Source organism: Ciconia boyciana, chromosome 3 (genome assembly GCF_034638445.1).
Source record: "Ciconia boyciana chromosome 3, ASM3463844v1, whole genome shotgun sequence".
Lineage (NCBI taxonomy): Eukaryota > Metazoa > Chordata > Aves > Ciconiiformes > Ciconiidae > Ciconia > Ciconia boyciana.
The window spans coordinates 122391176-122452123 of NC_132936.1; the positions used below are offsets into that span (position 1 = coordinate 122391176).

General features: G+C 44.9%; 1 protein-coding gene across 1 annotated transcript; it reads left to right on the plus strand.

Annotated features, from left to right (window-relative positions):
- The first annotated feature begins 14405 nt into the window (after positions 1-14405).
- PAK5 (p21 (RAC1) activated kinase 5) lies at positions 14406-59685 on the plus strand. Its single transcript, XM_072858571.1, has 9 exons — positions 14406-14436; positions 18462-18676; positions 42370-43167; positions 48958-49449; positions 51214-51347; positions 53429-53555; positions 56510-56635; positions 58741-58875; positions 59530-59685. The coding sequence occupies exons 2-9, from the start codon at positions 18473-18475 to the stop codon at positions 59683-59685; spliced, it is 2172 nt and encodes a 723-aa protein (XP_072714672.1). The 5' UTR covers positions 14406-14436; positions 18462-18472.
- Positions 59686-60948: the final 1263 nt, after the last annotated feature.

Below are 60948 nucleotides of genomic sequence, written 5' to 3' on the forward strand. Positions count from 1 at the left end.
CCAATTTTCCCAAGCCGAGGGCAAATCCTCTCTTCTCTACCTGCGCTCTGGTTGTGCAGCTGCCGTGCATCCTCTTCGATAGTCTGAAAGCTGCAGATTAGGGGATTCACGGGGCCAAAGGAGTCATTTATCCTCCTTTGGAAGTTGAGCCCAGGAACAGAGTAGGTGTTGCTGCGGTTTGCCACCAGCTGTGACCTTGCTGGGGGATGCAGCAGGGTATAGGGGGCCAAATCCAGCAGAGCACAAGTGGATACAAGCTTTTCAAAATGAAAATTGGAGGAAATTTTTTTCAATTTCATTTAAATTTACTGGATGTTTGGTCTCAAGGCTCATTACAGGAGGGAAACTGAACACTTACCTTCATCTCCATTAGCTACTTTGGTAGTCCGGGAACTGCATTAGTGCTGCCAGAGTTAACAAAGTGTGTGAGTTAAACGCTTTGTCTAGTCCCTCCACTTTCTCAAGCGTCACTGGGGCCTGACTTGGCCCATTCCTCAGCAGTAGGCTTGCACAGATGTTGCCAAGTGTGAGATCTGACCCACAGGAACTTCACTGGTGGTGCCGAACAAGCCAGAGGAGACCTGGCTGGGCTCTGGGATCCCGGCTTGAGGTTTCAGCACTCTGCAATCAAGAAATGCAGATTTCCACATTTGAACCGAGCCCATCGAGCCTGGAGCATCGCCAACACCACAGAGTTGCTGTTTCCATGGAGGCAGCTGTGAAAGCAGATTTTTCCTTTTAAAGAAAGGCAGAGCATGGGACAAAGCACATGCACTCCAAACGGGTGGAAGTTCTTTACCAAACCCTGGCAGAAATGCACTGGTACTGATAAATCTGTGCAGAAGGTGAGCCCCCTTTAGCCGCTCCTACCTAAATGAATTTCCTAGAAACCAATTGCAAACATGTTTTTGCAGAGAGCCAAGGATTACTCATGTGCTGGGTGGCTTCTGACGTTCCTGGGGCCATGTATAGAGGTGAGGTGTTACTGATCTAGGAAAGTCTTGCTTCCAGGGAAGAGAGAGAGGGATAGAGAGCTGAGCCCAAAGGAGTTTTATGGATTTGTGAAGCCATCCTGTTGGGGGAAGGGAGCTGCTGAGGCTGGGTCTGTGTCTAATTAAGTCAATTCTGAGTGATCAGGGTGCTGGGAGAAACACGTGGGGCAGACCTAGCAGAGGGGACCCACAGCAGCTGCCACGTTGACACCGAGCTACGTTGTGCTGCCGTTGTTCGCCCCATGTAAAGCATGGCTGACCAAATCCTCCTCCCTGCCTTTTAAGAGCCGCTCGGCTGGCTTTCCCCTTCAATACTGGATACGTTCAAAGCTGCTTGATTGATTCAGCTCCTTCTCGCCTGGCCTCTCCTCCCTTACTCAATTTTCTATTGCATCTGTCCCCGCTGGCTCAGCCAGCTCACGTCGATACCTCTGTGATGCTCTCGTCTTCCTGGAGAAACCCAGCGAGATTTCTACATTCATGCCTAGCGCCCTCCCCTCACCGCTCCTGCGTTTCCTGTTGCAGACCCCTCTCTTCCCTGCCACCCTCTTGACCTGTGCACAGTTTCCCTCTAGGTATTGTCTGTCCCTTGCATCCTTGCTACAGGCACGTGCACCAGGGCTTTTCCTTAAACGCTGGGAGCATCCTTCAGTGTAATCAATGTCACGGCAAATGAAGGTGAACTGATGCTGTTGCTGGTTGGGGGGTGTCACAGCGCGGTGGTGGCTCCCCACCTGCCTGATGAGCAGTTGCATGCTGAAAATTTTCTGTAGTTTTATCTAGTGTTTTGTGTTGGGGGAAAGAGCTTGGTGCTGGTTAGCACTGGAGAAAACTACACATTGATGGCTCTGGTGAGGGATAATGCTGCTCTTCCTGCTTTGCGATTCAGCGGGAGAGAGAGTCTTAACATACAGAAAACCTTGCCACAAAGATCACGTATGCTGCCGGGCGGATGCAACACAGGGTGAAGAGGAAGGCGTCAGCGGGAAGCAGATGGGCAGCACAGTATGCGGTTTGCCTGGCATTTGCTGCTTTGCTATAGGAAGCTCAGAAATTAGTTACAGTGGGACCAAGGAAAGAGAAAAAAAACCCACTGAAACCCATCAGCATTCAGAAGAGCAGAAGAAATAAATGCATTAACCTAAATTACCATTGGTGACTCAAAAGCTTAAAGGCAATATATGCAAATGTAATTGCCGTTAACAGCACGAAGGCGTAAGGGAAAAAGGGGCTGTGAAGGCAGAGATGGGCAGCTGCCGACTTCTGGAGGAAAATGCAAACTAATAGAAATAGTTTCTTTGAGGGTCCACTCTCATCTGTTCTGACCACAGAGACTCTTTCCAAACCAGACCTTAAAGTTAATATTTAAACTTCTGCCAAAAATGATTCAAGTACTGCTACCTTCCTTGGAGGAGAGTGTTTCATTAGGCTAATTTGGAGAATAATTTGGTCTGAATCATCTCCACGTCATTCATCCGTATGAATTGCAGACTGATTGCAATTTCTGCCTGTGTTTCTCCCAGCTGAAAGCAAGCTGACCTGCAGGTTTTTGCTTTGGTGCATCCATAGGAAAATCTTGCTTTGCTGGCCTATTGTCATTTTTTTCCTCATTCCAGATTTTTTTAAATAAACAAATAACTTGAGTGGAAGGCTTAATTGACCTCTTTCAGACAAATCTCTTTCCTAGAGAAGCTTGAATCAAACCACCACTTTTATCCCTGCAGTTTAACTGACTGGTAGTATTTTTTCTGTAAAGCGATGCACACTGATTCATTAAGCCTTCATGTCTTAGACTTTTGAAAGCTGATTTTGTAGAGTTATAGAATGTATAACACCTGTCCTGAAGCCTGCCATGTTAATAATTTATTAATATTTATTCCTGATTTTAGGCATCTGGCAGTGTCTTACATTTGTTTCTGGTTTTACCCTGCGTCCCTGTAACCATAATTTGTATGTATTTCCTACCTAGCCCCTGCAGTGCCTACGTGTGCCTCTTTGCATCTGTATTGCCTCGTATATTTATTAATTTCAGTGCAGGATGACATTAAGGAAAATCTTTTTTTATCCGCTACTGTAAGAAGCTGTTCTGCTGAGGGTAGTTCTTTGATCTCGTATTATTTTGCAGCAAATATCGGGAGTCAAAAAGGGAGAGGGGAGTAACTTTGCTCTTGATAACCCAAGGTGACAGTGAGGGTAGGGACAGAGTAATAGTTGGTGATGAAGTTGGGTTTGAGATGAAGTTTTTAAAGAGTTTGGAAGATTATTTCACATGAGGAGCGGTGCAGGGAAGGATAGGTAGGAGCCGATGGAGGTAGTCCCTCAGGAACCAGCCCCTGCTCAGCATGGGCGCGGGGAGCAGGAGCACGGCAAAACTGAGAGCCCAGGAAAAACGGGCGACGTGGAAGAGCTGCAGGGAGTCCTGGCTCTGCTTGGGAAGTGGAAATGGAGGAGGAAGCTACTACTGAGTTCCCTTCGTGCGCTCTTCAGATTTAAGTATGCCTTTGGCCAAGAGAAAACCCGTAGTTCCTCCTCCCCCCGATCCATAATTTCCTTGCTCTGATTATTACCAAGTGTGGAAGCATTTGCCTCTGCACATGTGATGGATGCCAGCAGCACTGGAAAGCTGTCATCGGGGTGAAAAAAAAAAGAGAAAAAAAATGTTCTTATGTTTCCTGGAGTAGAGTTCAGTGGAGCATTTCAAATGCTTGCATTCAGATTATTGCTCTTCTGCTTTGCCTGTAACTCGCTTTTCCTCTGAATTAGAAAACTACCTATTAATAAGCTGATAGGCGAGTAGTGATTTTGCATGTTGAACAGTGTGATTGCTTTGTCTCAGCAGGAGTGTACTCTTTCAAGGTTGGACAGCTGAAAAAATACATATATTGGTAATTAAATTAGACTTTATTTACAAATATTAGCTCAGAGATTTTTCCAAGTTGGAAATTTCTATTTTTCCTTTTCTGATGAACTTTCTGATGAACTTTGCTGGATTCAGAGCAGTTAATGTGCAGGTCAGTCTTTGTCCAGCTTTACAAAACGTTGGCTCAGAAAACATTGATGAAAGGGCACGGTTTAAGTTGCTGAGACTGGTTTCCATTGAGACGTGGGAGATAGTGGCAGCAAAAGGGAGGGAGGGATGGAGGGAAGCAACATCTCCTCTAGCCTGTGTTACAAAGAAAAAGGGGATAGGAAACAAGCTTTCTCGAAGTTAACTGAACTCCCCTCCCCTGCTTTTGACTGTGCTGTCACCATTTAGGGTTATTTTTCCCATCCTGCTATCAATATAGGGAAATAGAGAAGAAAGTTGCTATTTCTAGGGTCAGTGTCCTCCCATTGAAGCCAACAACAGTTGAATCAGGGCCCAAATGGTACTCCAGAAAGCCCAAGACTGCAATGAGACAGCACTACAGCAGAGCACAGATAAACGGCATTTGAAGATGACTTTCGGGGAGGTACGAAACACACAGCAGCGCGTACCCAGCTCTGCTCTCATCAGGTATGCAGGAGCAACATTTGCCCTAACAAGTCTGATAGTAACACTTACAATGAAGTTTGAAGCTCTTTGAATTTTGGAGTTTCCTTTGAGTTTTGAAATTCTTTGTCCAAAGTCAAACTCTGTAAAAGAAACAAGTCATGCCACCATAGTAAATACACTTTTTTTTTTTCATTTCTCCATAAACATCCAGCTGTATATTTGGCATTTAAAAAAAAAAAGAGTCAATATACTGAATGAACTGAGGTTTTTAAAGGGGTAGTTAAAGGCTGCATGGCAGCTCCTCTGCAGATACTGTTTTTCCAGCCTCAGCCCCTGCTAGCGAGAGAGAAGAAGCTCACATGGACTTTGCACTGATTTATTCATATCATATCTTATGTGGGCGAGCTGAGCCTTCAGCTTTTGGCATCCTGAGCATTGGTTACTTTCAAGGACACGCCACAAGTAAGAAACACGGGGGGACGAGATGATGCTATTTCCATTTAAAACATCCAGCCTATATGTAATAAGGAGAAATAGTAGTTATAATAAAACGGTTCATTACCTTCAGAGTAGTAAAAGGGAGTTTTACTGGAAAAGGTATTATACAGCCCACTATGCTTTGCATAATCATTTTAAAAGCCATTCAGGACTTCTTCCTGCCTTTATCCTGAAGAAGCTGGAAATAATTTAGAAAACCAGGGTTGTCAGTATGGCTGAACTCCAGGCTGGGCACTGTGCACCATTACACGCGCCAGGGCGGGTGCACGGGGTGCAGCCGAAGGCTGAGTCAGTAGCACGCGTGGAGTGCAGAGACCAACGTACAGGGGTATATTGTAAAGCTGTTCTTGTCATTCATTTGCAATGTCTCCAATAATGTTAGGCCATAATTTGATGGCCATATCATGGCCATCTTAAAATCATCTTCCTAAAACCTTTATATTGCCGCATGAAGTACACCAAGTCATCTCTGTTGCTCACCCAGAGCACAGACAATTTTCAGATCAGTTGAAACAAAAAATACCAGAGAATGTATTGAATCATATGTCCAAAAATTTGAAGAAAAAACGAAGTTGACGTTTGGGGGGGTTTAACTTAAGTAGCTTTTGAGTTTTATGTTATTCTGTATTTAAGAACAAAAGGAAAATGGTGAAAATGAAATGAAAGGTTTGGTTGGATGACATATTTCATTTGACCAGAAACAATACTTTTGTTCTGGTAAGAAAATATTTCCATTAGGATCTGAACTTCTGCACACTTAACTCTTATCTCAGCCAGCGAACTTTGCAGTCCCTTTTTTCACTGAGTGCTAACTCTGGCCCCCACCACCCGGCATAACAACGTGTGTTCCCTTAATGCATTTTTTTGCAGTCACTTTCCCAGCTCATCTTTTGATTTCCCACTTGTATCAGCAGCTTTGTTGGAGTCATTCCTTAACGAAGTAGGGAATGAATGAATGAATGAACGAACCTCCCTGCCCCTGGAAAGAGCGATGAATGCAACCAGAGTCAGCATGCGGACATGTCTTTTTTTTTTTTTTATTATTATTTTCTAATTGATGGTGTATTTTGTTGCTGAGACTTCAAGAAGGACCTGTAATCCCAGATGCAAATATGCTAAATTTGTGGTTTTCCTGGGATATATAAAGAGGGCTCAGGGTTTGGCGGGCCACTGGCACCATTTCCCTGGCAGAATGGGAGCCATGGGCTGTTGATTCCTGAGAGATCATGGCCAAGTTCTTCACGTCTGCGTAGGGTCACCATCTCCCCCTCTGTGAGAAATAAGATTTCTCAGAAAATACTTGGAGAAGATCTTGTCTTCTCTCTCAGACTCCTTGTTATGATGGCATTTTCTCAACAGAACACCCTCCTTTGGAGCTGCTTGCAAAATCAGTTGGTCTGGGCTGCAGGCTGGGGAGGGGTGACGGTATGTTGTTCAAGCAGGAGCGTTGCTTCTGGGAGAGAAGTGGCATTTTAACATAATTGTCTAAAAGTTTCAAAGGTGAACCAGCTCATACACACGGTCATATGGCAGCTTCTCTTGGTGTTTCCAGACCAAGGTTTCTGGGAGTCATCTTAGCTGGTCACATAGTCAACTGGCAACCTCCTTTCCTTGTTTTTTGAGAGGCTGGAAGTGTCCTTTTGGACCATTTCAGATGAAACACTTCATCCTGGAGAGGCAAAACATGCCCTTCCCAGAAACAGCATATGGATGGGCCCAGCAAAATGCAGTGATTCACGTGTGCGAATCCTTCCTCCGAAGGAAGGAATTGTAGCCACTTTCTGTTGCAGCATCGTCTCTCAGGAGGTGGCAGTGGTGGCCATCTGAGATGCAGTAACCTCTCCAGTTGCTCAAAACCTACCTGGAGTCAAAACCCATTTCTATTTTAGTCATTTAAAAGCTGAAAATGAATAAAAAACTGAGTACCATTCATCTTTCTGGATTTGCACTGTTTGCCCAGAGATAAAAATATCTGGGTTTTTTCATTCAGTTTGCATTATATTACGGTTTTTGTTTGGTTTTCTGTGGCTGGTCTGAAAACTTCCACACTGGTTTCAGACATACAGCATAAAGAGTCTCCATTTCTCCCTACAACCTTTATCTCCTAGTTAAACAGAGAACAGATGAGATCCATCACTTCCAAACTGATGTCTGGAGATGGCAAAATACAAAGTCTGCATGGCAAGCTCGCTTAACTCTGAAAAAAATCAGTGTTGAGGAATTACTCAGTTGCAATTATTGATTGTTGTGGATGATCCAAAGGGATGAGGACTGAGCGGGCATCGCTTTATAAACATTCAATATTCTGTATAAAAAGCTTATGGTAAACTTTTTGAAGAAGGTAATGAATAGTAAGCTCTAGCAAACCCTTCAAGGGATCAGTTCTCATTTTTAATATGGAAACCGAGTATTGCATGACAGCAACTCAATAGATAATAGGATAAGAATTGACTTTCAAACCAGTTTCTCAGCACAATGCAGAGTGAGAAAAAGACAAGGAATTATGTAAGGAATAAAAATTTAAAGTAGAATCTATACATTTGTGATTTAGTGTAGACTACGGAAATATTTTTCCTTCAGTTATATGTTAAAGTGATACAGAGCAAAGCCTGATACTAAGGTAGGAAACCCACAGTGATAACAACAGGCATGATTTTCATCTTCCAGGCCCTTGCTGTGAATACATTAATCTATAGACATGTTTGTTTGCATTTTGAAGATATTTTGACATATCGAGTAATCAGATATTTTTCCATTTCTTGGTAAACACAGGTCAGAAGATGTGTTTCATCCTAAAGAATGTTCTTATCAGAGGCTTGCCATTAATAATGCATTAGGAAGCATTTGTTTCTGTTGATCGTTCATTGGAAAGCAATCTTTATTACAAATGTTATGGTAATAGAGCAATTCCTGAGAGCCAGCACAGTTTGTATTGTTTTAGAAGTAAAATAAGAAATGCAATTAATATTATTGTAGAAAAAAACAGCATGTCGAATGCAAACATACCAGTGAGGATTTATGGCAGGAGGTCGGCTCCAGAGCTCCCATCTTATTAATGGGTCTCAGTGGCACGTGATGCTGTCGCAGGCCTGCGTCTCCCTCCGGTCCCCTTCATGCTCGTCACCACCTGCCCCGTGGCACTCGCTGGGTGCTGTAAAATAGCCTGTGCTGGGCCAGGCACCCCCCCTAGAGCCCCTCCTTGATGCAGTTTTGGTATGTTCATGGATGCAGCCAGCACAAGATGAGTTGGTTTTGAGACCTAGAAACCATTTTGCATCCTTTTTTTAAAGGAAAAGCCATTTTTTACAAATTATCAGGATACATCAATAATAAATACAGGGCACTTGTGAGGAGCAGCATGATCTCGTGATTAGTCTTTCCTGGGAATTGTAAAAAAGCCCTACCACAGCCTAACACGCTTTGGTCAATGGTATGTTTGTAATGCCAGCTTTGCAACCACCAAATGGTGGGGAGGAAACTCGGTTTCAGAGGATTAAAACTAAAGCTTTACATACAAAAACAAAAGAAATTTTAATGCCCGAGTGCCCTCTTTGCTGTGCTGCGGGTCGGTGCCAATCCATCTATTTTGCCGAGGCTTTGCCAGTGGACCCCACGGGGGACGTGGCCCAAAACGCAGAGATGGTGTAATCTAGTGCATGATTGATCAGAGCAATTTTCCAAGTGCTTTTCAACTACTTTTCTCAGTCCTTTCTCTTGACAGTTATATGATTTTGTATCCCTGCAGGTCTTATCCTACAGTCACCCCAACCTATAGAAAGGTCAATATTTACTAATACTAATATTCAGGATTAAGTAATATTCTATCACAACTCTGGTTTTGATATTTCCTGTAGGCTTTCCTGATCTCTCTGCTCACTCTGCCTTCTCTACCAATATATCATCACTTTCATTCTTGACAGTATTTCCTTTTACTGATTATTTTTTCCTAATTCAAGACGTAGAAATAGAGTAGCTGTTTCAGACATAGAAATAGAGTATCTACATCCTTTATAATATAGAACTCTATATTTGAAAATATTAATAATAATATCAAATCAGAACAAATATTACAACTGCTTTAAAGTTTCAGAAGTAGCTTGAGATTTGGGGTGTCTCATTTAATGGGTGCCTTATTTAATACCCTCTCCCTGTGCGTGTCCACCATGAATTATCTCAAGCTGAGCACCCAAAGGACTATTTGCTTCTGCAAATCTGGAATCTTTTCAACTGCTAGGGATAGAAACGATTTGAGTTACCTCCAGGGGTTGGTGGGGTTTGGGGAGTTTTTTTCCTCTTTAATCTGCCCAGAGCTGTTGCAGACTAATTCACTGCAGGAACCTCTGTCTGTACGTTGCTATGTATGTGTGTGCATGTGTATAAGATAATAGAGAGTGACGGACTACAATACATGCGTTTAAGCTACTCAGATGAAAATTACTGAGCATTAAAATCCACTGGGAATCACAAGACTTCTAAATTAGGAAAGCACATGTCAGTCAGTGTGTGGAAATGAGTCCTCGTACAAGAGTAGCTTTCAATAAGAAGAATGAGTATTGTTCCCTGGAGGACATCAATCCTAGTTTGGCCACTCTGTACCGGCTTTTAGTATTTCTCTAGGAGCATGCATTGCCTTTTGTTGTTATTTTTTCCTGTATTTTGTTCCATTGTGCATTTCTATTAGATATGTCTCATGGGCTAGCTATCAAGAGACACCCTACTGTGCTGTGACGAATGAAGGCATTTTCAACCATAAACAAGGTATTGTGGGATTGAAGAGAAATGTGGACAATGACAAGTCCTGGACAGCTTGTAATTGTTTAAATGTATTTTTATTACATTGTACAGTGACATGGGAACTCTGAAAAATTGGCTGATTTGACCTAAGGTTGAAGTGAGCAGAATGCTGTAGGGTAAATGAGGGGCTTTGGGAAAGATGGCATTTTTGTGCTTATTGGATGTGGTCTAGTCCATCAGTATATATTTTTCCATGATTAAAGCATGTATTTTAATAGTGTTTAAATGACTTAGGAGTCTGTCCCATCTCAAAAAAATATAAGACACCTTGAAAATCCATGGGAATAAGTTTATTCCTATTGACCATCAAGCTTTTTTGTGCCTAAAACTCATGTGGGCATGCATTGAAAATGGTATTTCTGTACTTTCTTTGAATTAAAAAAGATAGAGTTAGTCTGGAAAAACTGTATTGTCACAGGTGATTAATTTTTCATCAGTGACACTATTTACATGTGGAAGAGCTTAGCAGGATGGTAGAAGATTCAAAATTTGGGCTGTATGGGCTGACTGTTCATTCAGGATTTGTAGATCCTTTTTGTTGCTACCAGGGTCCATGTTTAAAATCATCATCTTGATTCATTAGTAGGGTATATCAGAACATTTTGTGTTTATTTTATTTTCCCAAATTGAAATGCTCAAATCATAATTGAGAAGAGCAGAGGGTTGAGCAGGGCTCACAGGAAGCGGAGTCTCTAATTAGACAGCTGAACCAACCTGGTATTCTCCTGCATTTGGTGTTGTCCATCCAAATGAGAAAACAAACAATATCCTTCCCGAGGTCTGAAACTACCTTGTATCTAAAGAAGTAATGCGATCTCCTTCTAGATAAGACCAGGAAATGAATGAGTAAATACAAGACATGACCTCAGGACCCACCTACCTGTGGTTTGAGTGTGCTCTGCAGGCAGCTGCCCCCTGGTTCCTGGGTGCCCCCTATTCATCTCCATCCTGTACATCTAGAAGGATCCTCTGGGAGTTAGGGAAGTATGTAGGAGTATCTTATCTGGGAAGTCAAACGGGATTTCTCCTCTGTTCCAGAGTCACAGTAGTGTGTCAGGTCTGACCTGAAACCAGTGCCATTTTTAAGAGGCTTTCCATTAACTTTACTGGCTTCTCGTTCAGTCCGCTCTGCTTTTCCAGGTATTGCTTCTTGTTTTATCTCCTGAAAAATAGGGTAGTGTTCTCTGTATTTTCAGTTAAAAATAGGAAAATAGAAGTAAATTCTTCTGAAAAATGTATGCCTCCAATCAAGGCACACTTTTTTTTTGTTTGTTTTGCAAAAGAAACTCATGCTCTGATTGCAGCCAGCAGCAGAGGGTCCCTACCGAGAACCTTAAAACCATCCTTAAAGCAAACAAAAAGGAAATACAAAACTATTGTTGTTGCTATTCCTTATTAAAAAAAAAAAAAGGGCATTTTCCTCATTTTTATAGCTATGTAGATACACACATATGCGTCTGCCTCCTTCCGCTTGCTTCGGCAGCAGGGAGTTGTGTGAGCTGAAGGAGAACCAACATCATTTTTACCTCTCGCCTACAGAGTATTTCTTAGCGATTTATGCTGCCATCAGTCCATACCAGACATTTGCTTTCTCCTTGAGATTGAGTATCAGCCCAGCTCACATTTATCTGGAGTACTGGCTATGCAAGCTGGCTTGACATGTTAATTTAATTTGTGCTTCTCAATTCATACTCTTTCATTTACGATCAAATATCAGGAAAGGTTACAATTAATCAGAGCACGGGAACAGAAGCTGGCAAAGCTAATGATGTATTACTGCGTTTTGTTTGCTCTGGAGGGGAATAATTGAAGTCCTTGTGCTACAGAAAACTATTATTAGTAAGTAAAAATTATCAAAGGAAAGCGACCCGCACCCGTCTCCCATTTTGCAATCTGTGTTTCTAATAGTTTTCTTAAAAGTTCTTGAAAATGAAGCATTTTATTAACGTTTTTTGGCTGTGTGGCTGCCTTGGGGGGAAAACATGCCTTTTCACAGGGCATTGAGGGGTTCGAGCCCTCACTGCTGCCCTCCACTCTGAGCTCGCAGATGATACTCAGTGCATGTGAAGGCAATTTCCAGGTGCTAATAGTGTGCCCATCCCCGAGGGGAAAGAGCTCTGCTGCTGCTGGCTCAGCAAAGGAACCACAGGGAATCCCTGCAGAAAAAATACAGGCTGATGGACTTAACGTGGTGTGCGCTTCCTAATTGAAAATGAACTAATTGCTGGTTGTTTAAAAAGCAAAGGTGTTGCTGGGCTGAGGTAGATGATGAGTGCTGAGCCCCTCCTGAGGGAGTATTTACAGCCCAGCCAAGTGCTTGGGCAGCAGCAAGGTGTACATAGAAAAATTTGCAGGTTTCCCAGGGCGGCTCAGGGTTATGCTGCTGCTGGGCACAGATGATTTCCTTGGGTCAGTGGGACACAGCATCTGGCTGCTGAAATACTATAATAAAAAAAGTGCTTGTGTAGCTATGGTACACAATCATTAAAAGCTCCATTTTTAAGTGAAAATACCCATCGCACTTTGTTATTCTAGTTACTAACTTTATAAGGTTATTGTATGTTTTTATGTAGGGCAAAATTTCACACACCTTTGCTCAGTGTTAGTCTGTGGGGTCATCTGGCATGGCAAGTGCCGTTGTCAGTGCTTTGCAGATGCACTTGGGACTCCTTGGTAGTTTTCAAGATTACAAGACGAAATAAGCCTTTCCAACTTCCCTAGTTTTTAACCATAAAAGAATAGCTACTGGGAAGGGAAGAAAAAAGTGGCTCTGACTTTTTCATTGGGAACAGGGTCTGGCACTCCGTAAGTCAGGCAGAGTTGAGCAGACGTCTCTCTGTTTGGTGGGTTGACTGGATTACTCTTACTTAGGCTATGATGAAAGATACAGAATATGATTAACTTTAGGATTGAAGGTATCCTTTTATTCCAACTGCCTCAGGTTTTACATGCTGTAAGTGCAAAAATTTGTTCTTTGAGGCTATTTACATAAATCTGGACTTTCAGCTTTTCAGTTCATCAGTCCCCCTCAGTGTCCCCTGGTCTCATATACAGAGAAGGGACAACCCACCAAAACCCCAGGATGGGGCCAAGTGTACGAGACTGAACAAACAGAGCAACCTGTCACCTTTGAACACGAGCTCAGGGCTAGGAGCTGGGCAAGGCTTTAACTTTTTGTGGGAGGGCTGTTGCTGGAAATCCTGCCCTGAGCACAGACACCCTCATGGGAGGACCTGAATGGGCTCCCATGGCACCCAAAATAACACTGCCACCCTCTTACTCCAGGGTAGGGCTGTAGGATACTTCTTGCTGGAAAAATACCTTCATTTGTGACTGGGAGGCAGCACGATGATGGTGCAGTAGCTGACAGAGTGGATTTGCTTTGCTGGTCCATGTCTCACACCTGGCACAGGCAATGTCTTGGACACAGGGAATTTTCTCTATATAGGGGGACCTGGTCTGTCATTGGAGGTCACGGGTGAAATTTGGACCAGTCCAGGAGTCCACGGCACTGTGGTGCTCAGTGAATTATTTCTGTGCATAGAAAGGAGTGAAATGAAAAGGAGCCGAGTCTGGCATAGATCTAACAGGCAGTGTGTGCTGATTAAGCATGTAATTCGATTTGTTAGGCGCTACAGTAAACAGCATTAAGTGCAAGATGCAGTGATTGCTCCTGATAGCACCCTTTCAGCATTACCTCGCTTCCTGCAGCAGCTGGATGGAGCTGTGTTATGACTGTTCAGCAGGCACCAGCAGAGCTGGCAATACTCCTTTCTTGGGGAGAAGCTTGAATAACACAAATACTGCCATTATAAAAGGTTTTGGGTAGCTGTATCTACAGCTACATTTCTCCTGCTATCCCTACTCCTTCCCCATTCCCCAATGGTGCAGCTGGGACTGGCACTGCTGTGGGTTACTCAGCCATCGTCAGCAGGAGAGGCGGTACGATAGTCTGATTTTTCCCACCAATATTGTGTTTTCCTCCAGTAAATGTCATGTCCATATTTTTTCCAGCATGGCTTTGGTAAAGAAAGCCCCTTGTCGTTATTCTTGTGCTATGGTTGGACCATCGGTTGGAGGAGCCCCTCAGCATCACAGCCCTGAGCTGAATACAAACTTCTTTCCTGGCTCCCCCGGTTAAGAACAGACTTGCTTTTGGTCTCATGCTATCACACTTAACTAAATTCTTTGTTTGTTGCAACTGAAGAGCTACCTCCTTCAAACGTCCCATTTATAAGCGCAAAATGAATGTGCTACATCATTTCAGCATAAGGATAAGTGAAGTCTTTCTACAGAAATACCCCATTGAAGCCACATAATGAGGAGTCCTGGTTTTTTCTTTCCCCTGGAGCTAGCTCAAGCCCACTGCCATCAATAGTAGGCTGTTGTTAGGACAGGCTCCCCCAGCCTGCCTCGTGTTGAGTATCACCTTGTGCCACGTATGTGGTGTTGAAATCAGCCAGACTATTCATTGGCAAAGCACATGCAAGTAGAGGACAGACATCCTGGTTCTGCTCATCCCCACAAAAATAGCAACAAATTAGGAGTATGAGACCTCATTTCCTTTCATTCAGTGGGGGCGAACGCGGGAGGAGCTGGACTGAGAGATGGCATTTGCTGAGAGACCTGGCACGATCAGGAGTACGTTGGAGGCTGTCAGGAGGAATTAAGTTAAGGGTGAGTGCCCTGGCATGGGGAGAGTGGGGTGAGGATGCCACATGGGCAGCCCTGCATTGCTACCCCGCAGCCACTTACCTGCCTTTGCCTCCGCTAAATGCAGGCAATTGTCACATTGTCTGTGGGATGTTTTCCTAACTAATCCCATTAGGAAATTAGGGTTTCTTAACTTCGAGAGGCTTGCTGTTTTGCATGACAGAGAATGGATAGGAGCCTGAATGAACTTATTTTTTAATAACATGCATTTTGTGCTCTTGATAGAAATTTCGTAACATTTATGTTGTATACATACTATCTGGCATCCTGGGGAACTGGAGAGGTCCATTGTTTCTCTTCAAAGCACTTAGCTCTCCAAGGCTTACCAAATTGTTTTAGGAATAAGAGGTACCTTTCTCATTTATTCACTTGTCCAGGATGTTTTCTACTTCCACACCTGATTAAATGAGTAAATGCTTTATTTTTTGTATCATACCAATAAAGCTATGGCAAAGAGATTAAATAATCTCTCCTTTTTGAGGTCTAAGGAGAAGCACCTTATTAGGGACTGAACCAGGGCTCTTACGAGCCAGGAGTGGGAGGTTTCACTGGCTTGGTGGCCCCAAACCCACATCCTCAGACAGCTAAGGAAAACAAGTAGCATCATTCTTATTCTTTGGGAGAAATCTGGGGAAATGAAGTTTCATTGTGATTTCATTGCGATTGTATATATTAATTACAGTTATTTAGAGGGACCACGGTCAGGAGAGGTCAGCTTTGCTTTGCTTTGCAGTGAAAGCCAGCAACCTTGCTGGCTGATGAAGCAAAGCAGCAGTGCGCAGCATTTATTATTGATACCCTTAAGAGCCGGTTGAGGCTTTGGTCCTTTTGGTAGCACCAAGAGACTGTTTGCAGAGCTGGCCCAGGTGGCCATGGGGGGAGTCCTGCCCCACTCCCATGGGGCTGAGACCATCAGCCAGGTTTCCCAGTCACCTTTCACAGGCACAGCCCCACAGGGGATGTTCTCCAGCCACCAAGACACTTAGCATTTGTGCATTTGCCTGCATGGCTGAATGCATTCCTTCCTGTGTGAGGGGCCACTATTACTCCCTGTCTCTTCTGCTATAGCTTCACAGTCAATTTAAGCTGACCTAAGCACGAGCTGCAGTCCAAAGAGAGGAGCAAGTCCCACTGTCCAGGCCTCAGACACCATCCCCATGCAAAAACATGGCCTTGGCATCAGGTTTGAGACTAAAATATTCTCCTGAGAAAGTAAAGGTCCCGCTGGGCCAAATTTCATGTTTGCTTCTAGTTGCAATGGTATTAAAACAAGAAAGTGCAACGTATCAAAGAGCAATTTAAAAACAAGAGAGTAATATCTTGTTGAATGAATCTGCTGTATATTTTTAAAAAGGCAATATACAGTATGCCAGCCGATGTGCTTTTATTTCTCTGATGTAGTTTAGAGCTCTAGAGGACTTCCAAGCATCCAACAGCTGCATTAGGGTGCAAGTCCAGCAGGAAACCCTGCAAGTATTGGCATTGATCAGATGAAGAAGTACATGTCTAGAGCTGATGGTTTAAAATGTGACTCCAATAGGCCTCATAGATTCACATCCCAGAGGGTGAATGAAATCAATCCGGTGCCATTGATCTGCAGCCGGCTGCGATGTGCAGAGCCCTGCAGATGAGCAGTGAATATGAGCTGCTACCTGAACTGGCAGCTGCTTCTGTTTGAGCCTTGAAAATAAATAATCTGTGACCAGAGACCAACCTTGACAGCTTTGGGTTAGGCTGGAAACACCTCCGCAAGTGCCACTAGGTACCCAACATGCCACTGACATTAAAAATAAAAAGATCACAATGTTGGAAGTGGAAAAAGATAGCAAGGTGATCATAAAAGATTTCAGGAGAGGAAGGTGAGGAAGATACCAGAGTTAACGGAGATGGAGAGAGACTGTCAAAAGGGCAGGAGATTTGGAGGGAGTTCAGAGAAGGGGAGCAAAGCCAGAGGGAGCTGTGGAAGATGAGACCTGTGAAGAAAGGCCAACAGAAGCAGGTCTGCTCCATCTAAAGAAAATAGGCACAAGGGAGACATAATCACCTGCAAACACACAAGGGGGGACTTACAAAGCAGCCAGCAATCAATTTTCAAATAATGGACCTGATCTTTAAATAAACTAGTAAAAGGGAATGAGGGTGGAATAAATACCCCATTTATCATCCCATCTTTTTTTTTTGCAGTAGCAACACAGCTGTATTTTCTTCCCTGAGCTTCTCCTCTCCACCTCCTGAATCATAAAGTCAGGGCAGCACCTTTACAGCTGAGTCTCTCCTGTGATACAAGAGGTTTTATAGAGCTGCCAGCTTCCTCGCCCAGCTACTAATTCAGGCATGTGCTGCTCAAGGGCTTACCAAGCCCTGCTTGAAATGGCCATGAGACCAAGGTGGAGGACTATTTTGAGACGGCAGAAAGCAGGCAGAGGACTTTTCCAGGACAGGACAGTATTTCATTGAAAAGCAACGGGACCTCTGTCTGTTTCCCTGGGACCAGGAATTTCTCCTTGCCTTACACAGCAGGTTTCTGGAGTCCTTCAGAAAGTCAATTCTGAACTTGCCTCAATATAACCATTAGGCTCCACTTTGTTGTAAGGTGGGAACCACCAAAGCCAAGGCTTAATCCAGATTGTGAGTGTATTGGCTATTTCCTATGCCAGTAGAGTGAGCAAACACCTCCATCCCTTTCAGTCTGCAGTTCATGCCTCCTTCCACTTTGCCTCTGAAACCTCTCTTGCCCCAGCTGTCTGCCTGTGCCCTGCCAACCCTCCGCTGCCTTCCCCAGGCTCCTCAGGAGGGGCAAAGCAGGCAGGAGGAAGGCAAACAAACCCACTCTTGTCAGGAAATAACAACTAAATAGTTGACCAAAACACTCGCTTTCTGTAGAGTAAGTGCTGTAACAATTAGCTTTACCAGGCAGCCAGGTCAACCCAGGTCTCTCCAGCAATGTATGAGCTGGGAAGGCCACATTTCCTCCAACAGCCTCCAGTTCCTTGCTTGTCCAGCATTGGACAGACTCCTCTCTCTTCTCCATACCACCTGCGCAAAGACCAAAGGAGCTGATCCTTCCTCCTGGACCTTAAAAAGAGTAGGGCTGTTGCTGTAATGAATCCTACCTGAGTCTGCTGGCTGGGAGCCAGCGAGCTGCACCCACCCGGGCATAAACCCAGGTACTTCGGGCCCATGGCTCTCTCATGGCAAATCGTTTCACTTCTGAAGGAGAAGTCACGCCATGTAAATATGATAATTATAGCAGCTGATACCTGATACTGTTTTTAAGCAGGACCCTTTACGAAGGCAGATGACAGCCCTTAGACCAGGTTGGAATTGGATCTGAGCTCTCCCATCTATTTGCATTGCTGAAATGGCGTAGGAATAAATCCCCCTTTAACTGCTGCTGGGCGAGATCTAGATATGAACATAGCGGGGCCAGGCTCTCATCTGGGATGGGTTGTCTTTTCTCCAAGATCTGGCATATAGATTTAAGATGCAAAGCTGTGTGTGCATTTGCTCTTGTGGCGTGTCGGGGCATGGCTCGCCACTTATACCGTATGCTGTCCGCCAAGCAAAGCCATACACTGCTGCTGGTATTGCTCAGGGCTGTGAGTTTTCATGGGACGCAATTTGCAGCATGAGCAGATAGCAGAGAGAGGAGTAGAAAATAGGAGCTGGGGCTTTCTCTCCTGGGAGTAGAGGCATTTCCTTGTTTCATAAGGTATTATGAACATATATAGATTAGAGACTGGGTTAATTTCTTAAAATCTCAGATCCTGTGAGAAGAGGTCAGATAAGGAGGTCAGAGAAGAAGATCTATGCAGTCTTCCTTGCATAGATCTCAAAGGCAGTATGCGTGGAGTAAAGTTCATATATGTATTTGGCTAATAACATCTACTAAAATTGTCTATGGAGTAGAGAGAATGGCTGCAGGTTGCAACAAAGCATAAAGATGGGGTTTCTTTCTTTTCTTTCCTGTTTCCCTATGACTTCTCCAGATTTTTCCACCATGTTTGGAAAGAAGAAGAAAAGGCTTGAAATTTCTGGGCCCTCTAACTTCGAGCATCGGGTCCACACTGGCTTTGACCACCGGGAGCAGAAGTTCACAGGACTACCTCAGCAGTGGCACAGCTTGCTGGCGGACACGGCAAACAGGCCAAAGCCTATGGTGGATCCCTCATGCATCACTCCCATCCAGCTCGCTCCTATGAAGGTATCGTGCAAAGTCATCTTTGAACTTCCTAACCTACCTTTAATTGCATGTAACCTTAACAAAGTAATACCAATAGTGGCTGTCCTGGGAGGCAGGCACAGCTGGGAAGTGTGCAAGTACAAAGTGTGCTGCAAATCCAAATATTTAATAGTACAGCTGCAAGGAAAAAGAGTTATCTGTATAAAACTTGTACGAGTGTCCCAGAAGAGCGTGAGTCATGGGTCTTGCAGGGACCATGCCTTCACGCTCCCGGGCTGCAGAAGAAAAAGCCACAAGTCCCGCTGGAGGCCCAAAACATGCTCCTCTGCAGCATAAAGCTCCTTGATAATTAATTTAAGAATAGTGCTTTAGGCAAAGGCAGTTTGGAGCAATGGAGAGAGGGAAAAGTACACCAAAGGACAAAAATTAAATTGCTTGTTCAGCCGGGCAAGGAGCTCAGGGAGGGATCTCATTGCCACCTGCCGCTGCCTGGAGGGGGTAACACAGGTGACAGAGCTGAGCTCCTTGCCGGGTGGTAAAATGAGGGGAAACAGCCCCAGGTGGCGGCTTGGGAGGTTCGGGCTGGACAGCTGGGGAAAAAACTTGGCTTGGAGGATAGAGCAGCACTGGACAGGGCACCAGTGCAGCTCTGGGATCCCCATCCTTAGAGGCTCAGGATTCCGGTAGACAAATTTGCCCTGATTTAGCAGTGTTTCTGGGATTGTACTTCCTAACATCCCAGTAAATCGCACCTGTGTGCTGGTGTTAGCCTATACCCCACCAGCCACGTATATCTTGCTGTCATGCAGCTGCAAAATAGATTTAGGATTTCATTTTCATGTGGATTTTTCTGCAGCAAGGGAAAATCAGATAATCCTGAGAGCACAGACCACGTATTTATGTTTGGTAAGTGCTCTTTGCTAAACTTACATTTACTGCCTGCTCCTGAAGGGCACTTATCACTTGCTGATCAGGACTGCTGGGTGTTGCTACAGGAAAAGGGGGATAAACCAAAGTCTTGATTTTTTGCTGTAATAAACTGTCTTACTGTATAATAGAGGCCCAGAATAATGAGGAAAAAAGTAGGCAAACCTTTTCCTGCTAGGGGAGGAGAGCAACTTTGTTCCACAACCCTTCTTAATACCAAAAACATCCCTGGATGTTTTGGCATGAATGCATAAAGATGTTTTAAAATGAAAAAAAATCAGTTTACTATCTTGCAGCAGTACCATCTCTTTTCTGCAGTTCTGGAGCCATAAATCCATAAGCTTAAAAAGTTTTAAAATGTATTAGCTTTCTCAGCACCATACAGGCAATATGACTCTGGGTCTCGGCTTGCAAATGGACATATGCATAGCTTGGTTCATGTGCAGAGTCCCACTGAAGCAATACACGCTGCGGGGTCTGAAGGATCAAGGCCCAAATGAGTAGTTGCTGCATTTTGAAGTGGAGAAAATCACTGTCAGTTGTTCCCAAAACATTGTCAATTCTTGCTTTTCTGCCTGTATATCAGAGGTCTACATATGTCTATATATCAGGGGTCTCTATATGTGCATATACCAGTGCATATACCACTTCTGAACTAAACCATTCTGTGCCAGGAAGGGGCTGTGGCCAGGAGTCAAAATGCAGCTCCCAAGCCGAGCTCGTTCCTCCAGTGTAGCCTTGGGCCGTGGTGGTCCTTGATGCAGCCTTGCATCCCACGACATCTTCCCGGGATGTGTGTCCTGGGGACAGGATGCCTGCAACCTGGTACCCATCTTAGCAGTGGCTGCGGAGCTGAGCACAAACAAGCCCATCTGTGGAGGGACCCGTAGGAAGGATTTTCTGCATAGATGAAAGATGTGAATTTGGAAGCAGATTACCCAAATTGCAGTTAATTGCATGCCACTGCTCCAAAGGTATAGTTAGATGAGGAAATGGGGTTAAGACTGAAGGGTTCAAGAAATTGTGCCTTCACCTTCCTGTTACTTTCCCTATCCGAGGCTCAATTACAGCCTATTGAAATGGACCTCCATAATAGTTTTAATAGCAACTAAGAGGCATTGACTGTCATCTGAGAATTTGCTTTTAACTCTATTGCAAGATACCATTTTACTGTATATTTATTAAGAATTAATATGCCTTGTTTTGATATAACTTAACTTGTGGAGAGAAACTGAGTTGTGGCCACTTTAAGAATATTTAATGTTGCTAAACTAGTTCAGCATAATCATTTAATTTAGAGGAATTGTTTATGTGTGTACATGCACCAGCACCTTTAGTTCAGTTGAAAGGTTATTTAGGCACTGAGGATTTCATAACTTTAGTGAGAAATGAAGATGTAAAATACACTTGCAGTTCGTGAAGATAGGAACCAAAGATTCAGAGATCTCAGTGTTGTTTACAACTTTTATCTTTTCCACCCAGCAGCTGATAGTTTAATTAACACACTTGTGAATGCACTGAGGTATAGCAGAAGAAGGTATAGCAGAACTTTTCTGCAGTTCTGGAGCCATAAATCCATAAGCTTAAAAAGTTTTAAAATGTATTAGCTTTCTCAGCACCATACAGGCAATATGACTCTGGGTCTCGGCTTGCAAATGGACATATGCATAGCTTGGTTCATGTGCAGAGTCCCACTGAAGCAATACACGCTGCGGGGTCTGAAGGATCAAGGCCCAAATGAGTAGTTGCTGCATTTTGAAGTGGAGAAAATCACTGTCAGTTGTTCCCAAAACATTGTCAATTCTTGCTTTTCTGCCTGTATATCAGAGGTCTACATATGTCTATATATCAGGGGTCTCTATATGTGCATATACCAGTGCATATACCACTTCTGAACTAAACCATTCTGTGCCAGGAAGGGGCTGTGGCCAGGAGCCAAAATGCAGCTCCCAAGCCGAGCTCGTTCCTCCAGTGTAGCCTTGGGCCGTGGTGGTCCTTGATGCAGCCTTGCATCCCACGACATCTTCCCGGGATGTGTGTCCTGGGGACAGGATGCCTGCAACCTGGTACCCATCTTAGCAGTGGCTGCGGAGCTGAGCACAAACAAGCCCATCTGTGGAGGGACCCGTAGGAAGGATTTTCTGCATAGATGAAAGATGTGAATTTGGAAGCAGATTACCCAAATTGCAGTTAATTGCATGCCACTGCTCCAAAGGTATAGTTAGATGAGGAAATGGGGTTAAGACTGAAGGGTTCAAGAAATTGTGCCTTCACCTTCCTGTTACTTTCCCTATCCGAGGCTCAATTACAGCCTATTGAAATGGACCTCCATAATAGTTTTAATAGCAACTAAGAGGCATTGACTGTCATCTGAGAATTTGCTTTTAACTCTATTGCAAGATACCATTTTACTGTATATTTATTAAGAATTAATATGCCTTGTTTTGATATAACTTAACTTGTGGAGAGAAACTGAGTTGTGGCCACTTTAAGAATATTTAATGTTGCTAAACTAGTTCAGCATAATCATTTAATTTAGAGGAATTGTTTATGTGTGTACATGCACCAGCACCTTTAGTTCAGTTGAAAGGTTATTTAGGCACTGAGGATTTCATAACTTTAGTGAGAAATGAAGATGTAAAATACACTTGCAGTTCGTGAAGATAGGAACCAAAGATTCAGAGTTGTTTACAACTTTTATCTTTTCCACCCAGCAGCTGATAGTTTAATTAACACACTTGTGAATGCACTGAGGTATAGCAGAAGATTCATAATGGTGTCCTGAGTCACAGTATTAAGTCAGGCTGAGGCATTTGGTCAGAGTTACTTCATGCTGTGGTTTCAGGTCATACAGCAGCTCTGTAACTCCGCTGTTCTGCACTCCCAAATTTATTCTCTGTTTAATTACTTCAGTATTGACTACCTGTATGGTGTGAGGCTGAAGTGTTCCTGCTAATAGGTCTCCTTCGTGACTGAAGAGTTAGCACAGGTCATAGAGGTAGACTTTGAGAGCACGGTTTCTTGTTTTTAAGACAGAACTGGTGTTTGCTTGCTTTGGGCTTCACCCAAAGCTGCAGCAGAGCAAGGGAGAGACTTTTTCTTGACTTCTGCAGGTTTTGTAGCTTTCCCGGTTAGTGGTGTTTGCTTGTTTCTCAGTCTGCAAAGCAGGTAGGATCTGATGGTACATAGTGTATCCCTTTGGGTAAAACCAATAAATGATAAATATTCTAACTGCTCCATCTATATTCAAAGGCAGCAGCAGCGATGATGAGGCAACGCCCTGGGCTCCCAAATATCCTGGGGGATGTCATCACCCTGCCTCTGTGTTGGCTGGGATGAAAGGCTTGTAGTGCCTTTGCACGTGGGTGGCGGCAGCTTGTCATGGTAATATCAGCCTTTGAATCCAAACCTGAGCTGACTGTACAAATTCATTCATTTCAAGTACAAGGAGAGACAATAATGGGATTCCCCTTCTCGATGTGGATGACCCAGATACCAGCAGAGTATTGTGTATTTCAGATGCTAACACGAGTCAGTAAAATGTGGCAGAAAATTTCATGAAAAATAAAAAGCGACACTGATCTTGATAGGTTTGGGGTGTGGAGACAGGGGGAGTTGAAAAAAGGCTAATTTTTCACTGAAAACATCTCTGCAAGAAAAATGTGAACCGTCTCTGTCTTCTGGTACTTAAAATAGGCTTAATGAAGTCTGAGATCCTGATGCCATGCCTCTGGCCTCTTGCTTCAATACTTTGTGGTTGTCCCGTGTGTACCCGGAGCTCACAGTTTGCGTGTTTGCCCTCAGCACACAATATGCTTGGTCTGTCATCACCGTTACGCTATACAGGAGCTCCAGGTTGTTGCCACCCTTTGGTTTTTGGAAAGCTTCAGGATCAATAACTAAGCAAATGCATTGTCCTTAGGCAGCAAAACTCATTCTTCATGGTTTCTCTACTCTGCTGAAAATACTAGGAAAACAAACAACCAGAACTCTTATTTTGGGGATTTTTGCCAAAAGAACTTAGCATTGGCTTTGTAAAGATGCTCTGTTAAGATGCTTGAATGTCTGCTGCTGTCAGTGGGAGCAGGACGGCACTGAAGACTTGTTAAAATCCCTTCTCATGTTTCCCAGTGCAGTGAACAGCTGAGCCTCCTCAGTTCTGTCAGTTACTGGAGGAAAAAATGCCATTTGTTCCTGAAAAAACACCACACTGGGGTTATTCTTCAGTTGTCTGTGCTGGTACGTGCATGAAGCCTCCATCTCTTTGCTTTTGTTGATGGGTAGTCTCACCCATCCATACCATCAGCAAGATCAAGGTACCCAACTTGAGGATGACATTGTGGTGGGTTTGTCCTTGAGTAAGGAGGGAGGTGGCTGTGAGTATTTGGGTGGCCAAATATATAGAGGCATCAAGAGGACTGAATCCTTCCTGCTGGGACCTCCGCATGTCCTTCTCACCTGAGCACATTGCAGTAAATCCAACCATGCTCATGTGGTGGAATTTCAGGTTTCTTGAATTTTCTCCCCCATTTTCTTCCCTTGAAAAGACAGGGTGTAAGGGGATGAGGGCTTTTGCTGCCCCATGCACCGAGATGAGCATTAGCACAGCTTGGCGATGCAGAGGGGTCAGTGTTCAGCCTGCAAAAGCAGAGCGAGATCCTCAGCTTGACATTGATGCTGTATTGTCGGCAAAATCAAGGAGCCTCTTCTGTGCTGTGTGGGGTGAGCTGCGTAAAAAGTAGAGCAAACAACGTCCTTTCTATCACTTCACCAAAATGCCCTTGAATGCCCCATGGCTGGGCTGAGATACACGTTAATTTGAGATGCACTTTAATTGTGCCATTAACCTGCAGCAGTTCATTTACCTGGTGTCCTGCAATGTGTGGGTGTTGCAGGGCAGAGAATTTCTGTAGGGGACAGGCCACAGGGTCACTGGCTTCTCTCTCTCTTTTTCATCCTCCTGTTTCAGTGGTCTAATCTATATGTTTTGTCTTACTAGTTTTAGTTTTTCTCATTTCTGCCTCTCAAACATTGATCCCAGTACTGGCGAGTTAACTGTAATCTTTAAAACCTTTCTAAGCTTCTACTGCTATATTTCAGCCTCTCTATTAGACAGGGAAAAAAAATCAGAAAATGAGTTACTGGTCATGGCCCTTTTAATAGCTCTGACAGGAAATTCAAAGCTTCCATTTACTGTGCATGTTGACAGAAGGAAAAGCAGATATTTCTCTTCCCCATCCTATTTGGCCTCTTAAAGTATTTCCAGCAATGAAATTCAAGCCTCGTTGAAGGTGTCAGGTTTTCCCTATATTTACATGCTTTCCTTGCTTAGATGGAGCACACCGAGCATTTGCACAGAGCCATGGCCAGGAGTGCTGAGTGGCCAAAGACTCAAAGAGAGGAGATGAGCTGGGGTTCTTGTCTGGGCTTGAGCGGTCAGAAATGTCCAGCTCTCATTAGATAACCCCCAGCTCTCTCCTCCGGTGAGGAATTGCACAGTGTAATTGCCTGACTAGGAAAAGGAGGCTTTAGAAATAAAGAGCTGCTCAAAGGCTTTGCCTGCTGCTTGGGGGCAGATGGACAAAGCTGTGGTTGTCTTGACCTTCCTTGCCCTCCCAAATTTTTACCTCTCCTTCTTGATAGCTCTTTCTTTTTACTTATTCCTCCCGTGGTACCTCTGTAGATGGGACAGTCTGAACTTCTTGCTTGAAGAAGGTTGACTCCGGTCCCACCAGGATGCTGTGGACTCATGGTACTGCTCTTGCCGGGACAGGACCTGGAAGGCTGCTGACATCTTGTGGGCCTTCCTTGTAACCACATCGTGAAAAATCGTGCTTAATAACTCATGTTTCCTAATTTCATGCTTCGCAGTCGCACACTGGGCCTGGCGCATGCTCAGCCTGGAGAAGGTGGAGGGGGTGTCTCCAAAAAGGGCAAGAGCCAGCACCTTGCAGCATAGGAAATTCTGAGTGGAAGGAAAATGTTTTGCCAGCAAGTGTGGTTGACTAGCGGGACAGCAGCCCGGAGGGGCTGTGGGATCTCAGCCTTTGGAGAGGACAAAATTTGACGGACAATGTCCTGCGCAGCCTGACCCAACCTTGATGTTAGCCCTTCTCTGAGCAGGAGGTTGGACTGGATGACCTGCAGATGTCCCTTCCAGCCTCAGTTCTTCTGTGATTATCTTCATCTACAAGTGATTACGGTGAGATTTGCAATTGTCCTGGAAGGCAGCCCCACTTTCAATTTATTTTGATCACTAAACAGGAATGCGTTTGATGCTACGTGGTGCCAGAAGAAACTACGGCAACATATTTAAGTAGAAGCTTTTTCTTTCAAAGGGATAATGCTTCACTCTTGAGGACTATTTGATTTACCACGTTTTTAAGTGACAATACTACTTCAGTTAATCTCCGTACCCCCCTCTACAGATATAATACAAATATGCCACCTAGTGTCCATGGACGTGTCTTACTGCGACATTCGCTTGGTGTGAGAAGAGCCGAGTTGCCAATTTTGTGTAATCTTGCAGGAAATCTACCACTGTACAAACAAAAATCAGCCACAGTACGAATAAATGCAAGTACACAGCTCAGAAGTTTTTTATAATTTGTATCACTAGGTTAATATGTTCTCATACGTACTCCGTTGTACAGAGGAAACTTTTGGTTTTATTTCTGATTGTCTGATTTCAGAAAATTATAGGTTTTTACATAAGTCTTTTAGAAGAATATTGCTGCTGCCTGTGAAGTTGAGTTCGACAAGAGACAATGCCTGAATAAAAGATTAGGAAGAAATGTTTCAGATGAGTAGTTCATTTTATGGAAAACGCAGCTTCATGGTAAAGAGTGTCAGCTGGAAGAGGATACGTCTGGAGATCAGAAATTGTTTGTTTCAGAGTTTTCTGTGAAAATATTGAAATATTTTGGTTTCAAAGATTAAAGCAGCCTTGGATGTGAAGCACCCTGGGAAGCAGCCCAGAGCAGGGCTGTTACAGCAACTTGTCTTCTGGTACCACCATGGCAGGAGCTGCCATCCCTCTCCACCGATGGACCCTGGGCAGGGAGGTCAGGTGAGGTGAAAAACTGCCTGAGGACAAAAGTTAGGGGAGAAGAGTGCTATTGCTCCAGTAATACTCGTTTCTCCTTTCCTTGCACCCTCCTCAGGTCTTCTCCATACCCATATCCACATACATTCAGTGACATTAATACATCTTCATCTCTGTCAAAAGTACATTAACTGGTGCATGGATTTTTTTTACTACAGTGTCACACTGGCAACCTAGAGTCACCATAAAATGAAGCCAAGCCTGTCAGTGTATAAGAGGCATTTGGACAATGCCCTTAATACCATGCTTTAACTTGGTCAGCCCTGAATTGGTCAGGCAGTTGGACTAAATGATCGTTGTAGGTCCCCTCCAACTGAAGTAGTCTAGTCCTATTCTATTCTAAGGAAGCACCTCTTCCTATGGTGCTTTTAACTGATGCGTTCTCAGTTCTTCTTTATAGTTTTGAGTTTCTGGCTTTCTGAACAGCAAAGTTCCTGACTGGCTTTGTAGCAGCAGCTCTTTCATTTTCGTACCATTGTGTTTCACACTATTGAAACACTTCATCCAGCCTGACTTGAAATTGTTTTTCTAGAGCCTCATTTGGAGAAGAAAAAGCAGCAGCATTATAATTTCAGATTGACTCAAAACACAAAATGTTCCTCAGTTTTTCAGTTCAACTAATGAACCAGAAAATCAATTATTCACATAATTTTTTTGACCAAGATATTTGTCCCTCATAACAAACCCCTCAGGTTCAGCCAGGTATGCTTGGAGGGTCTGTCTGCAGCTGAACTGTGGACACCAGCATCAGGGTTTACAGGCAGGACCTGGCCATCCTAGACAAACACTGAGGCTGCCAGTAAAAAAAACTCTCCCACCACACAGAATAAATACTGTAAGTGGCAAAACAAGTTTTTCACATTCTGTCTTATTTCTATCCTTTAAGTGTGCTCAAATGACCCAGGAGTAATGTCTGCAGAAATGTGGTTTTCAGAGGTGGTCCCTCTAGCTAATGCAGATAGTGCTGGGTAGGGAACAATGCTTTGGTTCACGTTGGACCGTGTAGACAAGTTCAGCACTGCACTAAGGCTTTAAGTGCATCATTTTGCTCCTCTGCCTTGGAGGGGTCGTAATCAGTTACCTGCTGATCATGTTCCTCGTTTAAAAGGTCCCTGACGTCCCCGAAGGAGCTTGTGCTACCAATACCCTGCTCCTGCAGATACTCGGAGGCAGGCTTGCGCCTATACGTGCACAGTCCTGCTGAGCTCATTGAGCTCTTCCCTGGAGTAGTGTTGAAGTTTGCTGTCTGCAGGGTGGAGATGTAAGGATGTTGTTCAGAAATCCTTCGTCATGAGTAAGCTTTGTTCATGCAACACTTGACATTGATTTGTATTGGTCTGCTCACATGGGAAGGGATTTACCTTACCTGGGCCTGCAGCAATAATAGACAATAATATAGATTACACACTTCTGTAGGTAGAAGTAGATTCATATAATTAGTAAAATAATGTTTTTAAATGCTGTTTGCATCAGCATTGTGATTTTAAGTAATATTAGTGTTGGAGTAATGTTAGTGTTGGAGGCAAGCTTTAAGTTTATTAATGAGAGCTTACAAGGGCGAGCAGAACTTTGCAATACGCTAAGTAAAGATTTAACGTAAATTTAGAGTTCACGGTCTACATCTGCTGAGGCAGACTAGCCTGCTTTAGAGCTCAAGAAACACATTAACCTGTAGATCTACACATAAAAGGGGCAAACTCTCAGTGTCAGTGTTTCAGAAATTGAATCTGGTCTCCTCTGGGAATACCAGACTGGGAATACTCTCCAGGTAGCGCTGTATAACCTGAAATGAGCCAGGAATTAGATCCTGAGCAAGGACACTCATAATCAGGTTCTTTTTTTAACGTGGAAGTTAGTCCCTGAAGACAAATTTATAGGAAACTGTTCCAGTAACTCCTCTCACTTGCTTGCCTGCCCCTGATAAATGAGCCATGCTCCCAGCTTTCTGCCAGGAGGTGGAGGGCTCTGGCTCCACTGCTGCTAACGTGGCTGTTGTTTCCTTCTTGTTTGTTTAGCCAAGCTTTTTGCCTTCAAAACTTTCCCTGCACGGACCCATAAGATCTCTGAGGCCAGAAGCAGGATTTTGGGCAGGTGGAGGTGGTGCTTCGGGGCGGCTGCTGCGGCAGTAGGATCCTTCTGGTTCCTGTACCATGGCAGTGATCCCCCGGAGCAAAGCGTGGAAAATAAACGGTAAAGTCTAAGCAGTAAATGCTTTCCCCAGTAAACACGTAGAAAGGCTGAATGTGTTTTACCAAGCTTCAGTCAGATAGTCCAGAGAGCTCTTGCTTAGCTCAGCTGAGAAAGCTGATGGAATAAAACACCCCAGGAGATTTCTTATTTCCCTGGGCTGGCCAAACCTCCAATAGTGCTGCTGAAGTCCCTCAGATATAAAGTTGCATTGATGTTAGAAAATTTCGTCAGTGGCTGGGAGTGGGAAACACTAGGTGGCAGCAAGAAATCTCTGGAAATTCATCTCCCTGCATGTCAAAAGCCTAGACAGCAGAGGTAATGAGAAATCTGCTTGGGCATCCTGATGGCATTTGTTCAAGGTAGGGTTTTAGCCCGCTTCGTAACAGGTCTGTGGAGGGGATTTCCATATAAAATTGGTCACGCAGTATTTGCACTCCACATCAGCGCTAGGGCAGTGTTCGCTACTTCCATTTCCATTTAACCATGCAATGACAATAATCATACAGTAACTACACATTCTGCACATCTCCATGATATATTTGTTCCTAGATCTCCTAATGAACTTGTTTTAGTCCGTTGTAGTCCCATTAAATCATATTCTATATTATAACCAAACAGCCAAGTTTATTCAATCCCAGCAGAGTTTGTCTCATAAAGAGTAGTAGGATCAGGGGGAAAATAATTTTGCCAAGCAGCTTGCTTACCTGTGGAGCCAAAGCTCCAGGGTAGATGTGGGTTTTTTTCCTATCTCCTGCTCTGACATGATTAGATCTGGGCTCTGGTGGCTCTCTAGGAATTTGGAAGTGCTTTGCTGCTTTCTTTCTTGTCTTCCCCGTCACTCAGGATCCAATTACACTAGACAAGTGCTGTGTATTACAGGGGAACAATGCTGACTTGCCTGCAGAGACTTTTAAATGCCTTTTCTGTTGTCTGTGGAATGAACTGTGCAGGCCAGAAAAAAAAAGGGCATTTCAGATACAGGTCTTTGGAGAGAGAAAAGTGAACAGAATTATTTAGAATGAGCATTTCTGCTTTTTATTTGTCAATATCAGATCCAACAGGCTTTAGTTAGCTATCAGGATCACACAGTTAAAAGAATAGCAAGACATTGTGAATTTTACTGAATTTTACAGTTTTGTAGTCTGAACAAAACAGTAATTGCTATCTGCATCCTAGTTTGTATTTAATAATTCCCACCAGGCACAGCGCAAGTGAAGATCCTTACTGCTAAGACTTACATTTCGGTATGAAGTAGCACTTTCCAGGAGCGTTGGGATATATAGGCATAGAAAACTGGTTTCAACACACTGGCTTTTATGAACCACCCTGGGAAAACACCCTGGGGCAGGAGATCAGGTCTGACTCCCATCCCAAACCCTGGGCCAGGGGGAGCAGCCCCATTTCTCTCTTAACAGCAGCGGCTGCACAGCCCTTCTCCTTCTTCCCAACTTTTCGTGCTGTCCGGGGGAGTTGGAGGAAGGGGAGGGAGCAGCACTTTGTCGGGCAGATTAATTTGTTAAGCGTGTCAGGATCAATCTGCCGCTGGGGACAGAGTGCACTTGGTGGCAGCTCAGCCCAGCAAATCGAATCAAATTGAGATTACCCTAGAAATGTTTCAGTGGTTTCTTGTAAATGAGATATTGCGGTGCTGTGCCAGGCATCGCCCCTGTGAGTTACTCTGCCGCGGAGCATCCTCTGAAATTATCTGCCTTGGTTTGTTCCCATCGAGAAGGTGTTTGATTTGCACTTCTCGTTTACAAAAGTGAATAATTAAAATATCAGCTCGGGAAGCTCCTAATGTCTTTCCTCTCACCTGCCTTGTAAATTTGACCTAACTGTTAGATTTCTGCACAGGGGCACTCTTTGCTCTGTGTCCATGTTTGCAGGTGAAAATGGCTCAGTGGGAGTTAGTACCACTTAGGGCATTCCTATTGCTGCATTTGCCATTTAATAGCTGTCCTTGAGAGGAAAACCAATATACTTCCTTGGAAGAAAGAATAGTGCAATTTACAATGCATATGAAATTATTTTGTGTTTTTATTTTGCTAATACAAGTTCCTAAATTCTCTAAAATCAAAGAGTGAGGTTTCAGAAGATGAAGGAGCCCATAATACTGAGAGACATTAATAGATTAAAAAGCACACCTTACATGTGTGTGGCCAGGAACGCACAATTTTAGCGAAGTGCCTTGAAACTTTCTCAGTGTTTTTAAGACCGTGGGACTGAGGCATTTTTCGGCACGACGCCGGCTGCAGGGTGATTTCTCCTGCTCTATCTTGATGGTCCCTTCCCTGCCAGCATGGCCAGTGCGCTACACACATCATCCCACCTTCCTCAGTGTGTGAATCCCAAATATGCAGGGCTGTGACTGCAGTGACCGTCTCGACCCCGAGGGGTACTTTGCTGGGTTCGTGGGAGATGAGCTCCATCAATCTGCAAAACGCCGGCTGCATGGCACTTGGGACTGAGGCACTCATCAGCATCTTCTTCCGCTCGCTGCCTTCGCCTGATGATTTATGAAGTGGGAAGGTAATTCACAACCCTGCGCCGCAGCTTGCAGAGCACAAGGAGCTTCTCAAGCTGGCCTCCGTACGCTCTGAAACAGAAATGTTGACTTTGTCTTCAAGCATCTGCCATATATAAAACCTCCTTTGCTGTGGTAAATCGCTGCAAAAAGTAATACAGGTTAAATTGTTTCTTTTAAATTATCAGACCGTCAAAATCCTTATTTTAATTAAAAGCGGGGAGGTGACCGTGACCGCAGTGGAGTGACCCAAGAGCCTCTGCCCTCCTAAGCAAGCTCCCCACTGCCAGAGCTGTCAGATGAAGGCAATTACTTCCCTAGCGTAAAATTTTATCACACTGGAATTTACTTAAGTGTTTCAGAAAGCTCAGTCAAACCATAGCCAGAAATACTTCACTGAGAAAAAAGTGCCAGGATCATTAATTGGGTTAATGCTCCATCAGCCTTGCATTTGTTAATGGGCATGTTTAGGGCACAAGGGGAACCTCATCTGGGGAAATGTCATCTGAGCTGCAAAGATGGTTTACGCTGTGGTGCGATTTTATGAATTACAGACTGTCCCTCTCTTCAGGCTTTTTTAATTGGCGCTGTTGGTCGAGAGCAAGCTGTGTTCTCCATGGTGGCAGTCAGTACCCCTGTACCGCATAGTCATGACAATAAACGTACGTGGTGGTGAGCGAGACTGAAATCATGAGACACTGTCTTTTACACCACCCACCCTACCGCAGGGCTCCTCTCCCCGTGAAAATCCCACACCGACACCTTTCAGGCCCCTAGAATAAAACCTGCAGTGGTGTCATGCACCTTGATTGTAGAAAGACTTTTTTTTTTTAAATGCATATCAGCCCTGGGAAGGCTCAGACGATGTTGTGCCCCGCCAGTTCCCAGCACTAATCACGTATAGATGTAAAATACTGACTCTGTGCCAGAGAAGCAGTGTTGGTGGGTGCCTCGGTGTCGGCACCGTGTGGGAGACCCACGGCTCCTGTGAAGCGTCGCAGTAGGTTATCAAAGCTGAAGTATTTGGGGAGGTGGTGGTTGAGTGTTTGTTTACTGCTTGCGATTTCTCATGCTGTTGTTGAGAAAAGCGGGTTTTTATTTTCCTCACACCTCCCCCACATAAAAACCTGGAAAAATAACAGTCTAGGCTGCAGATATTAGATGTAGGGACAACTGGTGGATACAGTGTTAAGGATGACGATGATTGTCTTGTGGCTGCAGAGAGGGCTTCAGAAAACTGCAGCCATTTGGGCTAGCCCCAAGCCCCTGTAGGATCCTCTTGTTATCTCACCTTCCTGCGGTTTCTCAGCTGATGCGAGTGCTTGCACCCAGTTCAAAGCGATGGGCAGCAGAGTCCGTTCACACCTGGTTTAAGATGCATTTTTGCAATGCATTTTGCTTAGAAAGTGGTGATGCCAGAGCTGAGAGAGGCATCAGGATTGCCACCACCCCTTGCTTCATCTCCTGTTCCCTGCGCCTGCATCGTGGCTGAGGATGAAGAGCTGTAGTGCAGAAGGCGTCATTCCCACATCTCTCCCGTAGCGCATCAGTAATCCAGGCACAAACCAGTTCCCGAGACCAGATTTCTGAGGTACCAGTTAGAGACACTGGAGCTTCATTGCTTTATATTAACTGCCCTTAATTCTATCATTTTTATTTGGACGTAAACCTGTTCAAGTCACACACGGCCCTGCCTGCGGCAGACTTTGGTCCTGGAGCTGTGACATGTCACAAGTTTCTAGTCTGTTCCTGTCTTGGTGTTACAAGACTAAAAAAGGGAGTTGTGTTTCTTGGAGGGAAGGATTTTTGTCGTCTGTCCCAAACATCCCCAATTTTGCTTAGTGTTTTTTAGCTGCCTCTGAAGTCAGCCCAGGTGGAAAGCTCTGGGGTGCCGCTGCTGCAGGGTTCCCCTGTAACCGCCACGGGATGCTGCATGGTGCGGAAACCACACCAGCGGTCCCTGGACCACAGCTATACCTCAGTAAATTGAATTTGCTTTACAACTTCCGTGGGGGGAAAAAAAAGAATTCCACTAGCACAGAGGCACTGGCAGATGACGTGGCTGTGAAAAGGGGAGAATACGATACCTGGTCCTGCTGGTGTTCATCAGCAGGGCTGGCCACAGGCTTTCCGAGTCAGCCATCTTTTTCTTTTCCTGCCAGAAAATGTTAATTTGACAAAATAGGAAAGTTTGACATTGATGGACGGGTTTTATCCAGAATGTGGCCAAAAACCTACAGTCTTTGGTGTGGTTTGATGCCGCTTTTTGGCTTAGCAGGTCCACTCTGTGCGCTGTTGTGCTGAAACGATTGCTATCAGCCTTAGGAAAATGCAGCACGATTAAGAGGGCAGTTAAAATTCCCACAGTTAATGTTTTTGAGGGATTTCATCTTGTGGGACATTTTGCTTTTTCATTCCGTCTTGGGATAAAAGAAAATTTTGAAGTGTCCTAAGTCCTATGAAATAGAAATTCTGTGGAATTCTCCATTCCTCTCCCTGTGAAGTGCTTGTATAACTCATCAGTAGTAAGTACGCTAACTTTCTCACTCAAACTAAAACTTTTAAGTCACATTTCACTCTCATTTGTTGTGTGTCTGAGATCTGTGTATGCATATTACATATAAAATTGCACATACCTGATGTGTTTTAAATAGACCCAGAATAATTATTTTTGACATTTAATACTCTCTAATAGCATTTCAAATGACATATAATAACCATGTTTGTGTATTTAAAAAAAAAAAGGAAAAGTTACTAGAATGTAGGCATTTCAGTGGAATTTTAGAACTAAATGTTTTGTTAAAGTTACTATATTTTAAAATGTCAAAAGAATTACCGGTGAATGTGATTATAATGAAATGTTGCTCTCGTTGTTATGGCAACTAACTTTTAAAACTGCTGGGAAGGGTGACAAATTACACAGTGCCGTTTTGGTTAGCCTTTTTTTATAGTTTTCCATCATTTTACTTTTGAAGAATTTTAAACAGCTGGCACTAGTGTTGTTGTTAAGCATATTACACTTCTCTCAAACCTTCAGCTGTACTTTTATTTTGATCCATCAAGTAATATGTATTTTTCAGGCTGAGTAAATTTCATTTCTGCATCATCAATGTAGATCATCATCATCTACATCTTCCAATAATTAACATGTGGCCATGCCAGTGTTTTCCCAGCTTCTGTCCTATCCTGTGCTGTTGCCAGTATCAGGTTAATTAACGTGATAGTATTGGATGTACACACCTGAAGGCTGCATGTTACCAAGCTGAGCTCTCTGCCGTGCAGTGACTTCGCTGTGCGGCAGCAAAAAAAATTCAGCGATGCTGATACGCGCTCAGAAATGGGACTGCAGCATAGAGGGGTGTATTTCATGGGTCTCCACGTAGCTGGTTTGCAGCAGCAGGAACCTGATGATGATGGCTCATCTGACCTGTTCAGTCCAGCCCCTATGGACAAGTCCCACCAAAACACGCTGCAGAGCTCAGCCCAGGGCAGCTGCGGTGTTTTGTCAGGTAGCACTTGCAGAAGCAAGTGGGAGTTATTTTTGTACAGGTGGATGCATGGGAAGGAGTCTTTGGGACCCATCCCTCCTCCAAAGGAGAAATTGTGAGAATGATTTATTTTTTTACTCCACTGAATTTAGTAGAGAGAGAAGGGCACAGTCCTGGAGCAACACAGCTGTTGGATAGCCCAGCATTATGCTCCCCCAAGCTCAGCATCTCTAGTCCAATATTAAGGAAACCAGAATGGTGGGGGGGACTTCATACGGAAGAGATAAACCAGCCTCTCTGAGGGAGGAATTTCTGAATTGATGTTACCTGCAGTGACCTTCTCCCCTTGGAAAGCATGGTGTTACCTGCGACAAGGTGTCGGTACGGGTATCCGTTGCCTCTTCTGTCATAACACAAAAAAGAAACTGTACGCTCTGCTGCTATTAGCATCCATTGGGAGGTGAAAAACTTGTCGAATGATAGTGGGTGGACAGAGTAAAACTTGCTTTTTCGTATCCAGTGATGTTGAGTCAGCTCTGGTGAGGAGCACATCCCAGACATGGCACATCCTCCAGCACCCATGGGCTCATGTCTGGGGGCTTCTGCCCTCCCAGCTAGGAAAACCACAGAGGTGGACTTGGCTGAGTTTTCCTTTGGGGGGGTTTCATTTGTATTTAATTTCTCCTGTGCATGGGAAAGGTCCTGTCTAAGAGCTGTCCCAAACAGGAATTTCTGGATCTCCTAGAAAGGGATTAGAGAAATTCATGAGAGAGCATCATGGCTTGCATGCTTACATGCTTCATGGCAAGGGGCAGGTGACACAGTCTCGTGCTCCTGGTTTTGCTGGGTGACTCTATGGTGTAAAGTGCTTGTTTGGTCCAGGGAGCGGAGACCCATACCTCCTCGCCCAGCTGAGGCATTCAACACCGGTGAAATTTGCAGAACTCCTTCCCCTAGGAGGGAGCTGTGGGATACCAGAAACTATTAATTTTTTAATTATTATTTTTATGGGGAGAATGAGAATATATAGCATTGGGAAGGAATTCATAACAGAAATGTTATAAACTCTGAGGCTTCCAGGTGTAAACCAAGCTCTAAATTACAGGCTTCAGGAAAAAATGTTCTGACATACTTTCCTGTCTGTTGTATATTCCTTGTGACTAACTCTGAGTAACAGCTGTTTTGTAGACAGGCTGTAGATCAAAACTGGAGCAGATCCCGCAGGACACTACTGGAGGGTGCAGAGTGATAAATGACGTCTCTTCCCATCCAACACCATTTCTCGCCACCTATCTGATGAGTTTCTGTTGCAAAAGGCATGTTTCCAGAGTAATGCTGTATAGCACAAGCACCCTAAACTTCCCGCTTAGGTTAATGTTTTGTATTACCATGGGGAAATGAGGTGTTTGGTTGGTGCGTGTCGCTGGTGCCAGCCCGTCCGTCTGTCTGTCTGTATCTGCTCATTGCCTGCCAAGGTCAGGAGACAGCTGCCCAAATGCAGCACTTATTTCTAACTGGCATAATTTGTATCGTCTCCAGTTCTGTCTCAGGATGAAGTTTGGTGGTCCCACAGCCAGAAGCTGGGTTTTGGCGCGATCCAGATCTCAGAGTTCAAAGCAGCAAATATATCCAATTACTTCCCTCACGGTACAACCGTACAGACATAGCATAGACGTGGTTACAAAGAGGACCCTGCACTGGTGGTGGGAGCAGATGGCACCCAAAGGGAGAGAGCCCTGGGGTGGCCGCTGGTGAGAAGCAGGTCTGCCGGCTGCATGGAGAGGTCACCCAGTGCTAAGGCCACTGTGCCAAGACTGAGGGGACAAGTTGCCAACTTCCTAACCCTGGGACTTTTGGGAAGCACAATGTTCAAATGAGTTCCCCAAGACACTTGCACCTACGTTAGGTGGGAGGAAATGCAGAGGAGAGGGATGTGACTTCAGCACAGACCCAATCCTTAAATTCTGTCTCCAAACCCCTTTTGTCCAAAAAATAGATGGGACTCGTGTGCTTTCATTTAAACATGGTCTTTTATCTAATGTCCAAGGCTGATGCACAAGCTCATCTCCTGCAGGTGGCAATGCAGCATTGGTTGGGCCCTTCTGCCATGAGCATGGGAACCACAGTGGGCCTGCTTACTTGAAAACAGCTGTCCCAGCTGAGCTCTCTGGTCGTGGGGATTTTGCCATCGCTTTTTCTTCCTGGCAGCATACTTACTTATCTGTGTAAAGTCAGCCATTGGAGACCGCGGGCAGGTCTTTATCTCTCATCTCCCATCTTCCCCTTTGAGCCTGATCCTTGTGTCAGCCCTCAAGATGGCAGCTCAGATTTAAAATTTAGCCTCACAAACAAGGGAAAGGAGCCCATACATGCTGGCCCAGGGCTGCTGGGAAAAGCAGGCTTTTGCTGCACACTTGCAGCCATCTCCAGGAGTTTTGAGGGTCTCCAGCTATTCTGAGGTCCTCTAAGGACTGTGCTTGGTCTGAGATCTCACAGCCTGTTCTCCTGGTGAGAACAGATCAAATGCAGACCCTGACATCTCTTACAGCCTTGGCTGCAGCTATAAAACTCTGTTACTTGCAGGGAAAGCCCGAGTTTTCCTTCTGACGTGATGACAAGGATCAGGTTTTCTCCAGGACAGTGATGTTCACGTTTGCTTACACTGAGGACTAAAACGTGCTGTCATGAACACAGCTTCAAATACTTTGAATGTCTTGCAACACAAGAAGATAAGTTACCAACACGTCCATCACTTACACTTAGATTACTTTGACCGGCTGTGCTTTATGCACCTTTTCTTAAGAAAAAAATTGATTTTCAGATACGCATAGGCTGTGCTTTTAGTTTATGTATAATGCAGATGAGGGGAGAAGCTAGCTAGAAGCAAAATCCGAGTTTAGACTGGTTGTTTATAAGGGCGACATTTCCTTAAAAGACCTTTTTTTTTTACCCTGAGATTTTAAATCCTCATCGACTTCTGAAAACGCAGCTCCGGGAGGACAAAGGATGATATATTCTTCACGAGTGTATATAGTATAGTAGTTTTAAAGACAATAAATGCAAGGTCATATTAGGGCAAAACAGTTAATTACCCACTTCATTATTGTCAAGGTTAATACAGTATTTGAGCGCAGAAGCTGTTTTTCATCTCCTTTTGGAAACAAGGCAAGACAGCATTTCTTACAGACAGATCCATTATAGCTTATCACTGGAGGACAGACCGCTACAGAAACACCATGAAGGATGTCTACTGTCACCGGGCTCCAGAGCAAACGCCAAACCTGTCCAGAGAGCAATGGAAATGAAATGAGAGCTACAGCTTCAGAGTACCGCGCTTTAATTCACAGAGATTGCGCCCCATTGATTTTAATGTATGACAGTAACGGTAGCATAAAATTCCCCGGCGCTCCTTCATTTATTGTAACATTGATCCTTCCTAAATTGCACAATGCGCTGAAAAACGCCCTTTAATAAACACGGGGTATTGACTATAGCAAATCCCATCTTTCCATGGTGGACCCAGTGAAAGCTGCACCTGCGGTAGGGCTCGAGCTCTCTTTTTCATGCATGCTGGGGTGTTGTACAGGTTTCCATTACATGATCTCAGTAGACAGAAACAAAGGCCTCATAAATCTTAGCCCATCAACCTTTGCAAATAACGCTTTGCTTTTAACTGTCTACTTTACCTGCAGCAACTTCGAAAATTCCTTAAGTTTAAAAATTTGGAGACCAGTAAGTGGTTAAAAAAAATCAGAAAAGAAATCTGTATAAATAGATATAGGATATATATAAAAATAGAATTCCCTCCTTATATGGAAACACGAGTTGTTCTTTTCAGTTTATAAAGCCTTTAAAATTGCAAAAACTAGTCTAGTTCCTATGAAACTAATTACCAGGATAACTGTGTTTATATCACGTTGGATGTAGCCTTTTTCTGCTACATTTTCTTCCAAGGTTTTTGTTTTGCTTTTTAAGTTAGAGCTAGAATTTCCCATCTTTTGTGATTCTTGCTGTTGTATTTCAGTCCCAGGAGGTTTTCCCTCTGCTCGCTGATGGATCGCACAGCCTGGTGATGCAGTAACGGGAGTCTACGTTCCCAAACTGAGACGCCCACATCAGCAATTCAGTCTTTCCACTGAAGTCGTACCTTTGAACCTGGGTACTTCTGGCCCTGGCGCTAACATTAGGCTTTCGGGTTTGGGAATCTGGGCCATGGGTATGGCAGTTCTCAATCTCTGGCTTCTTTCTGCAAATACTGCGCTTCCCAGGAAAGCTGCGGCTACTGGCGAGCCCCCAGCACACACTTTCTCTGTAGTAAGTGACTTCAGGACAGGTTAACGTGGCACAACATATGTTTCATTCTTTGTAACGTCTTCTTCGATCTTATTTTTTAATTTTTGATGCTCTGTGGGCTTCCTTACAGAGCTATTACTCTTATTACTCTTATAGAATGATACCTGCTTTGGGGTATAATTTGGTTTTTAAGCCTAGTAAATTGTTCTGCCCACCAGGGAGGCACCCACTGTACTTCAGATTTGTGTATAAACATTTTAAGTTCTATTCAGATAGCAAGACACTTGACAATATAATGTATTTCACAGGGTCTCGGTGAAACACTCTAAATTATCTGCTCTATGGATGCTACTGTTCTTTTGATAGGAATAACACTAGATGTTTCCTTGGAAAAAATAAAGCTTGTATAGGCTATCTGGTTTAGCCAGAGGGGCGTCTCACCAAGATGTATGTCCTTTCGCATAAGGGAAGTGCTAAATTTTAAAACAAGCCAAAGCAAATAGAAATAATGTTGTTGTTGTTAATAAGAAATAATTATAATAATTGTTAGTATTCATAATTGTTAATAGTAATAAAGCACTGACTATTCTGTAGAAAATGTGCCTCTGGGATAGGTAAGTTTTATCCTCTCTTTGCGCTGGCCCTTTTCATTTACTTGTAGAGAGGAGCCTGAAGCAAATAGGAATTACAGCAGTCACCCTTGCAAGTCAGCGTTTGCCAGTGGTCATCCTCAGAGCGCTGGGAGAAAACAAAAGGGGTTTAGTTCTTAATCCCCTTAACTTCATCAGTCGGGATGAGACAGCACTGAGGTCCCAGAGCTAACCCAGACTGCTTCACCAGACTGGGGCTTCGGTGGCAAATGCTTTTTTTTGGAAAATGGGAGTTTCCTACAAGACCATTTTACTATCAGCACTTTTTTAAAATCCTCATAACCAAAAAGGTGGCTCCCAAGCACTCACCTGTCTGCAGAAAATCCCTAAACTGCAGGGTTTTGTCATCAATGAATTCCCTAACACATAAACCCTCAACTGCATTCTTCTAAATCTTCCTTCTGAAGGTATCTAAAAATCCTGCTTTCAGAGAGCATCTGCTTGGAGGAGCAGAGGGAAAACTCCTCTTTCCTATAACCGAAGAGGCCGCTCTGCTCCTAGGGGCTCCATCCAGCTCCGAGGTCCTTTTGTGCAGGCACAACGCAGATTGCTCCAGGAAACCTCTCCTTTGTGAAGGCCAGTCCCACGGAGAGTATTGAATTGGCATTTTACTCCTTGGCATGCATTTGCACAGGGGAAGCGGGGTAGCAGTTGGGTATTTCAATCTTGTTTTCAATTATAAGTGTTTCATTGTCGAATGTTGCTGGTTTATTATGTGATAATTAAATATGAATGATCGCGCAGTCATCCTGCCAAAGAGGCTGTAGCCGAATGAAACCAATTCCTCTCGTCTTGCTGAATGGCTTTGGAGGCGAAAGGAGTGATCTGTTTGCTGTCCCTTATTTTTGCTGTCCTATTGTTTCAGTATCACTAGCTTCAAAATAGCAAACTAGGCAAGTAATTATGGACATAAATCAGAGCAGGGATCAGCGTGAGGTCAGGACTGCTTTGCTTGTAGCCCGGCTTTTCTCAGCTGCCTTTTGCTGAATAACAGAGAATTACACTGCTGTTAATTTTGTGAAAAAGTGATTTTATTAGTGATGAAATGCATATTTTGACAAAGTTTGAGCCTTTCGCCCAAAGTTTGAGCTTTCGAGCAGGGGTTGAGCAGCCTCACCATGCCTGGAGCGGAGCCTTCCTCTGTCAGCGTTGCAATGAATGAAGGGCCAGTGGCCAGGCTGGACGCCACAGTCGGCATCTGATATGCCACGGTTGGCATCCAATATGCCATGGTCAGCATCTGATACGCCACGGCGTCTGATACGCCACGGTTGGTGTCCGAGACGCCGCTGTCGGCATGCAACGTAGGCAGGCTGCAGCTCACAAAGGGACATCTCCATCTCCTTGGGGTGACCACAGTGACCGTGTTTAAAAACTCGGCAAGTTAAATAAGACACAGCTGTAGATATTTAGCCAAAGCGAATCAGCAAAGCAAATGTGTTTTCAGTAGAGCCGTGCTGATTTATGGCCCTGGCCTGTAATCTGTACATCTTATTCTTGTGGGGTGTTTATAAACGTGAGTAGGTGCTCAATGGGAGTCAACTGCTGAAAAATGGATTCAACCACGTGTTACAGTCTTCAGATGTTACTAGCTAAAAATAGTCAGTCTTTCTTGAAGGCGAGCTGTAACCAAGCACTGCTTGCCTCCTATTCTACCAGGAGCACCAATGTTTTGGTCAGAAAGGAGGAGGGGTGGGCAGGGGGTTGTGGGCAGTTAATGGGAGCAAGTTCACGTCTGTGATGCTCCTACATGCTCGTCATCCATGGCTGGGGGACCTATAGAGGACTTTGCAATATTAGGACACAAACAGGGCCACCAGCACTGCCACTGCATGACATCCGTGATGTGGATGTCCCAAAGCCATGGTTGTGCCCAGTGGTTTGCTGGATGCTGTGTATTGTAAGAAGGAGATGTAGTTAAGTATTTTCCCTCTTCCCCAAGTGTCTCTTATGCGAAGTTAACTAAGAGGCAGTCCCCAGTGGTAATTCTGCTACCTGGGAACATACCGTTTTGTAAAAAAAAAACAAACCCAGTGCCTACTAAACTATGTGCTACTTTCCACTCCAACAGTTTGTTAAAATAACATGTAAAGCGACTGCTGAATGATTTTCGTTTAGCTTATTCATACCCTGTAAATCAGACTCAGCCTACCAGTTTGGCTTGATGTAGACAACTGAATAATAACAAATAAAAAATAAGTAGTGGTTTTAAACGTCTCTGCTGTTGGCTGCTGAACACCCACCTCTTAAACTGGGCTTTTTAAGAGTGTCTTGGGGTTGCATGCCAAATCTCAGCTTATGACGTACACCGAATTTAACCCCTCTTTGTTTATTCATTTCTGTACGTCCTATTGTAAGTATTTATTAAGATATTTTTTTCTGGCAATGGATTATTCTGAGGTGCCTGTGACTGAAGAACATAACACATTGCTATGGGTATTTCTGGGTGAATCATAGACTTTTTTTCTTCTCGGGGGTTCTCTTGGTCAGACATTAAATGAAAATCAGTATTAATCAAAGCAATTTTTTATTCCCAGACTATTGTTAGAGGAAATAAGCCTCGAAAGGATACTTCAATCAATGGCCTGCTGGAAGAGTTTGACAATATCTCGGTGACACGATCCAATTCCCTGCGGAAGGAAAGTCCTCCCACCCACCACCAAGGAAACGCAAACCATGTGCCGAGGCACCAGGAGGAAAATGGTTATGTCACATATTCCCAGTACTCCAGTGAGTCAGACTCTACAACAGACTATGTCGTGGAAAAATATCGAGACAAGACTCTTTATGGGGAAGAGTTAGACAGGTACTACAAAGGGAGCTATGCCACCAAGCAGAACGGGCATATGGTGAAGGTGACTTCCCGGGACATCTATTATTCGGAAGTGACGCCCCTGCAGTCAGACCTCTCCAGGTTCCTCCCAGATTACCATGCACACCTGGAGACAAAGCCCAAACCGCTGGAATACGGCGGCCTAAAGCTGGAGTATCAGCGGATCCCCAGCGGATCCTCCCTGGACTATAGAGATCCCTTTCCTTACACCCCGTCCCGAGCGTCAGTGCAGAGCGAGTGCCCCAAGGAGAGGCTGGAGTACAGCGACGGCGACTGGGGACATGGCCTGGGCAAGGACGACTATGACAAGAGGCCAAAGTCATCCTACGTGGACCCAGCGAGCCCTCAGCCAGCAATGAGGCAGAGGTCCAGGTCGGGCTCCGGTCTGCAGGAGCCAGCCATGCCCTACGGAGCAAGCGCTTTCAAAGCACACCAGCAAGGACACTCCTACAGCTCCTACACCTACCCCCGCTTGTCCGAAACCGCAGCGGGCATCCCCAAGGTAACGTGACATCCCTGGTGACAGTGCTGCCAGGGCAGGGATCAACCTCTCCAAAACGGGAGCACAAAAAATTAAGTGCATGCAAAAAATTAAGGGCAAGGAGCCATTCTTGGGCACGCGATGCCGAATGCGGCCAGTAACGTCCCTGGGAGCTCTGTGGCTGCCGCTTGGCAGGTGTGAAAACCCACCCACTTTACTCGGGTATCTGAAAATGGATGTCAGGGACCAGTGGGTTTAAGATATTTATTAACAGGCAGGTTTGGAGATGCCCAGCGTCCAGGGGTTTTACCTGGGATTCCAAATAATCCCAAGTTCTTTGGCAGTTTTTGTGGCGTTAGGAATTCATACGGCTGTGCACATCTTGGCCAGGGGTGAGAAGCTGGTCTGGTTTGTATATCAGATACTTCCGTATTTGAATTGTTATTGTGCAAGGCTGAAACCTCTGTGTTCTATTATTTATATTGTATTTATGCTATATTTATATTACAAGGTTTATTAACTCTTTGCCACTAATGAGAATAGGGGTTTACCCCTCTCCGCTTTGTTTTTAAGCAGTGAAATTAAATCAAAGCAGTTTATCTCACCCAAGACATTTTAGATGTAGTTTTAAAAAAAAAGGGTTAAGGTGCAAAAAAGCATTTCAACCATGATATCTACAAGCAGCTCCTCTGCACAAATTTGTGGCCTGCTCTGCCTTTTCTTAGTCACATGAGGAATATTGCCCATACAGCTGTCCTACCATACCTGCAATAGTTTGCTGTAACTATTTGTTCAGTTAAGAGAATAACGCTTTTCTTACACGTCTCGTCACATAGCTACGATGATGACCTGCTTAAACATGTAATATTCTGCAAGAGATGTTTTTTCTTCAGTGTAGATTGCATTGAACATTACCGAGTTCCCCTAGCAACGGGCGCCAAGATGATAGCTCATTTTTCCAGGGCTGAAACAGTCTTGGGTTGCCGTGACTTACCAAATGTGCTGAGGTAGGTAGCTTGTCAGGTGGTGAGATCCACTTTGCTGTTTAATGATGATCTGAACAGTGCATTTTCTTACTGGCTCTGTGCACTGAGAACGTGGTCCTGTCCAGCTGCAGACCCAGAAGAAACGCCAGGTCTCTGCAAATCCACGATAGCCCTATGCTGGAGGCATGCCTGTGTCTTGTTTGCTCAGGTTTTGGCTGCTTTGCTGATCCTGGGGTGCAGAGTTACAACCAGTGCCCTGTGGTAAAGGGAGAGCAATGTGTGTTTATTCCACATTGCATTAAAGCACAGAGCGGGGCTTTGGAGGTTGAGGATAAATGGTGGGGGGAGTAGAAAAGTTACCAGGTCTCTTTGCATGCCTTTCCTGAACTCGGGGTGTGGTGGGAGGGATGCGTGTGAGTAGTTAAAGTGCATGCAAAAATGTGGCATTAAATATGGTTTCTGGAAGTTTTGAAGAAAGCCTGGGATGGGCTATCTGCCATTTCCTTCATTTAAAGCAATCATTTTGTCAGGGTTTAGAAAGGAGGAGGACGAATCCAGTAATTCATAGACTCTCTTGCGCCTGCTCCTGCCAGTTTTACAGCATTCAATAGGGCAGAAGGCAGGTATATTTTACAGGACTCGAAGCACTCCAGACAATTTGAAAAATATCCCATTAAACTGCAGTAACAACTTTTATAAAAAAAAAAAGATGCCTCCGTGCAAGATTCATTGTGAGCTGTTCCTCTCCTCAGAGCATTAAAAACACTCCTACAGCCTTGGTGTATTGAAACTTGATGATTCACTGTTAAATGCAGCAGTTTCAACTCCCAAACCCGTCCACAGCTCCTGGAAGTGAATAGCAGTTTCTTGTCTTGGATGATTGCTGAAGAGTCTTCTTTTCAAGGAGGCATTAGTAAGATAATGGTTCATCAAATGGGCTTACTAAATGAGAATCAGGTCTCGAATCAGATATTTGACAAATGAGATTGGCTTTAAAGTATAATTAAAAGGGGGGAAAAAGTCTGCAGTGAAAAAGTCTGCAGGCACAAATGTATGGCTTCAGAATGCATTTAACAAAGATGTTCATTTTGGCTTGTAAATGTGAAGAGCAGACTTAGTTCAGTATTATTTGCAGGTGATAGATGTCAGATAAATCAGATGTCTGCCCTGTTTCATCATCAGTGATCTCAGAGGTATGACGTCAGAAGAATTCCACTGCACTGGGCTTGCCCACTGCCGTGCAGTGGGACCATGGAGGTGTAGGAAGCTGGAGGCTCAGATTTGGTTCCCTCCGATGCACCCCCATGTTCCCCACCTGCTCTCCTATTCCTGCAGACTAACTCCAGTAACACTTGCATGGGGTGGCAGCGTCTGCTGTGTTTTCCTCACGACACAGTGCTTACATCCCACTTTGTTCAACGGAGTCTCCTCAATATTGTCACACAATATCAAACTCGTCCCGCCAGGTCTGCTTAGTTTTGGACACTCTGTACTGCATGTTTTCTTTCTTCCCTCCTCTTCATCACAGGCAGCCCTCTTAACTTTTTGCACCGGATCCTATTATTTCAAAGCTCCTTTCCCTGTCATTTTTCGGTAGCAGCTCTCCGCGACCCTCTCCTCTCCCTCCTCCAAGGGACCCTGATTTCTGCTCTCCCCTTCCCTACCTGGTACTGCTGTAGCGTAGCAGAGGTCTCTGTCTAACCTGGCCGCTGCTCAGCACCACCGTTTTCCTGCTGTGCGTTTTGCAGGCACTCTGCGCCAGAAGGACGTTTCCAGCCTGCTGAAGGCAGAGCCACGCCTTTACTATCAGAAACCCTCTTTTTGCCCTGTTTTCTCATTCACATGCCAGTAGCTTTCCACGGATGCTGCCTGTCACCGCCACGCGGAGTCTCTCAGAGATTTCCGCCAGTGAAGCACCAGAGTAACCTCTTCCCATGCAACCTCTAATCATCCCCTCCCCACCTTTTACTTTGGCGAACTGAAACCTAATCAAACCAAAATCTGTTCTGCCTTTACTGAAAGGCGAGCCCATCTCGCCACGGGCTTGCCACTCCCCTAGGAGGGTATGGGCTCCGGCTGCAGGGCTGCGGCTGCCACCGCTGCTGCAGTCCGACTGCAGAGCGTATGGGGACACCTGCTCGGCTGAAAGGCTGCCCAAGCAGCCTGCCTTGCAGGGAAGGTACCTACCCCTTACGAACAAGCAGGTGTTTCCACCGCATGCAATACAAAACAGGCATCGCAGTCATCAGAGTGGAAACTGAAATCAGTTTAAACATGGTGTTACGGCCACCTTTTAACAATGAAAAGACCAACTGCCGATGTGGCCGCGTGCAGATGCGGGTAATACTGCGAGCCGGTGAAGCGACCCAGCCAGCAGCAGCAGGGTATCGCCTTGCACCGCAGCGCCGTGATGGATGTCATGTCAGAGCTTCGGCTGCTCCTTTGACCTGATCTTGAATGAGTGCAGGACTGGTTTCTTCTTTCCTTTGTAGTATTTAAAGAATTTCCTTTCAGTAGGTAACTGCGTTCAGTAGCAGAAACAGAATTATTAGTGGAATAAAGTGTGTTCGATTTTGCTGCGATGTGAAGCACTGCGTCAGGACAAAGCCTCGGAGGAGAGGTTCAGATGATTTACTCATTATAGCTCCTGATTTTTTTGTAAGATTTCATGGAATTCAGGACGTGAATGGGTTTACATTGTGCTGCAATGCTAACCTCAAAAAGCTTTCAAAAATTCTTAGCAAGCACACCAAACCCCTGAATTTTCATTTTAAAATTTCACTGCGGAAGTTACTTTTGCCAATGTGTTAAGCTTAGGACATGCTCAGAAATATCAGGCATGGGTGAATCCTCAAATAATTCATTACTGTGGATTTATCCAGCTTGAATTTCTAGACAAGGCTTTCCCCATCTCAATAGTTAAAAGAAAATGGTGTATTTACAGCCAAAGCAATAATTTATGTGTCCCTATGTACACAGATATATAGGACAGGGCTAGATTGACTTCCCCTCCCTCCACCAAACCATCTGAGCACTTTTCTGTGTTAATTAGTTTGGCAGATGTAATGTCCTTCACGAAATTCATGGTGTCTCTGACCCCCTTCTATTTTATGGCTACCCCTGCCTGACAGAGTAAGTGAAATTATGGCTGTAATCATGTGGATGTTTTGCTTAAACAAAACCAGCATCCTAGGAGGTGGCTGCACAACGCTCTTACGTGCTCGCTGGGTGCTCCATATGGCTGGTAGCTGTCAGCATGCGAGTCTCAGATGGAAGCAGACTCCAGCCTCACGTTTCCAAGGGGAATCTCTGAGCAGCCCCTCTGGAGAGGCATCCCCTCTTCCCTGCTAAACCTCACGTGAAATGAAAAGACAGGCACGCCCGGCTCACGCATGAGGTAGGAAAGCACTGATATGATATTGCACTCGGAGGCTTTTCTCCCTGCACCGAGGCGAATCCAGCTAGAAACTCCTCCTCACTGTGCAGCAGCCTACAGTGATAAATTGATGCTGCGGCAGATTTTTTTCTTCTTCTTTTTTTTTTTTTTTTTTTTTGCAGTCTTAGCATAAAATGGTCAAATGATGTTCCACTGCAGAATTCAATTTCACAGTTCAGTTGGGTCCTTGATTACACTGCCAAATTCAGATTAATGTGCATTTAACTAACATGGATCAGGGACTCCTGGCCGGCAGCCAGCGGTAATAGTAGCAACCATGAGCTGTGTAGAGTTTGCTGCTCTGTCCACCCCTGTGCACCGCCACCGAAATTGATTGATTAAATGAACTCATTGCCATAATTATTTGTAATTGTGCTACATCATGAGCCTGTGTCGAACCACCCCCTGCCCCGACATGCTCCACACGTCGTCAGGAGTCACATATGTTGTATCGTAAACGTGGAGATGCTCTTTTCTGGGAGAAAAAAATTATTTCTGTTTTGGGTGAGGGTTTTTTGTCTTACATCCTTTTTTTTTTCTTTTAGTTTGGATAGAAGCAAACTATTATGTTTGCGAATGTGAAGTATTCATTTGCTTTCAGTGTAAGAAGCTTAGAAAAGCTTGGAAAGTAGAAAGAAAGGAACCTGCAAATGAACAAGGCCTCCCATCGGGATAATTTCCTCTGCAATTGTCTCTGATTTCAGATGAAAATTAGTGGTTTCCTGACACTGCAGTTAAGTAGTGTGTCACTCTGGAAAATGATTTAAGAAATCGTAAATTGAATTAGGCTCCTCATAATACTCATGTATGCAGTTACTCAAACAGCAGCTGGTAGTGGGGCAAGGCAGGAGATGACAGGGATTTTGGGGTACCACCACCTCCGCAAGAAGAGGTTGGGTCATCCCTGAATTGCTGGAGAAAAGCATAAGAAAAGACTAAAGGCTGAGAGTCAAAACCCGGGAACTGGTATTTGAAAGGAAAGACACAAACTGGAATTAGCCAAAGGGCTGCTGGTTGTGAAAGGGATGAATCCTTGGAGGAAATGGCCCAGAGAGCCTGCAGGGCACTGCAAATACAGAGCAAATACACTTTTTGGAGCGTACGCTTTCATTAAACAAAGATTATTGTATCTACAAACAGGTACCTGGACCTGAGGATGCACAAAAGATTTTGTGGTCTTCCCTGGCCTCAGCCAGGGTCACAGCAGCCCAATGGTCTAAAAATCTCTTTTCAGATACAGGGCAGCAGTGCCACGTTGAGAAGAATGCGGGAGCACGTTGTGCCGGCACCCGCTGAGGACCTCCGGGGGTGCCGAAAACGAACCGAGTGGATGGACAGCAAGAAAGCTGTCCGCTCATCTGCGTTCACTTGTCTGCTTTTGCGTTGCAGGTGGATTATGATCGAGCGCAGCTGGTCATTAGCCCACCTCTCTCTGGATCGGACACCTACCCCAGGGGCCCAGTAAAGCTACCTCAAAGTCAGAGCAAAGTCGGCTATTCAAGCAGCAGCTATCAGTACCCTCTGGTCTACCACAAAGCGTCCCACTATCACCAGCCATCTCTCCAGCCCAGCTCTCCCTATATTTCCACCGCCTCCTACCCCAGCTCGCCAAGTATCACGTCAAGTGCTTATCCTCCACCCAGCTGGGGATCCTCCTCAGACCAGCAGCCCTCCAGGGTGTCCCACGAACAGTTCAGAGCTGCCCTGCAGCTTGTGGTCAGCCCCGGTGACCCCCGGGAGTACTTGGACAACTTCATCAAGATCGGGGAGGGCTCCACGGGGATTGTCTGCATCGCCACAGAGAAGCACACAGGAAAGCAAGTCGCCGTGAAGAAGATGGATCTCAGGAAACAGCAGAGAAGGGAGCTGCTCTTTAATGAGGTACATTGCTTTGGGTGGTGTGATGAGTTTTGCAGGCGGTAGGTTCAACAGGAGATGTGGGCCAAATGGCAACCTCAAGAGCCAAATTAATATCTTTCTAAAAGAGGTAGTGAGTCCCACGCGCATCTATGCTGTATAAATATTGTACAACCAGACCAGTTTCAAATGAACTACATCTCCTCCTGGCTTTAAACCTATAATGGGTGGGAAGTCACAGTAAACAGCTAAGAAATCTATCAGCTGGTCCATGCAGCATGTCAGGTGCACGGACATAGCCTGGCTGCCTTTTTCTGACCATTTGCTGGTATAGTTTATTCTTCCGAGACAGAGGCTTCAAACTAACCAGACTATTCAAGAAGCACGTGCACCGTATTCTGGCATATACATGCTTTTTGTTTCCTCCCTCCTTCCTCTCCTAGCCATTAGCAGTCCCTTTGCTTTCTTGGTGGTTACTAAGAAAAAGCTGACAGTCTCTTTTTCATTGAACAATCTGTGTTAATTCCCACATCTGCTTTCCTGAGTGGTTGCAGAGCACACAACTGCTTATGGAAGATTGTTTTCACCGTGTACATTATTTTAAATTTAACAACACTGGTTTTCATTTGCCGTTTTTTCACCCTGTTATTTGGTGCTGAGAGTTCCTTCTGCAACTTGAAGTTTCTCCTTTTTTACTTCTTACTCCCTTAAAGAAGCTAGTGGTGCGTGTTCTCCGCTCCCTTTTCGAGACCACTTGTGAATATGCTGATCAACACCAAAAACACTGCAGGTCCCCTGGGAAACCTCTTGTGAGAAATAACCTTTTGATTCTATCATTTGTTTCCTGTATTTTAATTATGAGAAGATCTTCCCTCAGCACATAACAGACTGGTTTCTTTAAAATATTTTAAAACTTAACATTTTTTAATTAAAATATTAGTTTTTAACAAACTTCACACAGTTCTCCTTTGCACAGTCCATGACTGTACTGGGTGTTTTGGCTTTGTTTTGCCTCTGCTGGAAGACTGCACTGAATTGCGTTGTGGTAGCTCTAACCAAGCATCTCTTGAATGGTAACAGCTTGAAGCAGGTCTTACATGCTGTGCAGGACCAAGCTGCTTCCCTGACATGCTCCAGTCACTCGTGTCATCTGAAAATTTCTTTTCAGCAGTGCTGGAATTCCTCCGTCTATAACAAAGCCTTCCCTGGCTGTTGTTTTCTCTCCTGATCACCTTTCTGACGTCCCTCAGTGCCCTGTGGTCATGGTTGCTGCCTTGGCTGGGCTGCTGTTACTGTGGTCCCAATTCTGTACAGTCCCTTTTTGATGTGGGATTTGAGTCATCTTATGAATATCCCTTGTAGTACTACCGGCATTCTGTTAAAATTCTGTGCAAAGTACCATTTGATGCGTGATGAAGACTTTGATGGGTTGAGCGATTGATCAGGTCAAAAAAAAAAATCTCTGTGGTACTGAAAGCGACTGGCAATAAAAAAGCAATGAAATAAACAGTCCTGTTCCTGCAGTCTGAAAAAAACCCAGTTATCTGCCACTTATAATTTAGCAACTAAAGATTCTTCCTTCTTCCTAATGCATTTATGATGACTGTTATTTTTATGTAAATATATTGATTTTGTTTATGCGTTGGCATAAGGATTAGGGAGGGAGGATGTGATTCATAGCAGAATCTTTACTAAGCACAAAGAGAAAAGTACAGTGAAAAAGAAGGTCAAAACAAGTGTCAGATAATGCTTGTAGCAATTCACATACCATCTTTTTCTTCCTCACAGGTTGTAATCATGAGAGATTACCATCATGAAAACGTGGTTGACATGTACAACAGTTACCTTGTTGGCGATGAGCTGTGGGTTGTGATGGAGTTTCTGGAGGGCGGCGCTTTGACAGATATAGTGACTCACACGAGGTGGGTTGGGTGTGCTGCGCCGGCGACCAGCAGCATAAATCCTACAGTGTAGGCCAGGCGGGAGGGAGATGCCGCAGCTTTCCTTCGCGGATGCCTCCGGACCGTGCCCTCCGGACCTCACCTCCTGCTGAGGGAAGCTGGCTACCTGCTGGCTCTATATATGTATTTTTATGTGTATATTTATTGCTGTATATTTGTATTTACATACAAAATACATATATACAAACATAAAAATACATACATGCATACAATAGACATACATGGAAAATATATATACATAAATATATGTATGTATGTATGTGTATAGCTCTGTATGTGTGTGTGTGTATGTATATACATATACTTTTATATATATACACATACTTAGACACATACTGTAGCATGCTCACTTTACCAGCATAAAGAAGCGACTGCAGTCGCTGATTCCTGTCAGTACCAGCATTTTTTAAATAGAAGGGAAAGAAATACCTGAAAGGGCTTGCTGGTAGATGGGGATTTGCTAGCGCTTTAGGAAGTAATTTAGCAGCAACACGACTTTTATCCATTACTTCCTAAAATGGCAAAAAAAAATCTTCTTTTCCATGTTTGGTGATCTGTATTGTTGTTTTCGCCGTCATAACTACGTCAGTTGTAAGGGTGATTTTTCTCCATACTCATAACCCACGTAACCACGCTGTCAGAAATGTTAACTGCAAACTGAGCCTAAAACATAAAGGGAAAAGTATTTTTATATCGGAATATTTGTGCTTATGGTAGAGCTTGTTCCTGTATTTCAGTTAATACCGTACCTTTAAAGAAGGTGATGTGCCAGCACAAAAGCTGTAGTGTATGGAACCGCTCTTCCTCTTCTGAATGGAGACATTAGATTTTACAGCCCTCTTTACAGCTGCTCTTCACTCATCTTTTCCTGATAAGCAGGATACAATGAGATAGGAAAGAGGAATTCTTTATTTAATTTCTTCTTCTTGAATAAAAAAAATAAAAATTTCCACACCAAACCAGTGGGACAGTATTTAGGTGAGCAAGAAGAAAAGCAAGAAATAGTAAATTAGAAAATTTGTCTTCTCTCATAGTTTAGTGATGCTCTCAGATCCTACCAAAAGCAGAATTGTAACACAGGTATTTTGTTTTTTTCGTGTTGCCTTAGCTGATGTGCTGAAATAAATCACAATATTGCAAGTCGTTTGTTAACTACTGCTCCCCAAAACATTAAAAGCTCTATCTTAGATATTTCTGACAGGAGTTTAACGGCAAACAGATGTTCCCAGGACACCACTTCTTAAGATCTATCATCTATTTTTTTTACTCAAAATAGTCTTCCCTTAATCTTCTGGGTTTTTTTTTTTTACATTGCATGACCTTCCCTCGAAGATTTTGCTAAAATACTGCAAATGGCACACAAAGCAGAAATCTCCACGGGTATTTTTCTGCTCACATAGTAGAGGTGCTGGGGACATCCAGCGATGGGGCAGCAGTACTGGGGCGCACGACCCATCCCGGCCATCGCCATCGTGCTGTGTCAGACAGCTTCCTCCAGAATGGGGTTTTGCACACATGCACAGAAATGAGGACTCTTGCTGTTTATTTTTCTACTGAAATACCCTCAATATTTTTGTAGGAGGCATTAAAAGCAAAGAAGTGCTCTCGAAGAGCTAACCCAGGGCCTGATGTTTTGTCTGCACAATTAAGAGTGGTTTTTCTCATATTCATTCCATGCCTGCTTCCATCCCAGCAGTGATTTACCCTCCTTGGCAAGCAGTGAGTTTATTGTAAATAAGGCATTTCCGTTATTTCCCAGAGGGAAACAGGCTCATTGTAACAGGCTACATCACATAGTACACTCTGCTTTTTTGGTGCTGCAGGGAGACTTCTCCAGACCTCGTTGCAGAGTTGTCCCTCACCCCTCATCTCCCCTTTTTTGACAGAAATAGGACCAGAGTCGCCCCACAGAGCCGTTGCCTAAAAGACCTCCTGGCTGTCTGTACACCGGCGCGAAGGGGGACTTGTGCCTCTTCGCTCCAGCTCCCCTTTCCCGCTGTCTTCATAAACGCTCAGCTTGTTTTTCCACCTTGCTCTTTCAGGATGAACGAGGAGCAGATAGCAACCGTCTGCCTGTCCGTCCTGAGAGCCCTGTCTTACCTGCACAACCAAGGCGTCATCCACCGCGACATCAAAAGCGACTCCATCCTTCTCACAAGCGACGGGAGGGTGAGTGCCCAACGTTTCTCCTGCCATCCCTTGGGGCTGGCATGAAAATAGCTGTGCCCATTCAAAGTGATGCTAACTTAAAAAAAATAAGCCAAGCGTGTGAAACCAAGGGATATGACCTGTGAATAACTTGTTAGAGAGCTGAATCAGAAAGCACAGGCCTGGCCTGGCAGGTGATTGACATCTGTGCTGCATGCAGAGTCCCCGGGGGGATCAGAGCCGTCAAAAGGCAGTGGCAGAACAAACTGTGCCACATGGGTGATGGTTAGGTGACGAGAGACCTTCTTGTACGCTGTACCGCTCCTACTCCGATGCCTCTCAGAAATATTTCCTTTTTACTACATTTAGTTATCCTTTAGTTAGCAAGCTTCTATACATTTGCTCTGTTTTCCCAAGCTAGTTAGGAGGCTAACATCAATCTATACGAATAGGAAATACTCTGCATTACTGCTGAAACACTCCCCTGGTGGCGAGAGTAGCTTTTACTGTAGGTACACTTACAAGACGCTTGGTAATACTTATCCCACACTTCCATTTACTTGGATGGGATGCTGCTGTCAGTGAATTGGTCTGTCTTTGTGTTGTTAATGAGTGGGGAGAGAGGGAGCGAAAATGCTGCACGTGACCTGCGCGATAAGCAAAATAAAGTTTGCACGCAAAAAAAATACTACTTCAGCAGTGTTTGGTCCCAAAGAAATTGTTATTCCCTTGCGAGGAGAAAGGTGGGTTTGTGTTGTGGTATTTCTGGGCATACACAGCTGTAAAACTTGAAGCACCGAAACTTGGGGCACCCGAAGGCTTAGGTGGAGGGAGGCAAATCACTCTTAAATATAAGACCCTAATTTCTGCTTGAGTTAGGCACTACTTGGCATCTCACCTTGTGGCCCCACTGGGATAATTTGAGTAGAAACTAAGGGACTCGTGGCCAGTGAGTCCCATAAGCAGGGCTTTAAGGGTTGCTCCACTGGTGTTACACGCCTATCTAAAGCAAGATTTAACGGGTCGGACTGAGCCCAAAAGCACGTGGTTGGTCTGGAACCAAACCTAGATCTTCTCTTTCAAAAGGTAAAGCTCTTGGCCTCCCAGGCCTGGTCTGATTCCCTAATCAAAGGCTCACCTTTATAATTTGATTCCCAATTCACCAAGGGAGAGGGATTTTCTTCCTGCAGCGGTCACAGGCTGCTCCTGTTAATCCTGTCGGGGGAAGAAAATCCCATGTGTGTAGGAGTTTTTCAGTTGCGATCTCAACCCATGTTGCTGAAATAGCATCTGATCTGCTCTCGGGATCTGCATACAGTGCCTCATTATACTCATTACTCTAGTACTTATTATCTGCATTGCAGATTTCTTCGTGGCCGTGTTGTGCAATTATCTTTTTTTAGAAAATCGTCTTCTTTTATGTACTCGAATGAGCAATAGATATGCAAAACCTCTTGTGCTGCTACAAAAGAAGATTGGGCTCTGCTTCCAAAATATGCATTATTTCTTCCATTCTTCATCCTGTAGGCTGAAAAATGCATTTAGCTTGGAGAACTTGGCTATTATTGGCTTTGTTTTAGAAATACCAACAGTCATTTTGTAATTCTGTTAAAAATAATACCCTTAGTTTTAAAAAAAGTGATGTCTGCACTGAATCCGAAACAAAACAAATCAGTGCTGATAATAAAATGCTGGTCTACACAATGCAGGGATTTAGGCAACTTCCCACTTCAGTTGTCCTGAGGCTGTTTGGGCTCACTTCGTATCCCCAGGCGCCGAGTATGTGATCAGATACACGGTTTACGGAGCTCGGACGTGGGTCACCGGTGCACTGTGCGGTGTACAGCTGGGGGTGATGGGGGTTAGGCTAATGTCCAGGAAAACCCTTATGATAGCTTCTAGGCCTCCAAATAAAAATACTGGGGGGTGGGGGGGGAGGAACACTTTAGCCTTAAGGAACAAGCTGTTTCTGGAAGAGGGTGATGCCACCGGCACTCAGACCAGCTTGTTTTGGTTGGGGGTTGGAGGAGTTTTCACCTTGGCGTTGTACAGCAACGGGGTGGGGGGGCGATAATTTTCCATAATTTTTGTTGTTAAAAAAAACCTGGCATAAAAGTATGAGCAGGCACATGATGCAGCAAGAGCTGCTCTCCGGAGTGCTTGTGTATCCCATTATTTCTATTTCAGGTCACTGCCACAGCTACTCAAGGACAGTACCGTCTTTAATTCCCGAGTTCCCAAGCAAAGGGGGCAGGTCCCCTTAGCTCTTACAACCATTTTGGAAGAGTCCTGTACCGTTCCCTGCCTTCCCTAAATTAGCTCCCCTATTACATCAAGATGACCGTTTCTTTAGTGATAGTCCACAGTGGGAGGTCCTGGTCTTGAAAAATCATTGGCAGGTGTATTGCTTTCTGTGAGTGTTAGATCATGCGCTCTGTGGTCAAAGAAAATGGGTGAATGCCATTTGTTTCGTCTGTTTTCTGGCAAACTCACAGATTGTATACCTGATACAAAATAATAGGAGTGGTGTGTATCACTTGAAGTATGTCTATTATTGAATATCAGTATGCATACATAGACTACAGACATGGGGTTTATATACACGCACTAATAGATTCATTATAAAACAGGGTTACTTCAGAATTTTTTGCTTTCCTTCTATTTTTTAAATATTATAAGCCATTTATCACCTCCGCATCTTTTGCTGGTGGAGAGGCAATGAGCTGTGACAGGCAATCTTAGTAACGAGCACCACTGCCACTCTCTCCTACTTCTTTCCCTTCCCTTCATTTTAATGCGCCGCGCGTTCCCCAGGCTGTATTGCCATCTCCAGCCACGCTTCCCAAACTGTGCTGCTGTCCTGTCCCAGGCAGACGTTGCAGCTCCGTCCCTGTCCCCCAGGCTGCAGCTGGAGATGTGTGTCTCGGAGGAATTTGCCTTGTTATTCAAGAGGGGCTTTTTGCTTTACTTTTCAGATAAAATTGTCTGACTTTGGGTTCTGCGCGCAAGTGTCAAAGGAGGTCCCCCGGAGGAAGTCGCTAGTTGGGACGCCGTATTGGATGGCGCCAGAGGTGATATCCCGGCTGCCCTACGGCACCGAGGTGAGTACAGCAGGGCACCGCGTGCCCACGCAGACCCAGGGCGGCTGGTTTCCCTCTGCGTGGTGCCTTGGTCGACCCCACCGAGCCCTGTCAGAACCATGCAGTTCAAATGCATTTACGCAGATATGCTAAATAGCAGCAATTATGTTTGCCCTAGAGTGCTACATCGTGCCTTGTTTTAGAGTATTTCTCCAAGACAAAGTCGTCAAGTAACAACTCCATTTAGCACACTAAACAATGTAATGCCTTTACATATTTTAGCTTAGGGTGCTGTATTAAAGGAAACGGGCAACATTTTCACATCATGAAAGACCCTTTGATGATCTTTAATATCAAGCCTGCAAGCTGGAGCTGCAGTTACAGGTGTCTACACCTGCATATGCCAAGCCAGCAGCCAGATCACATGCCCGTACAGTATTTGCACAGACCTGCAGGCAGAGATCCAGCTAAAGCCTGAGATCCCCTTCCTCCGGAGGAGTGCCAGCAAAGGCACGGGCATGGTCCTGTAGGGTCCCAAACACAGGAGCCGGCTGGGTGGGTTGGATTGCCACCTTCTTCTGTAGCATTCGTCTCCACATCGGCTCATTCCTTGCAGTCATTGCTCTCATTAGTTGAGAGACAGGGGAAAAAAAGCATATCTGTGGGAACTATTTTAAGCACTGCCAAATGGTCTGAAAAAGGCGATTCACACGGTTTTATTGGAGCCCTTCAGATGAGCTCAGAAAGGTGGGGACCCGGCAGCTCTGCAGTGCCGTACCCCATCTGTTAGGAAGCTCTGAGTCACGGCACTTCTGCACTGCCAGCCTGGGAAGAGCAATCCCCTCTCCCGCGCTCAGACGTGACAGTGACTCACGCTTCCCCAGCCAGAGACACGGCTGCATTTTCTCCTCTGCGTGGTGAGGGGAGTCATCTTCTGCTTGATAGTGCCTGTAGTAACAGCTGCAGACAGCAAACCTGCGACACAAATATAGATATATATAGAGAGATATATTTACACACAGATACACACATATATATACATACATATATATATATATATACACACACACACACACACACAAAGAGGGTGGAATGAGCTGAGGCCTGAGACGGGAGACGCTGCATCTTCACATTGCACGGCAGGGACCGATCTGGCGCCGGCAGGAAGAATGCCCGCCCGAAAGCGAGAGCACCCTGCAGGCACTGATGTTCACCCAGGACGTGTGGCATTGTAGAAGACATTTCAGGGATAATAACATCAGCTATTATTAGCCCATTAATAACACTGAAGGGATTATAAAGCGGCTGAACTTACAGCTACATTAGGTTTCCCCACCAGAAGGGAAGGGAAAAAAAAAAAGAGGATTTAAGCTGAAGGATAGTGTTGGCAAAAGAACAAAAGCAGTACGCACTGGCCTTGGCTCTATTTGGGCTGGCAAATGACAGGAATTACAGTCATCAGTGGACTGGGATTCTGGAGCAGCTCTGCAGCTGGCCAGGACCAAAAAAAAAAAGGTGTGAGGTTGTTTTTTTTTAAGCTAGAGCTGAATCACTTTCCAAAGGGATGATATAATGTGTTACCTGTGCTCCCTGGAAACGGGCCCAGGTGTAGTAAGTGCTTGCGTTTGCCTTGGGGGCTCAAATATAGTCTTTAAGATTCAGGGGAAATAGAGTAACTGATTTCACAGTGGCTGAATTGTACTCTGCCCTCCCACTAGCTGCACCTCTCTGCAGCACTGCAGAGCCAGCCTGGGGTAAATATTCAGTGGGTGCAGATCGGTGCAGCTGAAATGCAGCGCAGCGGGGTGCAGCCAGCCTCTCAAACGAGCATGCCTTAGCAGTGCTTCCAGTGGGCATCACCTAAACCGGCTGCAGACCCGGGTTTGTAAGTCGTTTCTAATTTATTTCTTCAATGCACTTACTGCTCAGAAGAAAAAACTGTTGTTGGCTGGTTAAAAAAGAAGGATTTGTGGTGATGGCTCACCAGACTGTTGGCTTAGACTGGACGCAGACAGCAGGTACAACAGCACGAGCCAGCTCAGAGGTTTGCACAAGGCCAAGTGTTGAGCCCGTTAGCCCCCGCGCTGCACCACCAGCGGTGTTTACAAACGGACTGCGTGTTACAGGTGGATATCTGGTCCCTGGGCATCATGGTGATAGAGATGATAGACGGCGAACCTCCCTACTTCAACGAGCCGCCGCTGCAGGCCATGCGCCGTATCCGGGATAACCTCCCGCCCCGGGTGAAGGACATGCACAAGGTTAGACTTTCCATAGGTGATGAGGGTCTTGCACGTACAAACGTTTAATAAAACCATAGCCACACGCTGCCATGCCCAAAGGATAAATTGCATCTTTAAGGTACCACCTTGAGCAGCGGGTCCTACATAGGACTCGTGGGGAGGGTGCGAGGCCAAAGCCATCAGCAAACCGTAGCCTTTTTTTGTGCCCAGCCCTGGCTTTGCTTTTGCAGCGAGTGACGGCGAAGGGAGCTGGGCAGAGCCTCGTGCTCCCTGCGCTTCCCACCCTGGCCGAGGACCAGAGCAAGTCGGCACGTCAGCCCTGCTGCGGATGGGTTGGTACGTCCATGCCCAGTGCCGAAGCCTTTGGGTACCTCCCATTTTGGGTGTGCCTGTAGAAGTGCCTCTGCCTGAGCCCTCAGCATATGTTAATACTTTCCCCACCCACTGCATGCAAAGCTATGCAGTGTGTGCTGTTCTGCACCCCACTGTTACCCAGATACTTTCAACATTAATGGCACATAGAAGACGCACGGCCCTTCAGCTCAGCACATCTGTTGCCATAGGAGAGCTCAGTGTGTCCCTCGTCTTCCCGAGAAAAGCAGCGTGCACAGACGTAGCGTAGGCTGGAAACAGGCGTCTTTGTCCGCCCCTAACGCCAGTGTGATGTTGCAGGTCTCCTCGGTCCTCCGGGGCTTCTTGGACTCAATGCTGGTGCGGGAGCCCTCGCAGAGAGCCACAGCACCGGAACTGTTGAGACACCCGTTTCTCAAACTGGCTGGGCCCCCTTCTTGCATCGTGCCCCTCATGAGGCAGCACAGGCATCGCTGACGCTAGCGACTTTTCAGGAGGATGTCGGTGCAGAGTCTGGATAACGGCCGTGCAGGAATCCTGGCGGTTGTGTGGGAACCGCGGGCAGGGATGAGCGAAACCTTGCAGAGGAAAACCAGCCCCGCGGAAATAATGCAGTGTATAAAAACCCAAGGAGGTGCTCTCTGGGGCTGCGAGGGACCGGGGAGCGATCCTGGCCACCAGCTGGGTGGCCACGCTCCGCCGTGGACCGTCACTCCCCAGTGCTGTCGTCATCTCGGCCATCCAGGCAGAAGGCACCAAATGCAAACCAGGTTGGAAAGATAATTAGTAGAGGGTAGCACAACCAGAGTGAAACACCAGAATTTTACTGCGGGCTACGGCACTTCTATTTCAGAAGAACACTTTTCTGACAAAAAAAAGCACTTTTTATCTTGGTCATAGCAGCGCAATGTATTTTGCAACGAATTTGTAATTTTCTGTACAGTACGTTTTGATAATTTGCAGTACTTTGTCACGTAACTGTTGTGTTAGTTGAAGTAGTAAGTGTAACTTAGCAAGAATTTGAGAAGATAAAGTTTCCGACTTTTTTAACCCTTTTGAAATCAGAAAAAAAACCACAAACCCACCTTTAGGAAGTTAGAAGGTTTTGCAGGTTTTTCCGTCAGGGTGAGGAGACCGCGCGTCCTGCTGTCACGGCAGCCTGAAGAGCCAACGGTAACTGATGCTTGTGGGAGCGCTGGCAGCCTGGCTTTGGGCGCTGGCCCTCTCAGCACTACCGGTGACGCAGCGGCCGTCAGAGCTGCTGCTGCTGAATGTTAGCGGTCGTCAGGGTCTCCCTCATCTCCCTGTTTCTCCAGCGGTGGGAGCTAACGCATCCAGCGTACCTTTGCTCAAGGGTCGTCTTCTCACGCCGTGGCGGTCCCTTCGTTTTATGCCACCGCAAGGCCAGTTTTGTTAGCACTAAAATCTCCGTTATTTCTGTCACGCTCTGGAAGTGGAAAGGGACGGCAGGCGTCCGTCCGCCCGCCCAGCGGGTATCCTCCAGAGCTCAGCCAGACCGTTGTGATGCGTTACGAGATGTTTGCCATATAGACGAAGTCGTGCTGCTGTCTAGACCTTTTTGAATGTTGATGCAACAGTTGACTACTACGGTACAATTTTGTGTTACTTGTTGGATGACTTTGCATGTTAACTGTAGGCCTAAATAGATTTGCCTTTAAAATTTTTAGAAGTGCTTCATAATTATTTCAACGATAAATGAATTTTATTTATTAATGATTA

What these genes read in the sequence shown, in the direction of transcription:
- PAK5 (XM_072858571.1), top strand. Translation starts at nt 18,473, where the DNA reads ATGTTTGGAAAGAAGAAGAAAAGGCTTGAAATTTCTGGGCCCTCTAAC. An exon ending in GATATAGTGACTCACACGAG is followed by an intron (nt 51,348 to 53,428) that starts GTGGGTTGGGTG and finishes TTGCTCTTTCAG; the next exon opens with GATGAACGAGGAGCAGATAG. An exon ending in GGGTGAAGGACATGCACAAG is followed by an intron (nt 58,876 to 59,529) that starts GTTAGACTTTCC and finishes GTGATGTTGCAG; the next exon opens with GTCTCCTCGGTCCTCCGGGG.